Below are 72,089 nucleotides of genomic sequence, written 5' to 3' on the forward strand. Positions count from 1 at the left end.
TTTGGAAAGCTCCGAGATTTCAATTTGCTGTTGAGCTCTAAGGAAAGTTACAAGAAAAACTATAACAGCTTCATTTGGAGTCTGCCAGGGATTCGACTGATGCCTTAAGAATACAGCATAAACATTTATAAAATGTCTCCCTGCCTTCACACACTCCATAGCCAGCCACCCAAAGGCATAGGGTGTCAGTTAGCAGTATCCACCAACCCAGTAAAACACAATGGCAGCTTGATGTACTGTAAATAGAATATTTGGTTATCAACAGTGAAAATACTTGTAATCTGGGGTTGGGGGAGAAGAAACCTCCACTCATATATGGAAATTGAGTTTTGTTAGACTCCAAAGTAATTTGGCTATCAAAATTAATTTGTAATAAATTGTTAGTGTTATTTAAAACTCATCACTAGAGAAGCCTGCCAGGGGCAATAATCACAGTTGAGCAGATAATTCCTAATTTGTATTTTATGTGGCGTATTTTCTTCCTCCCTGTTTGCAAATGTCTGTGGGCAGATGGCAATTTTATTTAGTCACTAAACTTTATTTTTCTTAGAGTAAATGAAATTCAAGTCTGGCTATTTGATACTTAACATTAAAGCTGTGTATCTTGTCATAGAACCATAGGGTTAGAAGGGATAGCAAGGATCAACTAGTCTAACCCCCTGCCAAGATACAGGATTTACTGGGTGTAACCAGTGGTCCTCAAACTGTGGGTCGGGACCCCATTTTAACCCCCTACCAAGATACAGGATTTGTTGTGTCAAACCATCCAAGACAGGTGGCTAGCCAGCCTCCTTTTAAAAACCTCCAGTGAAGGAGCTTCCACAACCTCCCTAGGCCGTCTGTTCCATTGTCCTACTGTTCTTACAGTTAGGAAGTTTTTCCGAGATTCAATCTAAATCTGTTATGCATTGCCTCTTGTCCTGCCTTCTGTGGCAAGAGAACAACTTTTCTCCATCTTTTTTACGGCCGCCTTTCGAGTATTTAAAGACCACTATCATGTCCTTCCTTCATCTCCTCTTTTCCAAACTAAACATACCCAGTTCTTTCAGCCTTTGCTCATATGGCTTGTATTCCATCTCTTTGATCATCTTTGTTGCTTGCCTCTGGATCCTTTCCAGTTTCTCCACATCCTTTCTATACATTGGTGAACAAAATTGGACACAGTACTTCAGCTGAGGCCTAACCAGTGCCAGGTAGAGTGGTACTATCACTTCCCATGACTTGCATGCTATGTCTCTGTTAACGCAGCTTAAAATTGCATTTGTTTGTTTTTGGGTTTTTTTTCAATAGCATCACATTGCTGACTTATGTTGAGGCTGTGATCCACCACAACTCCTATATCCTTCTCAGCAGTGCTGCCGCCAAGTCACTTATCTCGCATTCTGCATTTGTGCATTTGGTTTTTCTTCCCTAAGTGTAGCACCTTATATTTGTCTTTGTTGAATTTCATTCTGTTGTCTCTAGCCCAGTTCTCCAATCTATCAAGATCCCTCTGAATTTTAGCTCTATCTTCACTTAGCTTTGTTTCTGTTCCCTTTATTTGGTTAATGTAACTCTTTAATTATGTTTCTGACATGAATGGCTATAGAAAGGAAAACTTAAAATTCCCTTTGTGTATTTGAGACCGAAAGCTTAAACTTTTTTTTTTAGTACTGATTGCAAAAAAAAAAGAAAAAAAAAAAGCCAACACCTAGGGGTGTGAACATGGCAAATGAAAACTTGCATTTAAACTTACACTAATCAGTGGATTATGTGTTGCACTATTTCTCACCTCTGCCAATTGAGACACCAGAGCTGTTTTTAAGAATCAGAAATTAAGTCGGTGATGTATGGTGACAAGGGTAAAATATCACAGTCTCTTAACACTGAGCAAGGAACCCTGTTTCATTGTAGATTCTGCCTAGAACCTTCCCCAGCTGCCTGGCTTCAGATTGCAGATTTTAAGAAACACACACATTCCTCTCATTTCACTAGCCCCCAGTTCATACACCTGTCTTCCGTAGAAAAAGCCTTTAACAAGACTTAATATTTAACCACAAACTGTAGATTCAGATGAGTTACTGGCTTTAGTACATTTTAAAGAAAGAGATGGGAAATTTGATCCTTATTTCTGTCTATTTTAATCTCTATTTAGATGCTCCTACTGTGATCACCTCTGAGCACTGGTCTGATATATATTTGGTAAGGTTAATAATGGGAATATGTTACTTATGGGGTTTTTAAAAGATTTTGAGAGGTATATTTCCATTTTCATTCAATCCTTTTTTTCTTTAAAATGTGAATGGAAACAACCCCCCCTCTAAAAAGCTGCTTTTTAAAAAAGCAAAACCCTTTCCTTCAAAAAATGATTAAACCCCTACCCCTAAACAAACAACCTTTACCCAAAAAGAAAAGGAGTACTTGTGGCACCTTAGAGACTAACAAATTTATTTGAGCATAAGCTTTTGTGAGCTACAGCTCACTTCATTGGATGCATTCAGTGGTGCATCCGATGAAGTGAGCTGTAGCTCACGAAAGCTTATGCTCAAATAAATTTATTAGTCTCTAAGGTGCCACAAGTACTCCTTTTCTTTTTGCGAATACAGACTAACACGGCTGCTACTCTGAAACCAACCTTTACACAGTTTGTGAAAGAATGAGGCAGAGGGGATCCTGTCACCTAGTGCTGAAACACTAAGCCATTAGTGCCATGTTGCTGTTGTCAATCCTATCCATCTAATACAGGCAGAAACACACCCCATGATAGCTTGCTCAGCGCTAAAATTAGAAGGGAAGAGAAGTATGTCATAATAGAACTGGAAGAATGAATGCTGCCAAAACCACCATAGTGCTATATATGAGGCTAACAGAGTTTCAGCTAGCTGATGGGTTTAATATGAGGCAGCTGCTATGGCTGAACTGTTTTAGTGAGTTGCCGGTGCCCTACAAAACGAAATGAATCTTTTCCCCCCTTAGTGATATAGTGGTAGGTATTTTGTCAAAGGGCATGCTAGGTAGTGTTGTTTTTTAATGAGGGGCCACAGGCAGACACGCTATGTAGTTTGTCCCATATGATCTTTCCTAATTATCATAGTCTGAAAAGTTGTCTCAAAATACTCACAGATTTCCAGGTATGGTGCTACCTCAAATTAACTAAACATGGTGAGAGACATTGAATAAGACTGGATCACTAAGGGACTCTTCAATGTAATTGATAGACCTAAATCATAACAGACATGACCCTATTTCAGATGGAAGGGAATTTGGGTTAATAGAGGGTTGGATAATTGGGGTTATAGTTATATTACAGCAGTGCAGCAGACTGTGATTAAGTTGAAGATTTGGGCATATTACAAAACAGTGTTATAATGTTTAATCCTAGAATAGCTTGTTCTCAGTCTATCACCTGTGACGCCCGTATTTGATCTGAAAAACAGCACAAGATAAGCTACAACAGTCCTGATTCTCTTATACTTATCCATCTTGAGTAGTACTACAGTAGTCCCATAGCTGCCAGATGAGACTACTTGCAGAGTAAGGCAATACTCCACATGTGTAAACACAGCAGACTTGGAGCCAGAAGGTATATCTCAAAGCTTTAGTTTATAATGAGTGGAACATGAATTTCTGAAATAATACTGAGTGTTGCAAGATGTATGAGCCAAAGCCTGAACTCCCCCATTGAAGACTGATTAAGGACTCCAGGATTTAACCCTATATATGGCTAATGCTTTCTGTCATTTTACTTAAAATTATTTCTACAAAGCACAGTAACTCTGTTTTTGTGTGAGAATTGGCAGGAAAATTTAAACTTTTTAAATTTAGGGCTGCATTCTAAGCTTTATGTTGACTAGTTCCTTACTCCACAAGTGGACCCATTGACATCAGAGTAAGGGTATATGAATAAAGATGTTGGAATCTGCTTTTTAAACTATTCAGCATGCAAGTAATCACATCTCTTAGTGTAAATTAGCTTTTAGAGAATGGGATTCTTCAGACTACTGATATCTTTTATGAGAGTGGATTTCAGTCTTTTTTTTTCCGTGTTATAAATAAATCTTCATAATAAGCTTAAACTTTCAAAAATGATTTAGGGATAGATTTAAGGGACTCCAGACAAGTAGATTAACATCTTTGCATTAAAGAGGCGAGGGAGTGAAATGAGGTAACTGATTATCTGAGCATTTGTCTTGTGTTTTTTGTTTTGTTTTCCCCCCAGGAAAACTTAAAAAAAGCTGAGTGACCCAAAGCCAGAGTCGATGGTACAAAACCAAAATTTATTCTTGTTTGTGCTAAGGTACGCAGATCCATTCCAGAGGTGCCTCAGCCTGCTTACAGCTTGGAGTCCAGAATTAGACCTGTCAGTAACCAGCAACTGAAGTTCCCTCCAGTTTTTTTCTGCCTCCCCAGCAGCTGGTGGCTCAACCAGCCCTCCCTCCTGCAAAGCTTCTTTGATGAAAATTCCAAACTTTAGTTCCTATTTTTATGTAATCCTTCTGCCCCATGTTGTGGACACCAGCAACGGCTGGGTTCATATGTCTAGGGCTTCCTCTTAAAATTAACCAACACCACCAGCTCAAGTCCCCACCCAGAAACCTGGGGAAATGAAATACCTTCCCCGGGTGTCTTTATGTTCCCTGTTCTCAAGCACTGTGTCTGCATATAAAACAAAGGAAAGACCTTATTAGGGGACACAGTGCCACCTTGGGAAAACACAACAACTATATATATAAAATACAATGAATAATAAGTAAAACGTGGTAGGTTTGGCAACAGTCCTTTAACTGGGATTATCCCACCCTTACAATTGACCCTCTGAAGGAGGTGTCATTATACTTCCTATTCATTAGAGTAGGCTTTCCAATGGCTACTATCTGCAATAGAATGAATGTTATTTGAAGTTAGGAGTTTTCTCTAATGAGACCCAGTATTACACATTTAAGAAAGACAGGTTGTCCTCACAACTGCCACAGCATTCATTCCCTAAGTAAATTCAAGAAATGTTCCTCATTTGGTTAATGATCAAAGTTCAATCCTTAGGCGCACTGACAACTTCAGGGCAAAGTAGTCATATGTCCTGTATTGAGATCTGCTAGAAAGTCATTAGTTCTCCAAATTCTGCATATTGGTTATCCAGGCTTAGATCTTTTGGCAGAAGACTTTACCACCCCTTAGAGTATGTCTACATAGCGAAGCAAAATCCAGGGCTGGCCCGTGCTAGCTGACTCGGGCTCGTGGGGCTCAGGTTGTGGGGCTGTTTAATTGCTGAGTAGACTTCTGTGCTTGGGCTGGAGTCTGGGCTCTAGGACCCTCCCACCTTGCAAGCCACTTGTGAGTGTCTAGTTGCTATGTAGACATACCCTTCGTGCCCAAGTGAAGATGGAAGAGATATGTATACATAATCTACTTCATTTTGGATGTCTGTCCTTAAAAGATGATCCTGCTTCCTACACTGGAGGCACATTATTGTGAAAATCTCATTGTAACAGATCTGTGGCCCTTAGCCTAAAGAAAAGGAAAATTTGCCTGTATTTTATCTGAAAAATTCCTTTCTTTCAGAGTGAAGTCCACAGATCAGGCCCACTCTGGAGACAAATGGATCATCCAGAATAGAGATGGAAACTGACTTCAAAGGATTTGGGTTCGTTGTAATTAGGTATAATCTATCATGTTCTGCAGTAGGAAAAATGTGCTTTTTCTCTAAGTATATTTAACATGATCTGTAATTTAAGAAAGCAGATTTGAATTGTGCTGGTGATAGATGTTATCTCAACTGGAAGGAATTTTGGGAGGCAGTGCATTCTCATGCTGCCAGTGACATGACAGGTCTGGTTCTGTCTCCAAACTCAAGCAGGCTGATGCATCATTGTGATGGATCTGGGGACCTTATTTCTTAAAGAAAGGAAATGTTCAGATAAGCGTGGATACCTTTTCCTATTCTTTATGAGGGCTTTTGTAAGCAGGGTATTTATGGAAATTTATAGGATTGCAGAAGGAAGAAATCTCCAAGTGAAATAGAGTGCTCAGAGAAGGTCACTGATGGCCTGTGAAGGTCCCATGCTTGTCATCGATGCTTTCCTAGTTAGATAACACAGAAAGTTACATTTTTATATTACACACTTTACCTTGGTGTCTTTATTTTCTTGTATGTACATATGGTACTGCTTTGAAACATATCAAATTATTGGGAATTATTGTGTCAGAGTAACTTAATGTGATGTTTCATTGAGTAGCAATCAAAACTGGGGCATCTGGCATTGGCCATTGTCAGAAGACAAGATACTGGGCTAGATGGACCTTTGGTCAGATCCAGTATGGCTGTTCTTATGTTCAATATGGCATTGGAATGCTGAAACATTATGAAGTAAAGTTGTCTTTCACAGAAGTATATAGCTGTAATAAAATCTGAGCATTAAAAGAGTGAACGCATTTGGATGGTGGTAAAATCAAGGTATATATATTCAGTAGGCCACTTTTTGAGGATCCAAATGCTTTGAGATCCATGGAAAAACTTACATTGACCTCACTGGTTTTTGGATCAGACCTAACATTTCTATATACACTTCTAGAGCTTTAAAATTGCACCTGGCTTGTGGAAAGGGATTTTTTTTTAAAGGAACTCAGTGGAATTCATGCTGCAGAGCAGAAAATAAGGAATGATAGGAATTTAAGACTCCAGGACAGTACACACATTTCTGCTTTGAGTGCATTACTTTTCCAGTAAAAAGGAGTGTATAATCTGCCACTTGTTTTTACTGTCATCTGCTAATTTACTCCTACATATGCAGGCATCCCTTTAAAAATGTGGCAGACTCTGGGCTCTGTGATGCAAGTTCCTGCAGCCATTCCTTGCAGTTGCCATTTAGTGCATATACCCCAAAGTGTAAGTTCTAAGGCTCATTTCAGTGGTTTATTATAAAACAGAGGTCGGCAACCTGTGGCACGCGTACCAAAGGCGGCACACGAGTCGATTTTTATTGGCACGCTGCTGCCAACCGGGATCCTGGCCGCTGGCCTCACTCAGCCTGCTGCCTGCCTGGATGAACGGAACTGAGGGGGCTGAGCGGGGCTGGCGGCCGGGACCCTGGCTGGCAGGAGCCAGTGGACGGAACCCCAGACTGGTGGCGGGCTGAGCCGCTCAGCCCGCTGCCGGCCCCGCTCAGCCCGCTGCCGGCCCCACTCAGCCCGCCACTGGTCTGGGGTTCTGTCCGCCGGCCCTGCTCAGCCCGCTGCCAGTCTGGAGTTTTGGCCACTGGCCCCTTGCCAGCTGGGGTCCCAGCCATTGGCCCCGCTCATCCCACTGCCGGCCTGGGTGAACGGAACCCCCAGCCGGCAGTGGGCTGAGTGGGGCCAGCGGCCAGGACCCCGACTGGCAGGAGCCGGCGGAACCCCAGACCGGCGGCGGGTGAGCCGCTGCCAGTCTGGGGTTCTGTCCGCCAGCCCGCTCAGCCCGCTGATGGTCTGGGGTTCCGGCCGCCGGCCCCTGGCCAGCCGGGGTCCCGGCCATCAGCCCCGCTCAGTCTGCTGCCGGCCTGGGATACCAGCTGCTGGCCCAGCTCACCTCGCTGCTGGTCTGAGGTTCCAGCCACCCGGCCCCCTGCCAGCTGGGGCCCTGGCCACCAGCCCCGCTTAGCCCACTGCTATTCTGGGGTTCTGTCAGGGGCTCCTGTAAATTTAAAATTTATTACTGACATGCAAAACCTTAAGTTAATGAACACTTAGCATGCCGCTTCTCAAAGGTTGCCAACCCCTGTTATAAAAAGATTTTTAGAGTAGTGTCTATGTGCAGAAAGCATCTGAAAACAACACAGAGCTTTAAAGACTACAATTGCAGATTCCCTCGCAGAAGATGGTCCAAGCTAGCATAATCCCATGGGACACTGTAAAATCCAGCAGTTTGCTTTGCAGATTTTTAAAATGAGCTCACACTGTTTAACACAGACTAAGAAGAAATAAGCTCAGGATGAGGTTGTGCAATGTATGATTATGTGGTACTTTTCATGATATTATATATGGAGAAGGCACACATACCTTTACACATTCCAAACAACTCCTTATTCTAATTCATAGATACATGCTTCAGATGCTGAAGAAAGATTGGAACATGGAAGTATATTAATTCCAAGAGAATGCTATTCTTGGCATCAGGCTTATGTCAATACCCTAATCTTTATATGATGACTATTTTACCTCTCCATTATCTCATTTCTGTATACTTATGCACAAACACATGGCACCACCACCCTATCAGCTTCAGTGTTCTCCCTTCCTTTGCAACCCTCGTCTATTGATTGGGATTCTTTGTGCCTTGACTACCATGCCATACAACTGTCTGTCCTCCCGATTCTTACCTCATCCTGGACCAGTCCATCCAGAATACAGCCGCTAAAACAATTTCTCTCTCCAATTACCCAGGCTAAATTGCTCTCCTTTTCAAAATCCTTCATTAGCTGTGCAGTGCCTTCTGCCTCAAATTCAGGTTTGTGGTCTGTGATGGGTGTATAAACTCTATCCTGCCTCAGTCACTGAGGGGTTAAGATACAGATTAGATACCTCCTTAGCTATGGTTAACTGGGCAGACCATGTACAGCCGGGTTAAGAGCCTGCAGAGCAAGCAGATGGGCTGTTCTGACAGGCGACTCTGTATCAGCTACAAACTGGTAGAAAGTGGGTCAAAGGAGCTGGAACCTCCAGGGACAAAGCACTGGAATAGGTTGCTCTGTTAAAGGAGCTTGGAAGCAGATGGAGGTAGGACGTGGCACAGAGAAGCAGCAGCAGCAGCATGTCTGACAAAGCAGGCTGTAGCTGCTGAGTTCCTACTGTGGTAGCTGGGGAAATGGTGGGCCTAGGCTGGAACCGAGCATAGGGGGTGGGCCTGGATTTTCCTACTGGCCTACCAAGAAAAGAGGTGGAAAAGCCCCTATGAAAGCAGGCAAGGACTCTTGAGCCCAGGGAAGGGATGGAGACTTTAAGTGCTTTTTGACTCTTTATTACCCTGGGAGGGATGGGAACTATAAATGAACCATGAGAAGGGGCAGACCCCGTCAGGGTCTGAGTGGCTGTTGAAAGGGGGTGCTAGAGCTGATGAAGCTGCCACGCGTGGCCACAAGGACAGTGCCTGTGGCCAATGAATGACCCCCACCCCTTTCTTTCCATCCTTACCTCCAAGGCACTGTGCAAACCTGCTTATGCCTAAATCTTTAATCGCTAGTATTCCTTTTTTACATGTAAGGCTGAGTGTCTAACTCGGGGTGGCCAACCTGAGCCTGAGAAGGAGCCAGAATTTACCGATGTACATTGCCAAAGAGCCACAGTAATACATCAGCAGCCCCGCATCAGCTCCCAGCACCTCCCGCCCACCGGCAGCTCTGCCAATCAGCGCCTCTCCCTCCCTCCCTGCACCTCCCAATCAGCTGTTTCGTGGAGTGCAGGAGGCTCTTGGAGGAAGGGGGGAGGAGTGAGGGCATGGCAGGTTCAGGTGAGGGAGTGGGAAGGGGTGGAGTGGGGGCAGGGCCTGTGGCAGAGACGGGGTTGAGCAGTGAGCATCCCCCAGTACACTGTAAAGTTGGCGCCTGTAGCTCCAGCCCCAGGGTCAGTGCCTGTACAAGGAGCCGCATATTAACTTCTGAAGAGCCACATGTGACTCCGGAGCCACAGGTTGGCCACCCCTGGTCTAACTTGTCCTATCCTCCCTTAGTCCCCCTGCTTGTTACCTGTATTGCATATAGCAGCATGAGGGAAGAGTGGGAGGGCACTTGCGCCAAGTGATACTCGGACTATACTCAGGCTATGTCCGAGCCTTAAATAACAATACAAACAAATATGCGAACAAAGGAGAATTCCAGAAGTAAGTATTTGCAGTCTGTTACCTTATATTAGTGCCTCACTGTTGTATAAAATCGAGAGATTATAACCAAGCTACACATTCCAAAAAAAAGAACAGAGCTGCAGCATAATCAATGTTACTTTTTGTAACATGCTTTGCTTCACATTCTTCTCTCTGTGCAGCTGCATCTCTTTATCTCACTCAAATCCTGTAATCGCAAGGCTCACAAGCGTCAGACCAAGCCATCATTCAGCAAGAGTTAATGTCAAGAGTGAGGTGGGTGTGTTTCACATAAATAATTTCTATCTATCATCAAATGATCCCAATACATTACCCACTAACACTTTATTATGGACACATATTGTCACATTGCCCAGCTGTTACATGGGTATAATCAAACTTAGTTGCCTTACAGGAGTGTTCTGAAGATGTTTTTCTTGCTTGTTTGTAAATGTTTTGAGAGCTTCACATAAAATGCTATATGTAAGTGAGGAGTATTGTAAATAAAATCATCATTCTAAAGACTGTCTTATACTGTAGAGGTAGCTTGTTACATGGAACATTATTAACTAGTGCCTTTTTAAGGATAGTATTTAACGGGATGAAATGAATCCTTCTTCTGTTGAAGTCAGTGTCCAAAATCTTTAATTGGGAGCTGGACTGAGCCCTTCCATAAGAAAAATTCTCAAGGAATAGAAATACATTCTGCTCACGGGCATATCTAATAATTGTGTATGCTCTAATCAGATCATGTCTCTGAGGTATTTATCCCCAAGTGAGGGCTAATATTTATATAATTGTAATTTATTGCTTAAAGATTCTCTAAAGGCACAGAAAAATATCAAAGAACTTCATATCCTCAGGTCCCTGAATTATCTCTGGCTTCACATACCAATGCATGGTGGAAGCATTTTTTGTCACCAATTAGAAAGGAGAAAACTGAGCAAACAATATTTAAAATTTTATAGGCAGTGTTAGTGACTTTTAATGAATGCAATTAACATTTTATGATGAGGACTTATTAATGCTATTGCTGGGCACAATATGCAAGTTTTCTGGAGTTTCTGGTTCAATGAACTTGATCTGATTAAAGTAATTGGTTACATGTTTGAGCAAGTTGTTTCTTCTAGTCTTTTATTCAAAAAGTTACTCTTATGCAGTGGTGTTTTCCTCAATGTTTTACTTCAGTGAATAAGCTACTGTGCCGTAATATCAATAGCCAAACCACAGGAGCAGCTAGATTGTTTGTATCCTTAAGCTATTTAACTTGTAGCAAGACATTTTTCTTCATATTTTAGAATTATTTCTCTTGTGAGTACACATACTGCATCCACTGTAAATTAATCTACTTTTTTCAGTTTGACTCATGCGATGGTTTAATTTGAATACATATGCTTTGTAAGTACAATTATACTTCGCATTTATATAGTGTCTGTTATCTAAGGGTCTCAGAGTAATTTAAGGCTTAAATGAATTAACTTCTCTATAGCACTGTGGTGAGGTAGAGAACTATTATCTTCACTTGAGGTATGGAAAGACTAAGGGAATTGCCTAAGCTCATAAAATGAATCAATGGAAGAGCCCGAAAGAGAACCCAGGAGTTCTGATTCTCAGTCCTCTGATAGCCATTAGACAAGGAGTTCTCAAATGTATTTTCCATAGCATGTGAGCCTCATCTTAATAAAGAGATTGTCTCATGGACCCACCTCCCCTCCTGTTTGCAATTACATGACATCCTGTGGTAACTACAGGAACTGCTTATCTGAAAAAGTTTTATATAGGAAAGTATGTCAGGAATAGTATTTTCAGTTGTCTTATAATGGCATAGCAGGTGGACGTTAGGAAGAAACCCAGCATTATGGGATGACCCAATTCCTGAAAATCACTAGCAAGTGTTCTGCACCTTGCTGCTGACCTACATATCAGGCTGAGACCCTCTGCACTAGGTCATTTTTAATAGAGTTCATATTAAACACGTCTCCGAAAAGGCTGACAGTTGACATTTTATTTTTAACTCAAATAGACATTAAAATATCATTAGACCAATCCTCCTGTGCTTACCCGGTCCTTACTCAAGCAAGTCTCACAGTGACTTCAGTGGCTTTGACAGAGGACAGTATAAACTAAGGGTTGTGGGATTTTGGCCGTTGTATGTAACACATGAATATTAATAAATCTAGAATTAGGCCCCAGGTTAGGAAAGCACTTAAGCATACATCAAATCTGTCCCTGTTCACAAAAATCACTTAAGCATGTGTTTAAATCCGATTGACTTCAGATTAACGTTAGAACATGCTTAAGTGCTTTCCTGAGTGCAGGAGTAGTGTCTTGAATCTGCATCTCAGACATTACTGAAATTGACCAATTGAGCCCCCCCAAAGAATTAGCTACCATCTGTATGATTTTTCACCTTCATACACTCAACTATACTTTGAGAACGTAACTTAAACTAGTTTTTACAGATGACATTGCTAATGGAAAAATATTACTGCAGAACAAATACTCCAAAGTGTTTCTGCAGATATTTGTTTAAAATTTTAAATAAATATCTTCAGCCAAATTTATGCACCAGAGACCCTGATTATTAAAATTCTGCTCTTCCAGTCAAGGAGCAGAAACACTACTATTGACTGACTGACTTGGGTTTGGTTGGCAATATATCACCAGTTAAAATTTCAAATTCTGAAGAGAAAGCTTTAGAGAAAATGTAAAATAATAAATACATCTGAGGACAAATGTGATCTCTTTTCTGACAATCTATGAAGAGAAAAACTGAATTAAGAATTAATTTCTCAATCAAACTAAATAAAAATACTGTACATACAAGATGGCTTTTTCTGAAGTTTGAGTCCAGTGTCTTAAAGTCAACGTCAAAAGTCTTAATGGTTTTAATGGGAATAGACTTAGCTCTGTATTATTATTGTCAGTAACAAAGTTCTATGCAAGGAACATCAGTCAGATGCTTTCAAAGAACATCTGTCAGGTGGATTCCTTTAACCAGTACAGTCACTGATGCTGCAAAGAACTTAGAAATATGAGAAGAGGAAATGCAAAAGTTACTAACAAAACAGCTGAAAGTGATAAAAGGCTCACTTGAACTAGCTCAGAGCAAGGTGCAGTACATTGTTACTCTGCCCTATGAGCAGCTTGGAAGGGAGATTGTGATTCAGAGAATTAATCTCTCTATCAGTTACCTTCCTCTGCTGGGAAGGAAGTAAACTTGGTTTACACCCAGCACAGCTACATTGGGCAGTTCTCACCCCTGTTCACGCTTTCTTACCCATCTGCAAAAAGGACGGGATGTTGCAGCTTTGCAGAGCTTACTTTCCTCCTGTGATGCTGGCAAAGGGATCATAGGAGCGCCTCGTTACCACTTATGCCATGGTGCTAGTTGGGCCAGAATTTGGTCCTAAACTTTCACAGTGAAATTCTTGTTTTATTGATGTTAACGGGAGTCTTGCCACTGACTTTATTAGGGCCAGAACTGCACCCTCTATTATGTTGTTTGTTCATTGCCTTTGAAGAGAAGTCAATAAGCAGCATAGATATGGTGAGGATTTCTTGTGTAAAATTAAATATTGTGCATAGTAAGATCAAGATCTTTGCTTATAGACTGAGTATATTTCCTCTTTGTTTCTGTTTATTAATAGGAATAATGTAGGCATCTTGTGGAGAATGACTAAAGCCCCAAAATGGTCTGGTTGTGTTTTGTTTTGAAGATTTATATTTGTACTCTCAATGAATTTCATATTGCAGTAATCACTTCCCAGGGCTGAAATTTTTACACAGATTTAGTATCTAAAAAATTAACTTATAGTGACCCATCCTTAGACTAGGTCCCAAATATCTACTGAAGCATCTAGCTTTCAGAATTTAATTACTTCTGTAGTTACAGTATTTTTTACAGTATTACAGAAGTAATTAAATACTGTAACTTCCATTTTTTTAAAAAAAGTGAAAATACTATATGCCAATTTCCTATTAGCATGCATGTCACTGTGATTGTAAATAATGAAATTCATTATGTGCCTGATAACGCCTATTGAAGTCAATGGAAAGAGACCCTTTGATTTCAATGCATGGTGGATTTGGGGCTAAAATGTGTGTCTCATTACTAACTTTGTCATATAAATTTTACTCCTAGGGGGATTCTGCGCCAAAAATTAAAAATTTTGCATATTTTATTTGTACCAATTTCAATTGTTTTGGTAATTTATTTAAACTATAATACAGAAAAAAATCACAACTATTCAGCATTTCCTAAACACATGAAAGTTAAGTTACAAACACTTGGTAACTAATACCCTGCATTCCAGTTATAATCCTGGATTTTCATTTAAATTACATTACAGAACACTAAACAGCAAAATTAAAAAAAAAATAGAATGTCATTTTAAATTGCTCAGACTTTCACAAATGAAAGTTTTACAGTTTTGCTAATCTTTGTTCTGGACCTGGCTGGGTACTTTGGGAAGTGCTTGCTTCTGATTGTCCTGACATTTTATTGACTGCTTGGCAAATATTTTATTTGCCTTCAAAGTCTTTTTTTTTTTTAAGGGGTAAGTAAAATAAATCCTGAGCTGCAATCTAACCCATTGTGCCACTTTGGCACAGGAAAAAAGTGAGAAATCACATAGATCTTCCTAGCTCAGGGGTTCTCAAACTTCATTGCACCACACCCCCTTCTGACAAAAAAGTTATCATATGACCCCGGGGATGAGGGGGCCACAGCCCAAGCCCTGCCGCCCCAGGTGAGGGTGGAGCAAGTTTAATGCTTGCCCTGGCAACCCCGTTAAAATTGGGTCGCAACCCACTTTGGGATCCCAACCCACAGTTTGAAAATCACTGTCCTAGGTGATTTCCTTACTGTCATTTATAAGGCTTTACATCACTCTGGCAATGGAGAGGCCTTAAAACTGTTACAGGTGTTATGCTCCTGGGGGAATTGACTGAGAATGGGAACAGTTAACTAACAATAGGAACATTAACAATGTTACTACTCAGGCAGGCTGCTACATTTCTGCCTCAGAGAATGAAATCAATTAACTAGCAGGCAGGTAGCTACATTTCTGCCTGAGGGACAGAGCTTTTCTCATTCTTAATAAAAAGACTTCCCCCTCTATGAGTCTCTCTCGTTTGTTGACAGGCACACCCAGCCCCTCTCCCACTGCAGTGATTTGCATCTCAGAGACTTCTCCGGGAACGCTGGAACAGACATGCTACCTGGACTGCCAGGGAAGAGGCATGTCGTCCCGCCCCGCCCCGCAGATTTCTTTTGCATTTTTCTGTACGGAGGACACACAGATATGCAGGCCACATGGATTCTGCACCCCCGCAGGGGCACACAATTCTGTCAGGAGTAAAGTTTGTTTATAGATCTACTAGAATCTATAGTATGCATCTGTATGCAGAATCTATATGCAACTGTTAAATTCTGCATTAGAAAACAGGAGTTATGTATAACAACTTACAAAGTATCCCAGAACTTACCCAAGTATCCTTTGCAGAAAGGAGCCAACAATTGTTAGGCATCAAAAACCTGAGAACAATATCTAGCTTTTATGGCCAAATCTTGGGGAAAGAGGGCCCAACCAAGGTAAATAGCCTGATCACTCAGAAGTAATGGGACTGAGGGGCAGAGTATGACGTGAGGTTTGGGTGCAGGGTAGCTAGTGTGTTCCATAGGCAAAGCTGTTGCTATATGGTGCAGAGAGAATAGCAGATGCAGCATGGTATGTTTCCTACTTCCCTCCCCCAGTGCAGAGGTGTGAATCAATGGAGCTGTGCTGTTCATTCACTCACAACTCACACAGGCTAACACTCTCCTGGCCTTCTCACAATCCCCTACCCGGGCTCAGAGTTTGGCTGTGCATTGCATAGGTGGGCTGAAACTCACTCCTTTACAGAGGGCCAGCACAGGGCCTATGTACCACTTAGTTACTGCTAGTTGAAACTTTATCATTTTTCCCCCCGTCAATTTCAAAAGCTTTACCAGGAAACAGAGTTTTAAAAAAATGGAAAAGAAAATTTTAGCCAAGCTTTTGTTCCTACTTTCTGACTAACTCTACGCTTCAGTGCTAGTATGATGATATGAGTGGTGCCTTGATCTTGTACAGGGGGTGAATTTCACCCAGGCAGAGTCCCCATCCATAGCTGTCCTCTAACTGACCACCCCCACACAACATGCAAACATGTCCACTGCATTTTAGCCCTTATGTTTCCCTACATATTGGAGGGCAGATGGGATGTGGGTACCTGTGGGGGCATTTCCCCTTCTATTCACAAATATATGGTTATTTCAGTCTCTCTTTTTTGCTTTAACATCTATTTTTGCTGATCCACTATCTATCTGTCACTTATATCTTTGTCTCCTGACCCTTTCCATTTACCGTAAGCTCTACTGAATATGCTTTTTTTTTTCAAATTAGAACTAAGGCAGTGCAATCCTGTTGGTTTTAGAAACCATGTTACTGTTGTGTTTTTCCCACCTGCTGTACTTCCTTGCTTTGTGTCAACACTTCAAGGGTGTTTTTCAGTAAGCCCACTATGTGAGATGTGGCTGCCATGGATACAAGGAACAGAAGCTGGGAAGAAAATTGAATGATTCTGGATTTAAGCAACAGAAATAATAGGTGAATGTCCTATTTAGCTGGAGCATGAACTGTAACGGTGAAGCTTATGTAGACCAGGCAGACATCAGCAATTAATTGTCATGGTCCTCCAGCTGTAGTTTTATGTACATGCCATTGAATAACCTGGTTTGTTATTCATGGGAAGTAGAAATGTTTCAAGTAATGATTCTCTTTGACACTAATTTGCTTAACTACAGAACTGGTAAGTCATTGAGAATAAAGACTTTGAATCAACAGTGGCGCCGGTTAGTTTATATATAATGTAATTAATTGATGAACTGTGGAACATATAATATTCAGTTTCTAGGAAAGGAACAAGTAAACAGGCAAACACATTTTTAAGGGGAATAAAAAAACTCAGTATTTTGGGCAACATTGTTAAAAGTACAAGTTGCACAATATACCAGTGCTGCGCTAGGTGATGAAGGAGTCAACACAATTAATTGCTGAGTCCATGGCTGAGAACAGCAACAAGATTACTGAGGCAATATGCCACATGCCCACAGCAGCACGCCTGATTTCTTTGGCAAACATACATCAATAAGAGAGTAACTAGACTATATCCTAAGGTGATGGGAGGGAAAAGGAAAATATCTGTGAACAATATGTCAGGATAGTCCATTCTGTAAGATAAATCAGAGTGCGATAAAAATAATTTGATTTACCTCAATCCATTCTCACAGTAGAAGTAATACTGCAAGATCCAAATTCTGCCAACTTTTCTCACTCAGAGTAGTCCCTTGCTCCAAATTGTCTATTGGTTTCAGTGCGGTTCTAAGGTATTACTCAGAATGCATAAAGGTTCTGGTTCTAAATGCTTCCCATGTTCTTCTATTTTTTTAAATAATGGTAGTTTATGTAGTAAAATAGACTTGACCTTCTCAGGCAATAGGTCCGTTAGCACTTAGGGATTTTGTTTTGTATTTGTTCCCTTTAGACATGCTCTCATTACTATTTATTTTTAATGGTTTATGGCTTGCCTGACAAATTTGTACTGAATGGATCTGCAGCACTCTGCCAAGCATATCAGTATGGCAGTGTGAAACTACTCATTTTGGCTTTGCAATTATTTGTAATCCAAAAACCCCTGAAGTTTCAGTGGCGAATTCACATGAATTTGAACATTTGATCCAAGGAGAAATTTAATTATTTCTGCCAGCACACAGAGCTCTTGAAAATTGCTAATTTTCCCAAGAGAGAAATTACACTATTTTTTACAAAGAAATTCTGACATTTCACAGCAAAACAGGGTCTTTGCTTGGCAGGCTGAAGCTTTTCTTTTGTCAAAACTGTCTCTTACTTTTTCAGAAACCAAGACAAATTCCAGGCAAGACCATAAGTGTTCTGTGATTTTTGTCAGTGATGAAAGATTATTTTTGGACATAGCTCTTATGTTTGGGACCAACTAAAGTTCCTGCTCCATCTTCAATGAATCTCACAGAAACTGTCATATGAGTGATTTTCAGTAGCAGTGATTTTTTGCTCCATGAACATTTGGTTGTACTAAATCAGAGGGTCTTTAGTTGCACCAATTGTTGCGATACCTCTGAAATGTGAGATTAGATATTGGCATATTGTAAATGGATCCCTCGATTACACAACAACGCAAATATGGCCATTTATGGAAATTTTAAACTAATTAGCTTACTCCTCATCCCATAGGAAGACTGTGGCCTTGATTAAAACCTAGTCTTTCCTGGAGATAATTCCAGTGTGTTAGATTCAAGTCCAAGCCTTATTCACTATACACTTTCCAACTTCTGCACTAAGGCCCTGATTCAGGAAACCATTTCTATTCAAGACACTTAAAGGGAAGTATATGTTTAAGTGTTTTCCTGAATTGAGGTCTCTTTGAGGCAGGGGTCCTATGGGGGAAAAATATGTGATGGTAGAACCAGAAAAAAATACCGAGTTCTATTAGACTGTGGAGTGCCCTGCCCAGGGGAGTGATGGAAGCCTCCTCATTTCTCACTTTATAAACAAATTAGCCAAAGACCTACAGCAATATTTAGTAAACATTGCAGAAGTGACAGTGAGCTGGATAAGATGGATCTAATACTGCCTCTTCCATTCTGGCTTCTGCCAGGGGCTTTGCTAATGTTTGAATAATGTTATCCTGATCTATGAAGAAAATATTTAATGTAAATATCTGAAGGAATTCAAACATTTCAGTATTCAGATAAAATCTGTTACTTGATGTAGTTTCTGTGAATGGTAATGCCTTTTTTTGGCACTCTTTGGCAATCTAGGTCCACAGAGATTAATGGGCATGTTTTTAATCTTCCTTGCCTTTGCTTATATTTGATTTTGAAATCACTTCTGAAGCACGATTCCCAGCAGCATGAGCAGGGAGAGTTTGGAGGTTCAGATTCTGCGGTCTGGCCAATAGATTTCGGGGGGGAGAGGTCTGCATTCCCTTGATCCTGGGTTCAGTCCCTCAGGCGACCTGATACAATTTAGCTGCATATGGCGCCATGGGGCCATTTTGTCAGCTGGAGATTGCATGGCATAGAGATGCCCTAATCACCCTCCCTTTCACCCAAGAATGCCCCTTACACTGCAAAGAATGCCCCTATGTGGGGGTGGGAATTCTGAGGATGCTATTTAAGCTACCTTCACAGTCCCTCTGCATTGTTAGTTTTACAGTGCTACGTGGCCGTAGCAGAGCCAAGAATCTGACTCCGTAATGACTTTGGGTTGTTATCCTGTAAGAATAATTTCCTTTTTACTTGTGCCAACACTTTGAAAACCTGGGTGCCTTAAATTTGGCATCTAAATCTAAATTCAGATACCTAAATAAGTAGATTTCCCATTAATCACTTATTTAAGTGCCCCAATGTGGATTTAGCTGCCTAACATAAGATGCTCAAGTAGATGATCTTAAAGATCAGGATTTATTTAAATTGTTCCTGGATGCATAAGCTTTGTCCTTATAAAGCCAAAAATGGGTGTAACCTCCCATTGCCTCAAATGTGAAGCCATGGCTTTTGCATAATGTTCCTTATGCAAGACCATTTTTACAGTTCATATAACTACCCCTGAATTGTGAGGTGGATATTGACCACTCCAGCACTGAACCGGGACTCAGGAAACCTGAGTTCTACTCCTGTCTTTTCCACTGACCTGCTATTATGACCTGGGCAAGTCCATTTCAGTTCTCTGTGCCTCAGTTTCCCCTCTGACCTTTCATCTGTGTTGTCAATTTATACTATAAACTCTCTGGGACAGAGGCTGCCTCTTATGTGTTCATACAGTATTTAGCACAACTTGAGCCCAGTCTCAGTGGGGACCTGTAGGCTCAACTGTAATACCAATAATAATATGTTGGAGAAGCACTAGACGTTTCACAGGGTTAGGTCCTAAGTGTGTATTGAAGAGACATGCAGCAACATCTGTTGAATTGTAAGTAATGGGTCAGTGGGAAATTTTTAAACCTTATTGAATTGCTGCAAGAATGCTTTCAGAAACCCTAAGTCTCAGTGCATCCTGAAATATCCGAAAAACACACTCATATGCTTTAATTTGAAATGAGACCCAACAGGAATCCAATGACATTTTTTTCCTATACCTTCATGTAAAAGACCTATGACTGGCTGAGCAGACAGAGTCTTTCCCAGATATATTGCTGGTTCCATTCCAGTCTAGGATGTTAGTGACAAAGGCCCACATTTTCACAATTACACATCCACAATAACAACGAGGAGTCCAATGTGTCTGCATAACTTGTACATTAGGTTGCTGTGATTGCACGTGCAATTACATTAATTACACATGCAAGTGACCAGTTTGTCTAATTTGTCATTTGCATGCACAACTGCAATAAGTGGGTGCAGTAAGCGTGATCTCAAAGACCAGGATTAAAATGGCCTGGAAGATGAAGCAGCTTCTCACTTTGTTCTGTCCTTTCAAGTCCGGACTGAGGTGAACTGTGGGAAAGCTTGCTCTGCTGCCTATGCTATTCAGGATATTATGACCACAATTGCTACGTTTTCAGAGTGACCGATGGCGTTTCAGAACGTGCCTCCCCTTAAAGGACTCCACTGTAATGGTACAGTCTGCCCCAAGTAAAGAGCAGCGTGTAGCTGTACTGCCCCAGGAGGACACTAGAGACTGTGTTGTGACTCAGAGCCACAGTTCAGTCCCTTGTTTCCCTTTGCTCCAGAGGGCAAGTAATCTGTGCCAGCACTTCTCCAAGGTGCAGATTATTTTCAACTGCTGTAACCGCTAAACTGTGCTAGCTAGTGCACTCCTGGGTGAGGGGAATTGGCACAGTAGAATCAAAACTACCCAATCCCCACCACTCACTTCCCACCCATTAGCAAAGAAAGTCACTACCCTGCTACTATGACAAGTGAGCCTGTACAGGAGAGCAAGGGGGCATTTGACAAATGATAATCTTGCCACGTGTGAATCGAAACAGCTAACATCCAAACTGCTGCTTTGAGAAATAGTGGAAATGTTTTCCTGGTAGATCAAAGTAAAATATATCAAAGCCATAGTCTGTTTTCTTAAGCATTGTACTCAACAGCTTTAATGTTACTGGGTAAAACCCACAGTAGCCTGTATCTTGTGTAACTCTGTCCTTTACATGGCAGCCTCAGCATTTAGAGCAACAGAAATAGCAATAAACAAGTTATTTTATTATGTGTGTCCTTAGTCTGTGTAAAATGTATTGACTGTATTATTTTAATACTATTTCCATACTTCTAAGTTTTATGTAGAATAAAAGATTATCCAAGAATACACATGAAGTTTTAATGGGAAAGAAGCATACAGGGAAGCTGCTGCAGAAATGGATCAGTAATATAGATATGATTTTGACCATAGTAGTTTTCATTTTCTGGCTCACTTTCCTATTTGGAAGATCTGTGCTGTCTAAACATCAGTGCTTTAAAATACAAAGCCAGTACTTTGCTAACATGACACTGATAACAAGTGGTCTTTGCCATTGAAATGAAAGCCTCCTGTCAACTAGGATCTTTGGAACTTTAGTATGCAGAGAATTCGTTTCATAAACTTGAAACATACCAGCTCACTGTGCTGTAGCCATGATATTAAACAGTATGTTGTGGACCTTGCTTCATTTCCATACAGTTGAACATACTCCCCAGTTGTTAGTGTTCTCTCTCTCTTCCATTGCTCACAGTTCCTCCAGTAGATCTGAAAGATGAATACAGGGAAGTGGCTCACAATTTACTGATGAAACAAGATGCACAATAATCTGCTAGAGAACTGAATAGGGCCAAAGCCACTAACTGTGAGAAACTCTTGCTGTTCAGAATGGTGGCTGCAAGAAAGCGGCCAAAAAATACTTAGTATCACGAATCAGTCAAGCTCATTATGCATTTCCATGTGTATTGTTAAATGGCCAGGTAGAGATGCTGCAGCTGGGTTTTGTGCAAGAACCTTGGACGTGTGTGTGTGGCAAGTATGACACCATGAAATTGCTGAGAAGATGGAGCAGCGAATAGTTTATTTTAAACAAACAGGGCCTGATCCTCAGCTGGTGTGATGTTCAATGGAGCTATGCCAGTTTACACCAGTTGAGGGCGGAGACTGTTACATAAAACTCTTTGATATGCAGACTAAATCAGCTGATGCACTGGTGGGCAAATTTACCCAGAAGTGTGCTTGCCACAATTAGCGCATTTTCTTGGTTTGCATATAAATACTTTGTGTTCTATCAAGTGTGACATTAAAAGAACTCTGAATTTTCTTATGCAAAAATCATGTTGCATAAAGCTAAAATTGGAGAAGGAATGTGTGATGGGTTGGACCCGTTGGGAAGCAACCTGGTGTGCTGAGATACCACTGAGTCTACCTGTTCTGCTAGCATGGGCCCCCTTTAACCTGTCTTGCAGAGCCAGGCTCTGAAATCCTCCTCTAAGACACATACAGGCAGGGCCACACCCAGCTGCAGATCAGCTCTAGGAAGACTCAGTTTAAGGGATTTGTTCCAGCACTCAGATGTCTACCTCCCTTGGAGTGCAGACCCAAAGATATATTATGAAATTTGCCCTCTCCCTCAATGTGGAGAGAGGTGTGTGTACACTTCTTGCCCCTCCCCCTCATTAGAAATTACAGAAACTGGGTTTAATAATAAATAAAACAAATTTTATTAACTATAAAAGGCAGATTTTAAGTGGTAAAAGGGGTAACAAACAGAACAAAGCAGATTACTAAGCAAATGAAATCAAACATGCAAACTAAGCTAGTTTCACTAAAGAAATTGGTTACAAATAGTATTGCTCACCCTAGATATTGTTGCAGGCAGTTTGCAAAGCTTTTGTGATTCAGAGTTCCAGTTATATTCTCTTTCAGACTGGGCCCCTGTCTTAATCTGGACTCCCCCTTTGCCTTCCCTTTTTCAGTCTTTCCTCTTGGGAAGACAGGCCAAGGAGAGGAGGACTCCTGTGTGCCTTCCTCCCCACCCTTAAATAGGATTTACATAAGGCGGAATCCTTTGTTTCCCAAACTTGACCCCCCTTCCCTTACCGTGGAAAGTTACAAGAAGTCCCAGGTAATGTTTTACTATCAGGTGACAAGACCACCTGACTCTGTAGTCCATGAGTCAGTGGCAGTATGGAGCGTCCACAGGAAGGCCAAGCTCTTCACAGTCTCTTGTCCTTGCTGATGGGCCATCTGTCCTGTCTGGCTTTTCCATTGTTGTACCTGAAGTATTAGCAGTGGGTGTCACCCAAAGTAGCATAGTTGAAATACAGATACATAGTCAATATTCCTAACTTCAGATACAGAAATGATACAGGCACACAAATTGGATAATTGCGTTCAGTAAATCATAGCCTTTCCAATGATATCTCACATAAGCCACTTGCATAAAGTATATCTCAGTTATGTCATATTCATATCATAAGCATATTTTCATAAAGAATATGGAATGTCACAGAATGAAGCATAGGAGGGAAGTCGTGTGTGTCAGTGGGCATTATTGCGCTCAGACCCCATGGCGATGAGCTCAGCACAAGAACCGATATAGCATAAACCAAGTAACTATATAGCAGGCAATTAAAAAAGTGTGGAACAGATCCTTAACTGCTGTAAATCAGCATAACTCCAATGAAGTCAAGCAAGTGATGGTGATTTGTGCTAGTGGAGGATCCAGCCCTGTGAAAATATCTTGTTTTCTTGCTTGTTTTGGCAGGCAAAGGTCAGCAAAGACACAGTGGGGGTCAGCGAGCTTAGAGCTGCAATTTGTTGTAGTGTTTCTCATTACCACCTGTGCGTAGGTCGCAGTGACAGATGGCTTATATTTACTTTGCTGAACATGCACTCTGCTTCTTAATGTACAAGAAGGGATCAGATAAATGCATCTGCTCATCTCTGCCCCCTCCCAGCTCAGATTCCCCTGATTCTGATGATTCTTTGTTTTTTGTGCAGCGTCCTAATAATCTCTTGAGCAATCAGTTGTGGTGTTTTGGAGGCAGAGGATTGTAATCTAAAGTGAGCAAAAAACAGTTGGAGGTGAGGGATTCACAGGAATGATATTTAGCACTTGAAGAGCCCCTTTCATAACAGGTTGGTAAGCAGTTGTACCAGTGGGGAAACTGAGGCATAGAGAAATTAGATTTGCACAGTGGTGTAGCAGCAAATAGAATCTGTCTCCTGAAACCCAGTTTGCTGCACTAAATGCTAGACCATACGGTCTCCTAAATGCAACAAGGGGCCTGTCTTCCATTTCATACAAATGCCTTTAATAGTTGGTTAAAATAAGAAATAAAGTATACATGATACATTAGCAGAATTATGCCAGGTAGAATTATGAGTTAGGCTAGTTTTTTAAGGCTTTCCTGGGTCTTTTCTGGGATGTCTATACTGCAATTAAACATCTGTGGCTGGCTTGTGTCAACTGACATGGGTTCCAGGGCTGTTTAATTGCCGTGTAGACATTCGCACCTGGGCTCTGGAACCCCAGCAGTGGGGAGGTTCCCAGATCCCGAACATCTGCACTGCACTTACACAGCCTCCTAGCCTGAGCCATGCGAGCCTGTGCCAGCTGACATGGGCTAGCTGCAGGTTTTTTAATTGCAGTATAGACCTACCCTGTGTTAAATGAATATATTCCAAATAAATATTCCACTGTAATTGCAGTGAGAGAAGACCCTGTCCCACTAAACACCAAAACAGAGAAAATACTTCAGAAGTCTCTTTGCAAAGAAAAGAGAACCCTGGATATACTTGAGTGGCCAAAAGGATAGAGCAGCTTCAGTGACACCTTTTAATACAATACAGTTAATTGCCGGTGTTTATTCTGGTGGGGAAGCATTTTCTGTACTGATGACGGGCTAGGTTAGTAACTTTGGGTTCATTACAAGTGCCCTAAACTTCTTTGTCATCATGCAGCAATATCTTTCTGTTCTACAGAAAGATTTTGCTTCTAGAAAACCTGAAGCACCTTATGAGTGTGAGGTGCATAAGGGTCGGACAACGAGACAGAAGCAGTTGGGCAGATGGTTCCTAATCCATTTTTACTTTGGAGGCCATGATGCCTCAAGGGCTCATGATGCCCATTACTCGGCCTCGTACTGCTGGTCCAAAAAGAATGTTGTGTGTTTCCCAATATGGCTGCTGCTAAAGCACAAGGGGCTGGGAGCATGGCCGTTCTCAACCCCACTGACCAATCTAATCAGCAACCACAGGCCAGTCCACAGGGGCATGTTAATTAGTCATGTAACTATCCCTGCCTTCCACTGGAAGGAGTACTAGGTTCATGTCCTGTCCTGCGCTTGGTATGGGGAAGGGGCAGGAAGAGGCTACCTTCATTCTCTCTTCTCCCCCTGTCAACCTGTGTAAGGTAGGCCAAGATTTTACCACCAACATATATATCAAGATTTGAAATGTGAAAATACCTAAAAGAGAAACAGAAAGCTGCTATAGCTGCTTTTAAAACTGTCAGTTGTATTCACTATGAAATCCTAGAGCGAAGTATTGTTCCATCGCATTGGGTGATGCCGATAGGAAATTACATTTCAGTGTAACTTCTGCTGCTGTTCTCTGTCCTGAGACCGTGGCTTCAGGAAGTGCTGCATAAACTGAATGCCGCCTCTTGGGGCTGCTCCTTGGTGCTGTGTGAGCCCTGGTGCAAAGCTTGTGCTCTTCTGTTCACTCCTACACACTTTTTTATTGGGTTGTCATAAGCAGGTGAGCGCTGTTTCAACCAGGGGGAAGCTTCATTTCCATTCTTTATTTGCTCCCTATTTCCAAAAATAGGAAGCACCTCAAAGGCAAGTAAATATCTGTCTAAATTATGTTTGATTAAGCCTAAAACTGTTCACAATTTAAATGAAACCCTTAAGTTTATTTCCTTCATAACAAAAACAGACAGGTAACATTCAAGGAAGACTGTTATGCATCCTCCTGAAATATATATTTGTGATTTTTTTTTATTAGAACTGACTAATAGGAAAGCGAGTGGTAGTGATTTTTCTTTTTTATGCTTTACAATACTTGTCTAGTTTCGGGGGGAAATATAGTACTGCTCTTACAGTTGCCATTCAGAAATAAATCCAACTAAGGCACTGAAACATTTTTTTCCAGTGGGGAAAAGGATGGCTTTTTTGACTAAACAGAAACTTCCATTTTTGTTGACAGTGGTGGGGTTTTCAGTTTTTCAACAACTTCCCCCCCCCCAATTTATTTTTATTATTATTATTTTGAATTTTCAATTAATAAAAAACTCAGGAAAAAAATTCTGATGAGCTCTACTGTCTTAGAGTTGGCTAGGAAGTATTATATAGTTCTGCAGATAACAAACTGCGGACCCAGACGAAAGGTTTCAATTTTCCATATGAGATTGCTTTGTGAATGCATCAGTCCTCTCACAGCCTAGCTAGGAGCTGAGCCCAAGGCAGGACACATCTTTGTTTGAAGGGATGCCAAAAACGGATTGACAAAAGGCAGGACTAACCAACTCAGGAGTTTAAAACATAAAGATAAACAAAAATAAAAACTCAATTAGATTATTTTCCAACCTAAAATATGTATGACTTATTTCCATTCCAAATGTATGTTTCTGCCTCTACCATAGCTCCAGGATAAGTAGCACTGTGGTCTAAAAAGAGTGAAAACTTGGTGGAAATGCAAAACCCTGTCAAAACTAAACCCATTTGATTCATTGGTGAATAAATTATTGTGTGAAATGATGGATTCCAAGGCCAGAAGGGACTATTATGATCACCTGTGTAACATAGTCCATAAACCTTCCCTAAAATAATTCCTAGAGCAGATCTTTTAGACAAACATCCAGTCTTGATTTTAAAACTGTTAGTGATGGAGAATCCACCACAACACTTGGTAAATTGTTCCAATGGCTAATTACTCTCACTGTTTAAAATGTATGCCTTATTTCCAATCTGTATTTGTCTAGCTTCAACTTCCAGCCACTGATTTGTGTTATACCTTTCTCTGCTGGATTAAGAGCCCATTAAGTATCTGTTCCCCGGTAGATAATTATAGAATGTAATCAAGTCACCCCTTAACCTTCTCTTTGTTAAGCTTAATCAAAATGTCACGTGGTATCAAGTCAAAGTATATTATGTCAATACTATTACCTTTATCAACCAAACTTGTAATCTTAAAAAAAAAAAAAAAAAGATAACAAGTTAGTCTGACAGATCTATTTTCCATAAACCCCTTGTTTATTTGCAGTAGTTACATTGCACTCATTTAATTCTTTATTAATTGAGTCCTGTAACAGCTGCTCCATTATATTGCTTGGGATTGATGTCAGTCTGACAGGCCTATAATGATCCAGGTCATCCCGTTTACCCTTTTAAAAACTGGCACAACATTAGTGCTTTCTTCCAGTCTTCTGAAACTTTCCCAGTGCGCCAAGATATATTGAAAAACAGCATTAATAGTTCAGTGACTCCTTGGCCAGCTCTTTTAAAGCTCTTGGATGCAAGTTGTCTGAACCTGCTTATTTAAAAATGTCTACCTTTTTAGTAGCTTCTGTTTAACATCTTCCAAAGACTGTAACAAGTTGCTAATCATATCTTCACTATGGAGCCCATGTGCTCCTCTGCTGTGTGGCACAGAGGTGAACAAAAGCATGTTCTTCCCTTGAAAATAGGCCAGGATACAGAGTGGAAATGAAAGGTTGGTAAACACCATGCTTGCCTCTCCATGTGTACAATCCACATCTGGGTCAATGTGGGGAAATGCACTGGTCTTGGCTGGTGGGTTGGGCAGTAGCCATGATCCCTAGAGCACTGCTACTCAAAGTGGTGGTCCGCGGACCGGTGCCAGTCTGCAAGCCATCGGCTGCCGGTCTGTGCGCACATTGGAAAAAATATTGCCGGTCCCCCACATCAGATAGCTTGAGAAGCATGCCCTAAAGTACCATTTAGGGAACATGCTTTACCCTTGAATTGGGCCAAACTCTCACAGGCATGAAAAGGGGCACAAAGGAAAGGAAGGGTGAAGGAGTGACACTTTACACTCGGTCCCAGGGCATGTAAACTCTGGCTGAGGCTTTGATGCTTCTCTAGCAAATCCCCATAGGTTTCAGTATATTTCACCTATGATTGACCGTTGTTCTTTACAGCACTAATTTCCAGTCTGCTGCCTCTTGAGAGAAGGCAAAGGGTGAGTGTGTAGCTGTGGACCAGTGATTAATTGTGCAGTATTGGTAGTCAGAAATTTGTAGCTGAATAGCCATAGCCCAACTTTCTTCTGTACTGCCTCTAATCCTTCTCTCAGGAGGGAATAATCTGTCAGTTTCTCCATTAGCTGAAATTTATGCTGCATTGCTATTAGTTTTTCTCCTTCCTTGCATTTGCTGCTGAAAGGGATGATAGGGCCCTATATTACGGAATCTCTCTATTATTTATGAAATCAACCACATCCTGGCCTTAAGTGATTCTCACTGAGCTAAAGCCTAGCAGAACTATCCTGTGGTCAGGGTGAGGGCTACAAAGACTTTACATCATTGTATTGCAGGAGTTAGAGTGTATGCTAAAATTTACACACACATTGATTCAAACCCATAAGCAGGCTGAACGCTGTGCATTCAATGGCTAGGAATGTTCCTTATTTGAAAATTGTCAGGAACTGTGAGATGTACAACATATGGCCACTGGTCAAAGCACATGCCATTTAGATGGCCCTACACTGAACATCCATAGGTCAATGAAGAGGTTTCATAATGTTAAGAGCCTGATGAACCCCTACAAAAGCTATTGTTAAGTCTGGAATTCCAGACAGGCCATTTACATTTTAAATCTCAGTACTTTGGCTTCTTGGTACTCTGGATGGTTGCTAAATAAATATCAAACACTATTAATACACATTATTGACTAATTACCTGGAGTATCTTTCTTTTAAAATTTGCTAGAGGAAAATTTGCTGAACCACAGAACTATAAAAACCATGTTCAAATCTGAGCAGGTTGAACATGGTTTTTATAGTTCTGTGGTTCAGAAATTGCCAAAACATTGACATATTATAACCAAGTTGTGGCCCCACCAGCTAAATTTTAAACCTCTGTATGTGAGCAGTTTGTGGTAGAAATGTTGTGCAGAACTTTAACTATAGCAGTGCCAATGGGTATTGCATATGATTAATTTCTGCTGTCTGATTATACAAAAATTACCTAGACTTTATTGATTGTATTTCTTTTGTGTCATTTTCATTAAGAGCTCAGAGTCATGGCCTTTTCCCATACAGGAACTATGAAAGAGTGACATGAACATCTCCAGTTAGTTTTAAAAAGCTTTATAAAGATTCTCTTTGTGAGAAACATGAAGGCGATCAGAAATGGTAAAGTACTTTAACTACTAGAGAGCTATTCTATATAAAGCTCAATATCCATATGCCAAGTCAAGTAAGAAGTACAAATACATCCTTTAGTTCAGTCAGAATTATGTCATTCATCCTTGCCAGGAAATGGAAGAAATATCCTGTTTAATATCCTGTTTAATACCCTTAGGCACTTTGACTTTCAGTGAGACTTAGGAACCTGTGTATCTCAGTCAATGAAAATGTTACCTGGAATGTTTGGATGGTTGGTTTGGTTTATGTGAAACTTTTTGGTGGTCTTAGTCCAAATCCCAGCAGATGTATGTTCTTGTCACAACAACCATCTGAATTGCCCCTGATTGGCAAGACTGTTGGTAATTGCCAGCTTCCACAGGGTGGCCAAAGACTGAACAGGCTTTAGAGACTTACCTCTCAGTTATAGAGGTGGACCCCCAGGACAGGATTGAGACAGATTGGTAGAACAGTAAAGGGCAGCTTGAGCTGTCATTGCTTATGTTGTCCGTGTCTTGTAGATAAATGCAGGATTTCAGTCTCCAGGGCTGTTGCTTTGGAATCATTCCGCAAGCACTGGTTTCACACACAATGTTTCAGAAGTTTTCTTAATTTTGTTTTTTAGACACAAACTTTTCCAAGTTCATTTGGGAAATCTATAAAACTCCAAACAATATAATAATACCTCTTATAAAGAGATTTTCATCTGCACGTCTCAAAGCACTTTACAAAGGAGGGTAAGTTTCATTATTGCCTGATCACCCTAGGTATAAACCACACAGCTCTGTGTACAAAGATGTAAATAGAGACCAGTTTGAGACAGATTAGAAACAGACTGGATTTTCAATTTGTTCTTTGGATTGTACCCATATAGAAGAATCAAACTCACTAATCAGAAAAAGCATTCAAGTCTGTGTTCTTTAATTCACTTAGTTAGAGTTGTGTCCATGAAAGGAGTCAGTTCGGGTTTGTGGGTTAATGAAACTCAGTGCAGGTTCCTGAAAGTCTATTGAACCTGCATGGAGTATCAGGGTCAATATAGCTCTAGGCCCACCTTCCCTCCTTCTGTTCCCAAAGCTGCCCACCCCTACCTCTGAAATGTTCTTGGTGGTATCCCCAAAGGGTACAGCATGACCACTCCCCTATCTGGAATATTCCACCACCATGTATAGCTGCCACCCTCAAAAGATTCATCAGGCAGTATATGAGAGAAAATTAAATTAAACTACGTGAGTAAAGATGCCATTACTCCTTGCTCATTATCTGTGTAGTCTGCAGCTAGACAAACTTTGCAGTGAGTCCTGTGATTTTCTGCAGTACACTGTGATAAATTCTACATCACATGCACATTCCTGTGGAAGCTTCCAGTAAAATCCACACCAGAAGTTTTAATTGAATTCAAAATGAATATAATCTAGCCAGCACATTATCCCTCATAGTGTTCTCATCCCCATGTACTTAATACAAATCTCAAACTCTGAATGCCCCTCAGTTTACAAAGTGCTGAAGAATTTTGTATTGACCAAATATCATTGCATTATAGAAGCTTGTTGAGGGAAGGCAAGAGCCCTTGGTATTTGTATAGAGGGGTAGTTGGTAGGGGACATGGATTCTTGTTACTTGAAGAGAGGAGGGTTTCTTGCCACCTGAGGAAATGGTTGACTGGGGAGGGGAAAGGCGGAAAACTCCCCTCTTTCCCTTCCCCTCACAATCATGCAGCTAAATATTGTGACATGAGGTCGGTTCTGGAAAAGGAATTTCCTGATTTGAGGCCGGCTTCTGCTCCCATTGCACTCAGTGGGAGCTTTCAACAGAACCAGTGGGCCCATAGTCTAAATAAGTTTGGACTTCTCTGTTATGAGGGAGTAGTTACACTTCCATGAGATAAGATGCTCCTAGTTCATCCCTTTCTGATCCTATGGTCTAAGCATTCAGAAAAATAATTAGTATATTGCCTTGAGAGAGGAAACTACTGTACACTGCTCTTGTGCTGATGGCTCATATTTGCTAGTCCATTCCATCAGGGGTAGGAATCAGAAGCCATCTACCCTATGATTACAACTAAGTATAGGGACCCAGTTTACCCTGTTTACAACACAGTTACATTTTGTAGTGTAGATGGGACCTTAGCTAGGACCTTTCAAGGCTTTAGCATGGTGTCAGAATACATTAGGGTTCTGTTTTCCCTACAAAATTCAGCTGTGTTGTAGCCAAGACCTGTGATCACATGGGTGTGCCATTTAGTATTCTTGATTTTGTTGCACTAAGTCAACACAGCAGGTGATAATGACAGAATTCACCCAGAACATTCCCAGAAATGTAAGCAATATCCCATAGACCAGGGGTCAGCAACCTTTCAGAAGTGGTGTGCCGAGTCTTCATTTATTCACTTTAAGGTTTCGCGTGCCAGTAATACATTTTAACGTTTTTTAGAAGGTCTCGCTCTATAAGTCTATATATTATATAACTAAACTATTGTCATATGTAAAGTAAACAAGGTTTTCAAAATGTTTAAGAAGCTTCATTTAAAATTAAATTAAAATGCTGATCTTACACTGCCGGCCCGCTCAGCCTGCTGCCAGCCTGGGTTTCCGTTCACCTAGGCCGGCAGCAGGCTGAGCGGGGCCTGCGGCTGGGACCCTGGCTGGCAAGGGACCGGCAGCCAGAACCCCAGATCGGCAGTGGGCTGAGTGGGACCGGCAGCCAAACCCCAGACCGGCAGTGGGCTGAGCGGCTCAGCCTGCTGCCCCTCAACCCGCTGCTGGTCTGGGGTTCAGTCTGCCGGCTCCTGCCAGTCAGAGTCCTGGCTGCCAGCCCCACTCAGCCCACTGCCAGTCTGGGGTCCCGGCCCTGCCCACATAGAGTGGGTACCTACCTTCTCCCTGGTTCTAGCCCATTCTCTTTCTCTCTCTCTGCACTGAGATGAGGGTGGGAGTGCACTGAGCATAGGGCTGGGGGTGAAGGAGCAGGCTGGGGGTTGGGGTGCAGGGTCTGGCCAGAAGCTAGAATTAGGAAGGGGGCTCAGGGTTGGGGCAAGAGGTTTAGGTGTGGAGTGCTTACCTGGGCAGCTCCCATTTGGTGCGAGGGGTACAGGTGGGAATGTGGAGGGGTGTGGGGAGGTGCAGGAGCTCCTGTTTGGTGCTCAGGGTGGGGGTGCGAATGTGGGGGGTGCAGGAGTCAGGGCATGGGGTGTGGGGGGGCTGGGTATGTGTGGGGGAGTACTGGAGTCAGGGCTGAGGTCGTGGGGGAGTGCAGGGGTCAGGGCAGAGGGCTGGGGTGTGTGGGGGGTGCAGGGATCAGGGCAGAGTGCTGGGTGTGTGTGAGGGGGTGCAGGGCTCAGGGCAGGGGGCTGGGGTGTGTGTGTGTGGGGGGTGTAAGCGTCAGGGCAGAGGGCTGGGAGTGTGTGTGGGGGGGTGTAGGGGTCAGGGCAGAGGGCTGGGGGTGTGGGCTGGGGTCGTGGGGGTGCTCCCAGCCCCCTGCCCCGAGCGGCTCACGGCAGGGGGCTGGAGGGGGTATGCCCTGATTCCACCCCCTTCCCCAAGGCACCATCCCCACCTCTTCTCCGCCTCCTCCCTGGAGCAGCGAGCGCGCTGCAGCTCCGCTTCTCCCCCTCTCTCTCAAGGGCCATCAGCTGATTGGCGGCAGGGAGAGGAGGAGGGGCAGGAACGCAGCACGCTGGGGGAAGAGGCGGGGGTGGGGCGAGCTTGCCTGCTCTGCAGCAGTAGCCGGCAGGACCAAGCTTCTTCATCCTGCCGGGGGGTGGGGGGGGGGCGGAGAAGAGCGGGCCGGGGCAGACAGGACTTTTAATGGCACGCTACGGCCTGCTGGGGTCCCGGCCTGGGTTCGGTAGCGGGCTGAGCGGGGCCAGCGGCTGGGACCCGGCAGGCAGCAGCGTGCCATTAAAAATCGGCTTGCATGTCGTCTTTGGCACGCGTGCCATAGGTTGCCGACCCCTGCCATAGACTGTTTGACAGTGGAACTTGCTATATAAGGTGGATATTTATTAAACAAATGATTTTGTCAAAAGATATTGTTGTATGGTTTGGAGCACAAGAAAATCTCGGGACGAAGTGTCTGTATCTCTAACTGGAATTGAGGTCTCATTATCTGTACTTCTGTGTAGGATTATTTTCCTATAAGGAGGACAGTATGTGTTGTTTTTGTTATGGCTCTAAACTGGTAGACAGTAAATTAGGTAAGTTGGCTGAGACCAGCCTGCTTCTGATCTCTGCCCTGCCTTCTGATGCTGTATCTTACTCATTAAAATAAAAATCTGTAAATGAATTTATATTTATAGCCTTTAGATTAAATGGTGCTGAAGGAGGACAATTTCCTGAAAAAACAAGATTTACAATGTAATGTAACGAAAAACTGACTGCTTAAATTTCTAAGCAAAACTCAGACAGGGTCTCATACTCTACTGTCCCTCTCTTTTCTGGAGGAATATTTGTAGCTCTCTTCTGATCTTGGCAAGCCCAGCTTGCAGCCAAGTCAAGATTTAGAACAACCCTGACCACTGAGATGCTCATAAATTAGCCTGATTAGGTAGTTTCTACCAGCTCAGACCAGAAATGGACCAAAAAATATTGCTGGACTCTTTACTAAGGGCTTGGCTGTGACCATGAAAGCCACAACTATATGGGAGGGAGGTTTGAAGTTGAACTCGACCAGTGGTTGCAGCTACTAGCCAGGATCATTTAGACAGACATACGTAAAAGCAGCTATTACACTTAAAAAGTCATAGTGAATCATAGTCTTCAGCCTCCCTTTGCCAGCTAGTGAACAGGGGATTGGGGGGTTGGGCCCTCTGATCCAGCCATGCCTTGTTGGGGTATGGCCATGCTTGCTGTCTGCCCTTTGCTAGGGATTTTTCCAGTAGCCCTCTTTGGTGGTGGTGAATTTTCTTTCCTTCAATTTGCTTGATTTGTTACATGTGGTAACGTACCCCAGTTTTGGAAGTGGTTAGCAAATAAACCAAAATAGCCTCTGCGCATCAGCTGTTTCCTTCCACTCTTCTTACCAGACTGCCTGACAAGGAATTTAAATAAAGCATTCTGGCAGCTTGCATGATTTGTGAAACTTCAAACTCTATGTAACTTTTACTAATTATTTGAAATAAAAGATAAAAATGAATTTAGTGGAAGAAAGGGTCTGATCTCTGCGCACACTTGTACTGGTTTAACTAACTGTATGATGTTGTACTGTTTTAGTTAAACCAGTGCAGCTTTGTGTGTGGACACTGTTCTGTTGGTTTAACCCTGGTTTACCTTACTCTTGTTCATTTACTAAACTGTGTGTGTAGGTAAGTGCTGAGGCTGTTACACACCTGGCTCTTTAAGCTAATCAGCTTGACGTTTTAGCACAAGTGCTGTGGTGTTGTCTACAGTTGTTTTAAGAATCCGACTATGAATCTTTGAGTCTTTTGACTATGAGCAGGGACAGTGGAATTAGGCCAATAGGGCCGAGGTTCTGGAAAAAGGGAATAAGCTTCCTCTATTCTCTCTGTCTCCTTGCCTTTGGTGTGAGCAGCATTTCAGGTAAAGGGAGATTGATTGTGACTCTCCCCTATTTCTGAGAATGCCAGGATCTGTTAGAGGAGAGGGAGGCCAGTGGTGAGCCATGCATTCTCACTGCCTGGGAATCCACAAACCTATGCCATAGATGCAACCTGAAGCTGAAATATATATGGGCCTGGAGGTTGTGTAGCTCCATTGACCATTATGAATGTGGTTAGAATGAGCTTCATTTTTACCCATTCATTCAGAGCTTTTGCATACAGAGATGTCTACCCAGACAAACACCTGATTCCCTACTGGCTGAGTGCTAATGTTCCTGACCCTTGGGCTTGTGAGTGTGCCCAAGTTTCCTACAGTGATGTATAATCTCTCCACTTCTTCCTACTCCTATATAATGATCCAGACAAAAAAGCATTATTTTTGATCTAACCATCCGCTTGCAGTTCACTTACTCCAATACAGCCAAGCAAATAGATTGTCAGCAGACAGGGCCCTAATCATACGTATCAGATCTGGCTCAGGAATTAATTATTGTCTGTGTTTTAACTTGTAGATCAGATTTAGTGCCATCTTAATTGGCAGAATGGTATCTTGAATATTAATCGGGGAAAACAAGTTAGGTCCTGATATTTTATTCCTTACATAGGCAAAACTTGTATTTTTCCTGAAGAGTTGTTACAGGATTAAATATATCTCAAAATATAATTGCAGACTTGCATATGGCCTTCTGCTCCTTAAAGTCTAGTGTAATTTTAAGATCCAACATATTCTGGCTTTGTAGTCAGTTTTGTCTGATAAGTAGATGTCTGCTGGACTAACAAAAGTATTATGAATCTCCACACAAAGTTACAAACATCAAAGTGAACTATAATCTCCGTTTTCAACTACACTACTATGAATTTCACCATCTTCACTATAGTTCATGGTGTGATGTGATATGTACAGCAGAACACATATGAGCCAGTATCTCTGTATTCTTATTTCCTTCATATTTCCCCTTTTAAATAAGTAACACTTCTTTTAGGATGTAAAATAGATTTTAATTTTTAAATAGCATCTTTTTTCAGATCAGTTTTAGCCACATGGCTGAGAGCCAACCCCAGTTGTGCTAGTTGCATTATAATTATTTTGTAAAGGAGGTCTTTTTTTGCTGAATGTCTGGAAGCAGGTTTCATCACCATCTTCTCACAATTTGTTTTGCATCAACTCTGGGATGTCTTGTTGGATTGGTAATGGTTTTGTGTCTGAGTACCTTCCATATAAATTAGACTGGCAGTAGCCAAGTCTTTTGTGGACTTCATGGAATCTCTATCTCTCCTCCCGTTTGGGGTTCTAGAAACTCTGCTTGGGAGAGGGTTGTGCTTTTGTTTGTTTTCAGGGTTATTTATTTTACTTATTTTGAGAAAATAGGGCTCTTGTGTAGGAGCCTTTGGTTCTGTGAATATCATTTGTGTTGCGATGGGAAGACTGCTGAGGGCCTTGAACTTTTATATCCATAAATGTTTTCTGTACCATGTGCCCAGAGACCTTTAGAGATAAATATACACTGGACAAGGGCAATACTAAAGGTGTCCTTTCTCCTTGAGGCAATTGCATTGAAAGTACTGTGGTCTAATGAAGGTCCTCATATCTTCGTATACATTACAATATTTTGGCTGTTCTCTTCCCTCTGTGCATTTGTGGTATGCTCATAATGCAGCACTAATTAAACTGCCCCTTGGAGACCTTAAACAATCACCTCCACAATCCTCCTTGTTTTTTGTTTCTGTCTGGAGTTAAATCTTTGCATTGAGTAAATCTCTAAAGCAGAATAACTGCAGGATCCCTTCCAGGCAATCAGCTTTTAAAATAATTGAGTCTTAATGTATATTTTTTAATATAAACATTTAAATTGACTTTTAGCAGTCAGTCTGTCTGCAGTACGATTTTCTCCTTATATTAAGGCTCCTGTTGCTAAACAGGTTTCAGAGTAACAGCCGTGTTAGTCTGTATTCGCAAAAAGAAAAGGAGTACTAGTGGCACCTTAGAGACTAACCAATTTATTTGAGCATGAGCTTTCGTGAGCTACAGCTCACTTCATCGGATGCATACTGTGGAAACTGCAGAAGACATTATGTACACAGAGACCATGAAACAATACCTCCTCCCACCCCACTCTCCTGCTGGTAAACAGTCACCTGGAAAGGACAAACCTGTGTAGAGCACTAGGACAACATTCTTCTGCCTGCAGAAATAATCTGTCTTTATATCTACCGAAATGGTGCTTGAAGAAGACTGAGGAATCTTACTCAAATCTGGGTCAGACTTGCGTCTCACGAAATTTAACTTCAACCGCAAAGCATTGCATAAAGCATGCATGGGCAAGAGTTTTAAGCGTGCAAAAGGGAATGGAACTCTGATTTAAAACTGAAAATCTGAGCTAAGGCCGTGTTCTTAAATCCCCTGGTTCCTTCAGAGTTTGCAATCGACAGGGTAAGATAAGGGGACAATCTCAGCCCAGATTGTCAGTCTGAACTGTGAACTTCCTTGCCGTGGTGAGTTTATCAGATCCTTAATCATATTAAAATATAGCTGCTTATTTTTATTGAATTTATTGTGGTGTTTACAGTAGAATGTAAATTTAAACAATATGCATCACTAGTGCAATTTTTAAATGCCTTTAGTTAAGTTCAGTAAGCTACTTACTTGGCTGGGACCTGCATGTTTACCATGCTTTTTAAATGGCAGTACCGCAGTTGGCTGAGAAGGGTCAAACTTTGTCGATCTTTGTAAGTTAACTTTTCATTTGAAGCAACTGTTGACATTGGCAGGCAAGTTACAAGAGCTGTGCTATTTAATCTTCTCCTCACTCTACTATGAGAAGACCATACTTTTTCTATTTCCATTGGGGGCTAGTTTTCTCTTCACTCTGGCTTCCAGGGAAACTTCCATAACTATCATTTTTCTTTTCTGAAAAATGCTGGATGTTCCAAGCTAAAGATTTAAAATTTGTAGAGTAATTAATTAAAAATGATGAATTAATAAATATTTTCAGACAAATTGAAACTTTTCTCAAGCTGTGACTGAGAAACACTTCAACAACTCATGTTCACACCTCCCCCTCCTTAAAAAAGCAGCTATTACTTTGAGGAAGACTGTGGTTTGCTTGTATTTGCTACTGAGAAACTGGAGGAGACTAAAAATATCTTGGCTGAATTTAGGGTTCCTGCACTATGTTTGCTAAGTAGCAATTAATTTTCCTTTTGCCTTTGCTGGAAAACTTTCCTTTATCTTTTCTTGTGCTACACAGTAGAGATCAGGCTTTGTTTGCATGTGTTGCTTTAACAGTCTATCCCTTGGCTTAGTTCTCTCTCCTCACCTCTAGTCTTCATGAATATATTCCTATTGGGCCAGATCCTCTGCTGGTGTGAACTGGCATAGTTCTGCTGAGGCCCATATAAACCTGCCAGCTTGCGTAGCTGAGGATCTGGCCCATTGTTTGAACAGAAGGTGGCCTTGCAGAGTCTTTGTGCTATAGGTCATACTCTTCTGTATAAATGTTTTGAATGAAATTAACACCTTCTGTGGTGTGGTTGGCTGAGAGACATTCATGGCAGCATTGTCCCTGAGAGCTCATTGCAGCTGGGGAGTCGAACCTTCAAAACAGTGTAGAAGGACTGCACCTCGAAGCTAATGCTGTATGTATATTTCTCTGAAGGGTTTGTCACAGGAGGATGAAGGACCTCCTTTAGTTCAACTGATTATCATCTGTGTTTTGGGAACCACTGGGCCAGTGTTCTAGACTTGGCTCCACAGCGATCTGTGTGATTCATCGAGCATGGCTGTCTCTGCTGCACATTGATTTGTGACACAAGGATCCAAAGGGCTGGGAACAGTGTTTTCCCTGAGTGCCCTGTTCCTTTTGTGTCCTCCCCTGACAAATGCTGCTTCATGGGAGACCATTATGAAGTGAATCTAGCAGAAATTACTGGGCCTGGTTTCTCCTTCCCATGCAAGGGAATGATGTAGCTCTGTACTGATGTGAAAGTAAAATATTTAAGGGTGGCAATTTTGCAACAGAAAAGCTTCAAAAACAGACTCCAAGGAGAAACTGCTGAGCTTGAATTCAGAGTAACAGCCGTGTTAGTCTGTATTCGCAAAAAGAAAAGGAGTACTTGTGGCACCTTAGAGACTAACCAATTTATTTGAGCATGAGCTTTCGTGAGCTACAGCTCACTTCATCGGATGCATACTGTGGAAACTCCAGAAGACATTATATACACACAGAGACCATGAATCAATACCTCCTCCCACCCCACTCTCCTGCTGGTAATAGCTTATCTAAAGTGATCATCAAGTTGGGCCATTTCCAGCACAAATCCAGGTTTTCTCACCCTCCGCCCCCCCCCACACAAACTCACTCTCCTGCTGGTAATAGCCTATCCAAAGTGACCACTCTCCTTACAACGTGCATGAAAATCAAGGTGGGCCATTTCCAGTACAAATACAGGTTTTCTCACCCCCCCCCCCTTCCCAAAAAACACACACACACACAAACTCACTCTCCTGCTGGTAATAGCTTATCCAAAGTGACCACTCTCCCTACAATGTGCATGATAATCAAGGTGGGCCATTTCCTGCACAAATCCAGGTTCTCTCACCCCCTCACTCCCCTCCAAAAACCACACACACAAACTCACTCTCCTGCTGGTAATAGCCTATCCAAAGTGACCACTCTCCTTACAACGTGCATGAAAATCAAGGTGGGCCATTTCCAGTACAAATACAGGTTTTGTCACCCTCCCCCCCCGCCCTTTTTTTTTTTTTTCCTAAAAAACACACACACACAAACTCACTCTCCTGCTGGTAATAGCTTATCCAAAGTGACCACTCTCCCTACAATGTGCATGATAATCAAGGTGGGCCATTTCCAGCACAAATCCAGATTTTCTCACCCCCCCCCCCACCCCCAAAAATACACACAAACTCACTCTCCTGCTGGCAACAGCTCATCCAAATTGACCACTCTCCCCACAATGTGCATGACAATCAAGGTGGGCCATTTCCAGCATAAATCCAAGTTTAACCAGAACGTCTGGGGTGGGGGGGGGGGTAGGAAAAAACAAGGAGAAATAGGCTACCTTGCATAATGACTCAGCCACTCCCAGTCTCTATTTAAGCCTAAATTAATAGTATCTAATTTGCAAATGAATTCCAATTCAGCAGTTTCTCGCTGGAGTCTGGATTTGAAGTTTTTTTGTTGTAAGATAGCGACCTTCATGTCTGTGATTGCGTGACCAGAGAGATTGAAGTGTTCTCCGACTGGTTTATGAATGTTATAATTCTTGACATCTGATTTGTGTCCATTTATTCTTTTACGTAGAGACTGTCCAGTTTGACCAATGTACATGGCAGAGGGGCATTGCTGGCACATGATGGCATATATCACATTGGTGGATGTGCAGGTGAATGAGCCTCTGATAGTGTGGCTGATGTTATTAGGCCCTGTGATGGTGTCCCCTGAATAGATATGTGGGCACAGTTGGCAACGGGCTGTGTTGCAAGAATAGGTTCCTGGGTTAGTTGTTCTGTTGTGTGGTATGTGGTTGCTGGTGAGTATTTGCTTCAGGTTGGGGGGCTGTCTGTAGGCAAGGACTGGCCTGTCTCCCAAGATTTGTGAGAGTGTTGTGTCATCCTTCAGGATAGGCTGTAGATCCTTAATAATGCGTTGGAGGGGTTTTAGTTGGGGTCTGAAGGTGACGGCTAGTGGCGTTCTGTTATTTTCTTTGTTAGGCCTGTCCTGTAGTAGGTGACTTCTAGGAACTCTTCTGGCTCTATCAATCTGTTTCTTCACTTCCGCAGGTGGGTATTGTAGTTGTAAGAATGCTTGATAGAGATCTTGTAGGTGTTTGTCTCTGTCTGAGGGGTTGGGGCAAATGCGGTTGTATCGCAGAGCTTGGCTGTAGACGATGGATCGTGTGGTGTGGTCAGGGTGAAAGCTGGAGGCATGTAGGTAGGAATAGCGGTCAGTAGGTTTCCGGTATAGGGTAGTGTTTATGTGACCATTTTTTATTAGCACTGTAGTGTCCAGGAAGTGGATCTCTTGTGTGGACTGGACCAGGCTGAGGTTGATGGTGGGATGGAAATTGTTGAAATCATGGTGGAATTCCTCAAGGGCTTCTTTTCCATGGGTCCAGATGATGAAGATGTCATCAATATAGCGCAAGTAGAGTAGGGGCGTTAGGGGACGAGAGCTGAGGAAGCGTTGTTCTAAATCAGCCATAAAAATGTTGGCATACTGTGGGGCCATGCGGGTACCCATAGCAGTGCCGCTGATCTGAAGGTATACATTGTCCCCAAATGTAAAATAGTTATGGGTAAGGACAAAGTCACAAAGTTCAACCACCAGGTTAGCCGTGACATTATCTTGACGGCTTGTAGTCCATCTTTGTGTGGAATGTTGGTGTAGAGGGCTTCTGCATCCATAGTGGCCAGGATGGTGTTATCAGGAAGATCACCGATGGATTGTAGTTTCCTCAGGAAGTCAGTGGTGTCTCGAAGGTAGCTGGGAGTGCTGGTAGCGTAGGGCCTGAGGAGGGAGTCTACATAGCCAGACAATCCTGCTGTCAGGGTGCCAATGCCTGAGATGATGGGGCGCCCAGGATTTCCAGGTTTATGGATCTTGGGTAGTAGATAGAATATCCCAGGTCGGGGTTCCAGGGGTGTGTCTGTGCGGATTTGATCTTGTGCTTTTTCAGGAAGTTTCTTGAGCAAATGCTGTAGTTGCTTTTGATAACTCTCAGTGGGATCATAGGGTAATGGCTTGTAGAAAGTGGTGTTGGAGAGCTGCCGAGCAGCCTCTTGTTCATATTCCGACCTATTCATGATGACAACATGATTTGTGCTGGAAATGGCCCACCTTGATTATCATGCACGTTGTAAGGAGAGTGGTCACTTTGGATAGGCTATTACCAGCAAGAGAGTGAGTTTGTGTGTGTGGTTTTTGGAGGGGGGTGAGGGGGTGAGAGAACCTTGATTTGTGCAGGAAATGGCCCACCTTGATTATCATACACATTGTGAAGAGAGTGGTCACTTTGGATGGGCTATTACCAGCAGGAGAGTGAGTTTGTGTGGGGGGGGGGCGGAGGGTGAGAAAACCTGGATTTGTGCTGGAAATGGCCCAACTTGATGATCACTTTAGATAAGCTATTACCAGCAGGAGAGTGGGGTGGGAGGAGGTATTATTTCATGGTCTCTGTGTGTATATAATGTCTTCTGCAGTTTCCACAGTATGCATCCGATGAAGTGAGCTGTAGCTCATGAAAGCTCATGCTCAAATAAATTGGTTAGTCTCTAAGGTGCCACAAGTACTCCTTTTCTTTTTGAGCTTGAATTAATATGCAGACTAGATACCATTAACCTGGGTTTGAATAGAGACTGGGAGTGGCTGGGTCATTACACATATTGAATACATTTCCGTAAGTTAAGTATCCTCACACCTTGTCAACTGTCTAAATGGGCCATCTCGATTATCACTACAAAAGTTTTTTTCTCCTGCTGATAATAGCTCATCTTAACTAATTAGCCTCACAGTTTGTATGGTAACTTCCAACTTATCTGTATGTGTATATGTATATATTTTACTATATGTTCCAGTCTATGCATCCGATGAAGTAAGCTGTAGCTCACGAAAGCTTATGCTCTAATAAATTTGTTAGTCTCAAAGGTGCCACAAGTACTCCTGTTCTTTTTGCAGGTACAGACTAACACAGCTGCTACTCTGTACTGATGTGAGTTATTGCTAGTAATCACAGCAATTCCAGAAAGTGAGTTAAATAAGTGCCTCCATTCTTAAAATCAAGTTGACTGCTCCTAATCAAGCTACATGTCGAATCCATTAATTTTCCAATTAATTTATCAGAGAAATTGTCTAATAGACCTTTGTTAAAATAATGAAATTCCACCATACATCAAAGATGCAGCCTTAACATCAATGATTCTCTTTAAATATATTCTAAAAGGACCATAATCCCCCTTTTAGTGATGGAATAGATCTCCCAACTTTGCAAAATTCAACTCGCTAACTAATTCCATGAAATTACATTTTTTGTTCATGAGTGAGTAAAATAGCATTCATTTTTTCATTATCTTCAAGAGGGAGAAGGGAGAGTAGATTTTGTTCTCGGGCTGGTAACTCTCATGACAGTATTCCAAGGCTAAGTCACTCTGAACCTCACTAGGGCAGGGGTGGGCAAACTATGGCCTATGGGCCAGATCCAGCCCCTCAGGGCTTTGGATCCAGCTCGCGGGATTGCCCACCATGGTGTCGCAGGCCCCGCGCTGCTCTCAGAAGTGGCTGGCCCCATGTCTCTGGGGCCCCGGCGGGGGTGGGGCAGGTGGGGGCAGAGGGCTCCATGCATTGACCTTGCCTCCGTGCATTGCCCCCTGCAGCTCCCACTGGCCGGGAATGGTGAACCGCGGCCAATGGGAGCTTTGTGGGAGGTACCTGGAGGTGTGGCAAGGGCAGTGCGCGGAGCCCTGTGCCTCCCCTCCCCCAGGGGCTGTGCAGGGATGTGGTTCCGGCCGCTTCCCTGAGTGGCGCGGCGTGGGGCCAGGGCAGGTATGCAGGGAGCATGCCCTGGTCCTGGTGCGCACTGCTGCCACCCCAGAGCCACTTTAGGTAAGCGGCGCTGGGCCGGAGCCCGAACCCCTCCTGTACCCCGCCCCCCAACTCCCTGCCTGCACCTTGCATCCCTCCTGCACCCAACCCCTTTCCCTGAGCCCCCTCATACACCCCACACCCCTCCTCTGCCCCAATCCCTTCCCCTGAGCCCGTTCCTGCGCACCGCACCTCCTCCCACACCCCGCACTCCCTCCCGCACCCCAACCCTCTGCCCCAGCCCTGCATACAATTTCCACACCCAGATGTGGCCCTCGGCCCCAGAAGTTTGCCCACCCCTGCACTAGGGAGACTCCTACTTCACTTGGGAATCATTGCAAGATATCTTGAACCAATGTCAGTGGACACTCCTTGATTCCTCCTACACAATGAACAGTCTCTCTCTTTGAAACTGACATCCAAGTGAGTCTCGCACACTCAGACGTCCCTCTTCAGTTCCACACCACTCTCTGTCCTCACCAAAATTCTGCCCCTTGGTTCTCTTTATGCATCTATTCTCCTCTCTCTTTTTCTCTGTTTCCCATCATTCCTCTTCAAAAAGTCCTGAGTCATATCCACATTTCAGACCATGAAAGAAAGAAAGCAGTACAATGAAGGTTAAGTGTGCATAACTGGTTTTTATTGTAAATGCCATTACTAGTACAATGCAGTAAGTCCACATGTATATAATCCGTTGTCAATATTGCTGACTGTATCTGAAAGCAACAAGTGAGTCCCTCCTCCTTATTCTTGAAAGTCATTGCAATATTTTCCTTTTGGTGGTGATAAAAATGCAACTATTGCGCCATTCTGCGGCTACTTTCATCCAACGATCCTGAAGCACGTTACACATGTTAATGGCTGAAGTCTGCCCTCACCTATGCAGGCAAATCACACTGAAGTCTATGGGAGTTGCATGCATCCATCAGAGGACAGAATTTGGTCCTCACTGAAACACTTCAGTGAGGTAGTGAAGTATTGTTATCTCCATTTTTGCAGATGGGCTAGCTGAGGAACAGACCTGCACAAGGCTGAGCAGCAAAACCGAGAAGAGAATCCAGATCTCCTTCCTTTCCCTGGCATCCACTTTAACCACTAGCCTCTTATCTTTCTCCTTGTTGAAAAAAAGAGAAGTTTTTTTAAAAGGGGAAAAAAATATCAAGCTATTTTCTCCATATGCCAATATTTTCCCACTGATGTCTTAGTAGAATTTCTAAATCTCACTCTGGAACTGAAGTCAAATTGACTGGCCTAAAATGTCAATGCTCATTATGTCTGTAGATTTAAATAGTGAAATTATGCAAACTTTTCTCAGTACTTAGGGCACTTACTTAAATTAGTAAACATTGTGAAAATGCCAGCTAATAAGTCCAGTTCTTGAAGTGTTTACTTTATTGGTATTTAAGAGCTGATATAACCTTTGCCAAAACCTTATGGAGAATTGCAGACGTCTTTTTGCTTCAGTTTCCTCAGTGGTAGTCTAGAGTACCTCTGTTTATTCCAATATGAGGAAACTGGACTGTTTACCAGTCTGAAATCTCTGGAGGTCCAAATATTTAGAGCTCCTTCCTTTTCTGAGTGCAAATGTCAGAGTGCTAATCCATCCAATTGACATGCACTTATGGCTGGTTTTGTGCATGTACAAAAATTAATTCCTTTGAAAAAGTGGCCCTTATTTTACATCAAAGTTGGTAGAAAACTTGCTCAGGAAGACCTCTGCTTTTATACCATATGTGCATAGTTTGATTACAAACAAAGAACTCCTGAGTTCTAATCCTGGTTTCTTTGTGGCTTTGAGCAAGTCACTAGCCATCTCTGCCTCAAATTCTCCATCTGTAAAATGGAGTTAATATTTACATACCTCACAAGAATATCTGAAACATTTTTAAGTCATATTCCAAATTACTTTTGTATGTGAAAAGTGCTATGTGAGGTTTGACATGCGGTATTCTTCAAAATGGAAAATCAAGTGATTTTTTTTTTAAATAGCAGATCCTATTTAAGTTTACAGCTTTAGTCTAATAATATTCAACCAGAGTGTCTTTTGCTTCTTCACAACCCTAGACTTAGACTCAGACACATGGCATAATCCGTATTGTCCTAGGAGGTATCCCCGGAAAGTGAGCCCTAATTATTAACATAGATGTAACTGGGTTTGTAGCCTTTATCTAACTATAATAATAAACATACTTAATTTTGTTGCACACATTTGTATTCTAAATCTAAGGCTTTAATCATCATCATAATGTAATTCACAGCTAGGTTATTTTTAACAAGGACAATTGTTGTCTGATCTGATGATGTCTCAGCTGGAAAATATTTTTGTATCACTTTAAATTTCCACTAGGAAGCTCCTATTTCTCATTAAGCCCTGTCCTGTTGTTGCCTGGTAATGATGAAGCAGAACATGTTGCATTTAACTAATGATTTGCTGGCCTCACTGCCAAAAATGTAATGCTGCGTCCAACTGAGAAAGTTTCTTACAGTTCATGTGGCTACTTCTCTGCCTGAAATGATAATGAGGAGACAGTCCAAATGGAATGTCGCTGGTAGGGTGAGTGCTCTCTCTCTCTCTCTCTCTCTCTCTTTATGAATCATACATGACCAGGAACAGTATTGTATCTTGCCTGCAGTCTCTGCACATTAAGTTCCCTGATTAATCCCCCTCCAACATCCTTTATCTTGTAAAGGAAAATTTCTTGCCATATGTCTGTTGTTCTGGAGGCAACCATGTCAAAAACCATGTCAAAAAAAAAAAAAAAAGCCCTGGGTCAATAAACAAGGGGTTGAAATTAGTAGCACTAGAAGTATATTTTCTACAACTTCAGCACCCCCTCAAAGCTGCAGTTTATGGCAGGAAAAAAGGGGATCTGTAACGAGGGGGAAAAATCACAATTCTCTTTTCAGAGTAGCAGCCGTGTTAGTCTGTAGCCTCAAAAAGAAAAGGAGTACTTGTGGCACCTTAGAGACGAACAAATTTATTTGAGCATAAGCTTTCGTGAGCTACAGCTCACTTCACTTTGAAACCAACAGTTTACAAGATGTTTTGGGTACTTCCAATGAGTTAGCTATCCTTTCAGATCTTATCCATCTAGGCTTTGCTGTCACATTCATCTCTCTGGTATCTGAGCATCCGCATATCTCTACTGCCTTTAACTTGCACTTCAGACTATTCTGATACCCAGGGATTTAAAACATGCAACTTTTAACTTTCCATAATCAAGATAAGAATACTTCATTAACTAAATTAATTCTCCTATGATGAAAGGGGATGGTTGGAGTGATCCAGTAGAGTTCCCTTCTAGTCCAAATGACTCTGTGATGCTAATTCTGTAAATACTTTGTGCTCCCAATATAGCTTTTTAAAAAAATTATAATTAATTTTGCATAGCTGTGGAAAAGATAACAAAACATTCATCCATATTAAATGCAGGATGTGTACAGACTTTCTAGGCACAGAAGCTCTAGAAGCTACCTCAGCCTATAAAAAGCACTAAAGCTGAGCTGGAACTCCAGGCTTTGTGTTAGGAAGAAGAAACCCACCTCCCAACGGTCATGAAGTAGTCTGTGGAAAGCACCTTTGCTTGGGCTTTATAAAGGGGAGAGGGTTTGTGCCAAAATGTGAATGAGTGCATGCCACTGTGATGGTAGCATTGAGTGTTGTATCGTGGTGGTTTTTGGATTGTGGATCTCCCTTTTTCATTTGCATCAGTGTTGTGGTTTAATATTTATATTCCAGTAGTGTCTAGAGGTTCCCATCAGGGATGTGGCCCCATTACATTAGGCACTGTATGCACACATAATCAAAAGACCGTTTCTACCTGCAAAATGTTTCATTTGAGACTGATCCTCGTAAAACACCTGCACAATCTTCACTGTAACCACTTGGAATAATCTCTCTGAAGCCAATGAGATGACTCCTAGTGCTTAAAGTTAAATGCATGTACATATTTTTTCGGTAGGACTGGAGTCCATGTAGATGAGCATGTATGAGTCCTTTGTATGTGTCTTCTCTTCTGGACAGATAAGCTTACCAGAGGTAACTTTAATGACAAAGATAGTGCAGTTCTAGTTTAACTTGGAAGCATGGTTTCCATGATGATATTTTTTTTCTTTTTAAAGTAATATATATTATTGCTGAGTCATACTCTAATATCCCCCCTTTCTTTTTCTTATAGATGGTAGTAATGACAATGTTAAAACAATAATACAGTGAATATAGATATAAAGGGGGAAAAGGTCATAAGGATTTGGCTCTAGTGACATATTAAGCCTGTAGAAAAGTTTAACATTTACAAAATAATTAAACCAAGAGTACAAAAGTCATACTCTGTCTCTCTAGTGTTGGGTTATCTGCCACCCCTACTCTACTGTAGTTGCATGGTGATGGTGCTTATTACACCACAGTCATATAATCGCTGAATTTTAGTGACATGGCTCTGATTCACCATTAAGCAGTCAGATTGCTAAATTTATAATCTCATTTTATAAAATTATGATAATGAATGTTTGCTGTTTACTTGAAATCCAAGAGAACATAATCTGGCCTCAACTTTTGTCTTCTCTCAGTCGTGATTAAAAATGTACTCTGACATATTTTTTTCCCATATGTGGCGGGAGGGAGAATGATCTTGTGGTGAAGGCACAGGACCGGGAGTCAAGAAACCTGGGATAAAATCCTGGCCCCATTGAAGATAGTGGGAGTTTTGGTGTTGACTTAATGGAACCAGGATTTCACCCCTGGTTTTCTTTCCCAGACTTCCTGTGTGACCTTAGGCAAGTCCCTTAGGCCTTGCTCCTCCAAGAACAGACCTACATACTTACCTTTATGTACTGACTTGTCCCATTTGAAGTCTGTAGGACTACTCACAGTACACATCTAAGGCCATTATTTTTCTGCTCTTCAAATTCCACATCTGTAAAATGTGGCGAATAGAACTACTTATCTACCTCATGTGAGATGTGACGTTTGTTCAGCTAATGTTCATAAAGCACGCTGAGATCCTCAGATGGACATTGCTTTGTGCAAAGTATTTTTGTTCATTATATATCATTTCACTTTGTTATCTTAAGCCTTGATTCAACAATGAGCTTTAATTTTGGCTAACTATGTAAGTAATCTTTGTGAAGCTGAAGGGACTACTCGGGTGCTTGAAGTTAATCAGGTGCCTTTGTGCTTTGCTGAATCAGGGCCATAAAGAAAAAAAATCTGATTAGAATATTATTACATTCTATTTTAAAAATTCATTGAATAACTTCAATTAAATCAAAAATTCTCCCCTACTTGGATGTTCTTCCATGAAATATTTTATGCCAGTCTGTTAACGTTCACATTTTTCCTACGGAAAATTTTATATTTTCAAAATTGTACTAAAACTGTGGCAGTGTATTAATCACAAACCTTTGTATTAAAAGCTTAAAAATCTGAATAAACTACTTTATGCCTTACATTTGCATTAACCAGTACATTTTGCTTTTTTTCTTCTGACAAATACAGGCAAAATATCTTGATACAAATATTTGTTGTTAATATACTTCTGCAGCTTTAAAAAAATCTTCAAAATATTTTGACTTTTCAGTGGAAGAATTTTAAATTTGAATGGACTGACCCAAATAGTTCATGGGGGAACATCTAGACTGGAAAGAACCAACCTTTTAAAAAATGGAATTCAATAAAATTCCAGTAGCATTCTTTTTCCTTTTGTCAGTAAAACTAAATATATAATCTAAACAAAAATAATACAGGACTTGTCACAGTGCATCTGAGGATCTCAAAGCACTTTATGAACATTCAGCTAAGTAAGCTCCAGTGCTAAGGGGATGGAACAGGGGATGAGACTTGGCTCTCTGTTCATAAATCAATGGCTAAACCATGGGGAAACATCTGCATGCTGTCCTGGCAATGTACATCATAAGCATGAGCTGGAGCAAATGTGAGCTTCTTACATACAAATACTATGGGTCCTTAGCGGGAAGGAAGCCTGTGGTTTTAGCACCAAAAGAATTCGTTTCTGTCATTTAGATATAAAGGAGTGACTTGCTGTCCATAACAGACTCTTCTACTTGCTGGGGACAGAAGCTAGAGGGAGACATGATTGCGGGTACTAAGGGTTGGATTCAGCAAAGCATTTAAGATCAGGCGTATAACCCGCTGTTTAATTGGACCAATGCACATGTTTAAAGTTAAGCATGTTGTTACGTGCTTTGCCTAAGCCGGTGTTTGACACATGAAGAAAGAAAACGTGCATAAGAAAATAGGTTATGTATCCAAGTGGCCATTGGCGTGTGCAAATGCCTGATTCAAGCAGGTGCATAAATTAGGTGTGCACAAATATTTGCAAGTGCCTTATTTAGGGAATCAAGCACTGACTATACAAATATAAACTACATTTTGAAAGTTCTCTTAAATATGTTGCAAAATAATGATAATTTCAGAAACAATTTTACTCAGTTTTACTTATAGATGGTTTGAAGCTGTGGAATTTAGATCCAGTTCTGAATTTCACTTAAGTTAAAGGAGATTCATGTCTGGGATTCTTGATGGGGCCCTTCTAATGTATTCCACTGTTGTTAATATTTATAAAGGTACCAATTTGAATTGCAGAATCATGCCTACATGACTCTCATGCAATTTTTCTTTACATAAATTAATTTAAAAAACAATTCCAAGTTTTCATGAGTACTTATAACCAAGGCATTAGAACTTCATAATTTAAATATTAGAAACTCAAAAGCAATTTACAGTAGGAAAAATACCCCAGGCCTGCAGTCCTTGAATATCCTGTATTGCACTCAGTGGGAATTTTGGGTGCTCAAGAAATGTAAGAGCTAATCTATAATTAGCAATTCATAGACCAGTAGAACCATACTATGTTTTTAACAAAATGTTGGTGACCTTATTCTACCTACCTTTCAGTGAGATAATCTGGGAAGTTGCTAAAAAGAAACAGACAGCAATGCTGGCATTTATTCTCATGGTTCTAAAAATAGAGGGAATATAATTTTAAGAACTTAATTGAATTAACTTTGTTTTGGGGCACAGTACAGACATTATGGCTGGTTTTTTTTTTTTATTGCTTTCGTGGTACATCTCAATATTTTAGATTAATGAAATCCTTTCATTTTTAATATAAAAATCCTAAACAGTCTTTTAAATTCTTCTCGGATGCTGCTCGATTCACCAAAAATTGACTAAATGTTTCCAATCAGCTATGTATATAGGCCTCAGTTCAGCAAGGTACGAAAGCGTGTGCCTATCTTTGAGCATGTGAATAGTCCAATTAAATTCAGATTTAGGCGCATACTCAAGCACTTGCTGAATCAGGGCCACAGCGTGGGAAAAACAGGCAATCTGAGCTTTTGCAGCCTGGGTATGGCAAAGATCTAGAGACCAGACATTTTTTTAGAAACATCAGACAAGTCAGAAAAACTATGAAATTTGTCAAATAATTCAAAAATATTGTTTGACCAGTTCTAATCATGAAGCTGGGTTCTGGAACTTCCCCGCTACTATTGTATATTAGAAATACACAAAAGGGGCGGGTGGGGGTGGGAGAGAAAGAATGGATGGTCATATAATTAAGGCACTCGAGAGGTGCTAGGAAGATCTGAGTTCACTTACTGACTGTGTCATAGACTTCCATTGCAACCTTGAGCATGTAATCTAATCTCTCTGTGCCTCAGTTTCCTCTCCTCACCATCCATTCTTTATCTATCTTCTGATTTAGATGTCAAGCTGTTTTGGGTCAGAGCTGTCTCCTACTGTTTGTGTTTGTAAAGTCCTGCCCCAACAGGCCCTACTCTTGCCTAGGGCCTTTAGGCACCAGTGTGATGATAATAATAATACCAGTAAAATGAATGGGAACTGGGAAGCATCCTGAGGATTTAACACAGGGGTGGGCAAACTACGGCCCGCAGGCCACATCCGGCCTGCCAGACCACTTAATCTGGCCCTCAGCTCCCACCAAGGAGCGGGGTCTGGGGCATGCCCTGTTTCAGCCGGGAGTGGGGTTGGGGGTTTGCCCCACTCCGCGCTCCTCCCAGGAAGCAGCTGGCATGACCCCCCTCCGGCTCCTATGTAGTATGCGGAGGCATGGCCAGGCGGCTCTGCACGCTGCCCCGTCTGCAGGCGCTGGCCCTGCAGCTCCCATTGGCAGCAGTTCCCGGCCAATGGGAGCTGCAGTGGTGGCACCTGCGGATGGGGCAGCGTGCAGCGCCGCCTGGCTGCACCTCGCAGCGGGAGGGGGGATATGCTTCCGGGAAGCACCACCCAGAGCCTGCACCCCTGAGCCCCTCCCTGTGCCCCAGTTCCCTGCCACAACCCTGATCCCCCTCCTGCCCTCCAAACCCCTCGGTCTCAGCCTGAAGCCCCCCTCCTGCACTCCAAACCCCTCATCCCCAGCCCCACCCCAGAGCCTGCACCCCAACCCAGAGCCCCCTCCCACACCCTGAACTCCTAATTTCTGGCCCCACCCCAGAACCTGCACCCCAGCCGGACCCCTCCCCCCCTCCCGCACTCCTACCCCCAATTTCGTGAGCATTCATGGCCTGCCGTACAATTTCTATACCCAGATGTGGCCCTCAGGTCAAAAAGTTTGCCCACACCTGTTTTAACAGATAGGCACAACTTTGAGTTAGGGATCAGCAGCCTGGAGTGCGCCTCACAGAAGTCTGCAGTTCTCATTTTAAGCAGTTGGAATCTACTGCATTCATTTTTTTTACCCTGAAGGGGTTAATTTGTGAATGGACATCTTCTAAAATCAGCAGGGTATTTACTTTGGGATCCTCCTCCTTAGCACTGCACACAAATGGAGCTGCTGATTTTTAAGATGGAATTCACCCGTATAATCTCCAGTAAATTCTTGGAGAAAATTTGCAGTCGGGTGCATAATTATTAGATGCATTTCCCCAAAGCAATCTGCACATTGACTCCAAAAAGCTTTCTACCAGCTTGGAAACCTGCAATTTAGTTATAGACTCAAAGGTAAATATTGATATTGGTATTTGAAGAGTGCTCAGAAGGCATAATTAAGTGCAGTGTTTTAATGCCTCTGTGTTTCATTTATGCGGGTTCAACAATTGCTGTTGAATCCTTATTATGAATGTGAAAGCAGCCTTTTTTCATTGAGAACTAGTTTATAATTTGAAAGTCTGAAATGTCATGATCATATTACGTTATTCTTGATAAAGATTGATATCACAGGTTTCCATTTATATTGACATTCTACAAAAAAAATTGAATCACAATGAAGCTTTAATTGGGCTAATTTCATCTCTCTCAAATATCTGTCAAGACATGGCAGGTAATATTAGATATGCACTTCGTAATATATCTCCCAAAGCAAATTATCCACAGATAATATAATTTCCCTTCTTCCAGCAAGTAATAGTGTATTAATGTGTTGCATAAAAGGTCTTAGGCCTGTGAAACATGTAATGCAGGAGCAAAGGAGAGGAAAAGAGCGTTGGGGGTAGGGTTGCCAACGGGAATTAAAGATTAATCTTTAATCAACGATTATGTCATGTGATGAAACTTCCAGGAATACATCCAACCAAAGCAGGCAAGCCGAGATGGAGGGAACATTAGTATGGGGGGAGAGACTTTGTTGTTTTTGTTGTTGTTAATTATTGCATACTACTTATGTTCTTATGAGGCATCTTACAAAACAAAAGGAAAGTCACAGGTGACTGCCCCAAAGAGTTTACAGTCTAAGGCTCAATCCATTCAGGCAGGCACTTATGCCTGTGGAAAATCCGGTTAAAGTCAGGACTGCCCAATGGATAATGGAACAAGATGAAGAAGAGACCAATGGGAAGAGCAAATGGACTATAAGGCAAGAGAAGGGGAAGGGACAACAGGGAGCTGGGTGGAGAAGGGCAGGGAGGGAATTGAAAAGAGGAACTCTGAAACGGAGGGAACATTTACACTGCAATAAAAAACCTGCATGACTAAGTCTTGAAGCCTGGGTCAATTGACTTGGGCTTGCGGGACTTCAGTTTTAGAGATAAAAAATTGCAGTGTAGATGTTTGGGCTTTGGGCTGGATCCTGGACTCTGACACTTACCCCACAAGAGCTTAATGAGGGGGGGTAGGTCTCAGATCCTGGGCTCTAGCCCAAGCCTGGACATCTACACTGCAATCTCAAACCCCACAGAGTCTGCTGACCCAAGCCAGACACAGCAGTGCCATGGATCTCTTGTTGCAGTGTAGACATTCTCTTAGTCACTCTGTCACCGTGAGCAGGTCACTTCTCCCATTTTGTGCTTTCTCCATCTGTAGAATGGGGATAAGAATACATTACTTAACTGAAGTGATGTTAGTCTAAGAGCTAGTCTACACTGGCAACGCTAAAGCGCTGCCACGGCAGTGTTTTCACATGGCTTGCGTGGTCGCAGCAGGGCGCTGGGAGAGAGCTCTTCCAGCGCTCTAAAAAACCCACCTCCCCGAGGGGAGTAGCTACCAGCGCTGGGAGTGCGGCTCCCAGCGTAGACAAATGCCAGCATAGACAAGTGCCAGCATAGACAAGCCCTTAAGTGTTTTGTAAAGTGCTTTGAGGGCTAAAGGTGCTTTGGAAGTATTAAGTGTTAGTAGTAGTAGAGGCATGTGTTGCTTCTTACGGCACCTCTGACACAGGGCCGTTTCCGAGTACAAGAGAACTGAAGATAGTAGCCAGGAGAGCAGAGACTTCCAGGCCTGCTGAGACCATGTTATATGCTTGGCAATATATCAGCAAAGGAGGGGGTGTCTAAAGATGAAAAAGCCCATTTAGCTTTGTGATAAGATACTGTCCCAGATGGAGGATCTGGTCCTTCCATCATGTACCTCCATGTCTTAGCTCAACCCCTGTGCTCTCAGATACTGTCTTTTTTTCCCCCCGTGAGCTCTGTACTAATTTTGTTAATTTTTTTTTTGCTTCTCTTTCCTTTATAAACCCCCCGTTCTACCTGCCTCCGAGAAAATTTCTGCTCACATAGAGTATGTACATGCAAATCCCACAAAAAGAATGGGATTTATATACAAATAGTTGAGGGCAGAACTTTATTCTTATACCCATTGTGGTAGGACCTGTACACACACATAGTGAGAAACAGTCTCTAAAGCTATAATAAATCCAAGACATGTAGCAAATTACACTTAAAAATAGTGTTTAGAAAAATTACACTTAAAAATAGGATTAGAAAAATGGCTGATACATTACATTACTACTAAATGCTATGTACAAAAAGCAACCATTGTTTCCCTTTAAAACGCAGGAGGTGTAGCTGTTGGGGCTGCGGCCTTGAAAGCCAAGGCATGTCAGGTAGTCCTCACCCTAGCTAGTTGGCTTAGTGATCAGCTAGGAGGTATGGTATATGTTGCCCTTTTTGACCCAAGCAGCTAGTCAAAGTTTGGGGCCCTGTGGGTGTTCCAGTTGGGAGTAGACATTGGCAGTAGGGGTTTCTTAACACTTTTTTTTTTATTCACAAAGAACGTACAAAATCCTGTGTCACTCAACACAGAGGGAATCGGAAAGCAGGAAACAACCTCTTTTGGGCACAGCACCATGAGCAGTCTTTTCAGTCTGTAGCGCTGACTCCCAAACCCCCTCTCCGCAGGATTCTTCCAGGATCAGCCACATGCTTTCAGCAGCTCCTTCAACCTCTCTTTCACTATTCTCACTCAGTCTGTTCTCAGTTTGTGTGTGTTCTCTCCCACACACTTGGTCACAATATCCAGTCAAACCCTCCATCCACATGGTGCTAGTTTCTGGGCAGGCTCTCTAAGGCTTTGTTTTAGGTGTGGCCCTTAACTGTCTCTTACAATTGACTTAAATGGGGACTCATTCACACATCAGTTTAAAGAGATGCTAACTCAACCCATAACAACATTTCACCCAGCTCACAAGGTGAAGCACAATTTCCAAGCATAATTCTTCTGACTCCAATTAAAGGTTCCATTAAAAACAGGATAGTGTGCAAGTGAATAGCATCTTCTCCTCTGTTCTTGGTGAATTTCTTTCCTCAAATCCAGTGGTTTTAAATCTTCTTCCACCTCTTTCTCTGCAGATGAGTAGCTCTTCTGGAACCTTCTCTTCTCCTATTGTTGCAGGATAAAACAGACTTTTCTGGAGGAGATATAACTCAGTAGTTTGAGCATTGGCCTCCTAAACCCAGGGTTGTGAGTTCAATCCTTGAGGGGGCCATTTAGGGATGTGGGGCAAAAATTGTGGATTGGTCCTGCTTGGAGCAGGGGGTTGGACTAGATGACCTCCTGAGGTCCCTTCCAACCTTGATATTCTATGATTCTATGGCAGCTCCTCTCGCCCACCTTGAGATGTCACAAGCCACCATTGATAAACTTTGTCAAACACATATCTTCATGTAGTCCTGTCAGAGGCACCTCAGTTGTCATTATTACTCTTCTGTACTTCCAGTGAGTTGACAGTCAATGTGAATTTTTGTCCTAATGATGTCTAGAAATGGTTTAGCTTGATTGGAGAGCAGATAAGGTCATGCATGCCTTACGTGAGACCAGCTGATCAATAGTAGAGTATGGCAAATACTGCAAAAAAAGGTATGCATGAGCATTCATTGATATAAAACCACACACTTGCTCTGCTGCTGGTACTCGCAACTCTTCATAAAAATTCAATAAAAATTTGCAAGTTCCCAGAAAAGACATTGTGAATCCTCCTGTGAATATATTTTTATGCTAATACTCACATTAATATAGCTTTGCATACGTGTTCTCAATGGAAGTGTTCACATCTGAGAGCAAAGAAAATACTATGTGATTTGATTTAGGTGACAAATCACTCTGAAGCAATGATCTCAGGGCTGGATTATCACAGCCCTTCTTCAACTATGTATAAGGGGGAGTACTGTCTTCTTTACTCCTCTGATTGGTCCCACTCAGATTGTAACTCCATCCACACAATAGGGAGAGCAGGAGGCTGCTTGCACGATAATCCTCATTACAAACAAGAGGCAGGAGGTGAAAAGAGCCCTGCCTCTTCACTCCCTGCTTTGCCAGCCAGCCTAATTTACTGGTGTGCATTGGGGGAATAAGCTGCTCCACCAACAGATGAAGTTATTTACTCCACTCCCAGAGCAAGGGGGCAGCAGAGGAGGAGCTCTAAGGGTCCCTTAGCTATGTTGCTCTGAGCTGTGGGAAAATTTCATGCCTGTGCAATGTAGTTAGGTTGACTTAAGTCCCTCCATAGACACAGCTAAGTTAGCCTGAAGCACTGCAGCTCTGCAATGCAATTATCTAGTCCTTGGTGAACAACCTGTAGGCTGGAATATATTTAAATAACCCATTCATCAAAACAGGGTAGGGAGGACTTTTGGCAAATATTTTGTCCAGCCCCAATCAGCACACACTATTTTCTGCTGTTTCATGTGTTAAAAGATGCAATACGTCAACCATGATATGTGTTATTTCTAACAAACAAACCAACCCAGCATAGCATTATTTTAAATGCTGGGAAGCAGAATAATTTATTTTGTTCAGTGCTCCCCAAGTACTGCAGAAACAGCAATATCTAGCACTTTTTCTCTTCAAAACTATCAACTCACTAATTTATTTATTTATTTTTATTTGCATTATCATGGCACCTAGGAGTCCCCATTATGCACCTAGAACTCATTTTGACAGGTGATGCACAGACACATAGTAGTGGACAGTCTCTGCCCCAAAGAGCTTACAATCTAATTTAGCCTTCTATTAATACAAAGGATGACTTGCCCTTTCTTTGCAGAAAATATCATCATGCTACCTACAAAATTTACCCCAATAAGTCTGCAAAGTCAAGCCCTCAAAAGTTAGGAACTTCCAGAATTAAGATTGTGCCAAAAGCATAGGGAATGTCTGCGCTCCGCATCTTCTTTCTGCCCGAGGGAGCTGCTTGCTTCTCCTTGGCTGAAAGCTCCTTCTGTTTTCAATCTACTTGAGCCACTATGCAGAGCTTTTTCTCAGAGCAAAGCATGTGCTCCAGTATCTGGAACTCAGCTGTGTAAACCATATGGACCTGATTCTTAAACGTCACTTTGCAAATGTAACTTTTCTTTTAACCTGGTGGCTCCTTTGTCTTTGGCTGAGGACCAAAATGGCAACCAGCAACCCCAGAGACTGGGAAATGCAATGGTGTCATAAAGTCAGCCATGGTTGTCCCCTGCCTGTGTTGTGCCCTGCTGCCCCATGCACAGCTAGTCTAGACCGTTGGGAGATTTTTCACATGTGGATTATCATGTGTGTTAAACACTGATTTACAGCATCTCAGAATTACTAAAAACAGCCAGGCCCTGGGACTGCCAGCATTAAAGAATCTTGTTTGAAAATGAACCTTATTTTCTTCAGGGACTTAGGTCCTAGAGTTTAATGTAACTGGTTAGCACTAGGGATATACCTTTAAATAAAATGAATAACTCTAACTAATGCTGTACTTCCGAAATAGAAGGTAACAAATATATTCAAAGGCAACATATTTAATCTCATCGTTTCTACGTATTAAAGGCTTTCATGATTTAGTAAGGAAATCTGTTTGAACCGGAAATGTATGCAATAACAGATGGGTTTTTTAGCCGAGTGTGCTAGTTAGTTCTTAGAGGGCACCATTACATATGATCCTGACCAGCATGATTGATGCATGCAAAAGAATTAAGCTGCAACTATTAGAACATGAACCGTGTTCACTTACAAAACAAACAATCAAACAAAATACCTCAGCGGAGACCTCTGAAATAAATATTATTGTATGCATTCAAATATGAAAACTAATCTTCTTATCAGCTTGCTATTCTAGGACATTAAAAAGGCCACAATTTTCTGTTAGGGGAGAAAATGCAATTTTCCTTTTAAGATTGAATGCAGCAATTTTTAAAAATAATTATGATAAATACTTCAAACAGGTGGAAAAACTCATCAGGCCACTCCAGCACTTGTCCAAAGCCAATTAAAGAGGGAAAAATCCATACGGACTAGAAAATACAAAAATCAAAATACTACAATTATTTCTGCATCAGCTCTGACCTGTCACAGTGTCTGCCGTGCATTATTCTAGTCAGTACTGTCAGGAGCTGCATTTCCTGTGGCTCAGGAGCAGGAAATGATCCATTCAGAAGAGCCAAGGGGCAGTTGAGATGTCTGTAATGTGATGGATGTGGCACTAGAGTGAGTTACACATAGTGGAAGCCCAAAGTTTGGGTCATTTAATACTGGACTGAACAAAACACAAGGCATTATATGTAAAAATACCTGCTTTGGCAGGGGCTTGGTCTATATAGATGCAATAAGTCTTGTCCATCTCCGATTTGTGAGTACATCAAAGTTGGCTGTGGAGTATGGTGTTGAGGAAACCCGGAGGACAGTCTCAAGTAGGAGAGCTGAAGGGTAGGACCTGCAAAGGAGGTAAGGAATCTGGTCTTTGCTGTGCATTTTAAATTGATTAGCAATAACATTGAAAATTATGAGTTAGTTACTCCTTGCAACAATAGTTTTCTCCTCTGCAGCATCTGCCCTCTTTGCAATGGCACATGCTCTTGAATCAATGGTAGCTAGACAGCAGTATGGATGGATGGGTGAAGGCATCTCTCTGCATGAATAGGCTAGGATTCATGCTTCTGAAACCATGTTTCCCCTGGAATGTCAGGGCATCTGTGCAATAATAGGTTGGTACTTCTTACCCTCCTATCCCCCCTATAGCCATTTCCTCCTGCTGGAGGGGAAGGTCTGTCTGGTTTTCCTATGTATTCAAAATCACCGCATTTTTAGACTACATTGTACCCCCTCCCAGAAACTCTTCTGTAGGAAAGTAAATACAGCATCCCTTCTCCATTATGGAAGTATCAGCTGCATTTCCAAAGTTAAGGCTAAGTTGAGTTTTGCACTTCTAAAACAGGGTTACCACCACTTTGTTACATATGAGGAATACAGCGCATCCACTGCAAAATTACAGCACTTCGTCCTGCAGTCACATCACAGAGCAGGGAGGCAGTGGAGGAAAAAGTCTTTTTAGAAGTAAGTTTAATTTCATTGGTGACTACAAACATTTATGTACTAATCATAATTGTATGGTGGTGCCAGGCTATAACCATAGGGCAGGGTGCCTCAACTGTGCATTTCCACACCTTAACATGTTTGCATTTCTCTTGAATTTAACCTCAAGTTTGAATGTCTTGGATATGTAATGCTTGTTTTGGGGACAAGTACAGCATACCTGGGATGTTTTATCCTTAATCGCATGTACTCAAAGATTATATATAATGGGCAGAAAATAGATTTGACAGAGCCCTGGAAGCTGACAATAGACAGAGCCTGAAATAAGAGAAAAACAGGAGTGGAAGCCAAGAATGATCAAGCCTGAGAATCAGAGAGTGGGTAAGGTCCTGGAAGCACATAAAAAAAATTTCTCAAAGCAGATAGAGAGACCCTGGAAAATGAAGCGAAAGTCTAAATGAAATTCTAGGAATCCAATCCAGGGAGATCTTTTAGTGCCAGCTAATGTAAATGACAGCACCATCTCCTATTATGTAATAGTTCTTTCTGGGGACAAAAAATGGAATATGGCTATGGAAATTTCCTGTGCATTCTTAATGGAGAACATGCAGGTTCCCACTTGCACTTAGCAAGGTAGCTGCTATAGTTCTACTCTGGGTGAAAAAAATGTTTTTATAACCTCAAAGTAATCCCACCGAAAATATGTTCTCTGAAAGCATAGGCAGTAAAGCCTTATAGCTCACATTTAGAATCCATACCCAGGTTCATTAGGATTAAAATGATTCCTTCTTGTACATTTGTTTCCATGTTTCCTTTCACGAGCAACAACACAGGCTCCCAGGCAGGTGCAAAAAATTACACTTATAATTTCTTTGGAAAACACAAAGGGGACGATTCATCTCTGGTATGTTTTCTACTCAACCTGGTTATATCAGGCATGAATTCTGTCCAATAAGAGCTTGTTGGGGTATTGAGAGTCTCGGGGCAGTGAAACACAAAGAAAGAAAGATAAAATATAAATTAGGACAGATTATAGCAATGGAAAGAGAAGAGATTTTTAAAAACCAAACAAAAGCAATCTGCAAAGTTTGCAACTCTCATATCCTGAATGATGCCCCATTTTCTCATATTACTATCTTTCCCTTGTGTTATCTGTTAATACAATAGACGGCCCTTTTCCTCTAATTGGATACATGTTGGTGGACCTTCACACCTGCACAGCATCCCATTGAAGTCAATGGAACTCCACATGGATACAGGGGCTCCTTCACACAGAGCTTATTGCAGGTACAGGGCCATATATTGTAAACTCCTTGGAATAAGGATCTTGTTCTAGTTTGTGCCTGTAAATCATCATGCATGTTTATGGTGCCATGTAGTAAATAATAATATTACACTCAGTGCAGATTCCTTATTTAAAGTACTGTTAAAATTTGTATTTAATTTTATAACAGAGAATCCCATCAGTCACTTCTGGAAAGGACGTGGGGGACTTGAAAAGGGGATAGTAGAATATGGAGGAGAAATGTTCACAGAATAGTAATGAGAGAGAAGAGAATCACAAAATCCTAAACAAGAGAGAGAAAAAAAAGAGGTAAAAGAAATAAAAAAAGCAGAGATAGCACCTAGTTTTTTGATAAAAGATCACATAAGATTTTCTGACAGATACTGAATTAATTAAATTAATTGAATTATTATCCAAAAGTCACTTGAAAATGAAAACATTTTAATATAAACCTCACTCTTCTTTCCTATTTCCTTTTTGCCTCCTCTTCCTCTCTAGATTCAGAGGAGTTTAATTCCGGAAGATTTTATCTTCCGTACAAAGGAAAGTGAGGGGCTTAATATTAATGACTGAACAACGCTTTCTAGTCTGACAAGATACCACCAATATCATGACTTCAGAGTATATTCTGAGTATGAACTGAGATGGTCATCTTGAGGTTAAGAAAAGGAATTTTCAGAAATGCCTGCCACAGGAGGATTCCAACTTCCTTGCAGAGTAAATGGTCTATATTGGTGATTGTCATCCTGGATGTATTCATCTGCCAAGATGGACAGCATTGACCTCTGTTCAGCAGTGCTGGCCTTTTCAGACTCTGATAGAAGCCCTGGCTGTCTCTGTGCTCCATCAGATTCTTGGTTCCTGGTTGTAAGGCTGTACTGGAAATTGTGCTGCTTTGTGTTCCATATCCTCCAAAGTTTGTAGTCTTCCTATAGAAACCTCTATGAAGGAGAATACAGGGGATGGAAAAGAACAACATATTGTAACAGAGTTGTAAATTTTCCTCTATTTTAGGAAATAGTGAGCTCTCTTCTCTTGAAATATGCATCAGGCAGCGTTGGAAACCTGTTTTTTCACAGCTGAATGTTCTTTGGTACAGAAATACGGAAAAAGCTTACAAGAGAGACAGACAACTCACCTCTTCCTCCGCATGCATGTACAGTGAAAGCACTAAGCAATGGCAACGTTTAACCCATAGTGGTAACTAGAAGTACGGAAGAGTTTGGGACTAGGAAATCCCACACAGTAAAGGCAATGACATATCAAGGCAAATGCTAATGTGTTGATATTTATAGTGGAAACCACCATGCATATGTGTGGTGTATTGTATATGTATCTAGAAAGAGGGAAAATATACAACAGTATGTTTAGCATAAAGGTTTTATCAGTGTGTGTTTAGGATGGCTGCATTAGTCATGAGTGAGTTATGCACATGATCTAGAACAAGTATATGTCATCCAAAACAAGGGCAAATAGGATGCAGTTGTGACGGGATGGATCACAGACACCCCCTGGGAGCTGCCACCTGATGTGCCAAGACTACTTCTGCTCCTGCTTTCCTGCCCAGCCAGCTTAGGACTTCAGTGCCCTGCCTGGTTTGAGCCAGACCCGCTAGCCTGCTGCAAACCCAGACCCAGGTCTGAACCATGTCCCCTAACAGCTGTAGGCTTAACTGAAAGCAGCTTACAGAAGTGTTCCTGTCTTTATCACTCAGATGCCCAACTCCCAATGGGGTCCAAACCCTAAATAAATCCGTTTTACCCTGTATAAAGCTTATACAGGGTAAATTCATAAATTATTCGCCCTCTATAACACTGATAGAGAGATATGTACAGCTGTTTGCCCCCTCGCCCCCCGAGATGTTTCAATAAGTTTCTTTCACAGACCAGACACCTTTCTAGTCTGGGAACAATCCTTTCCCCTGGTACAGCCCTTGTTCCAACTCAGGTGGTAACTAGGGGATTTCTCATGATGGCTGCCTCCCTTGTTCTGTTCCACTCCCTTATATGAATTTGGCGCAAGGCAGGATCTTTTGTCTCTCTGGGTGTCCCCCCTGCCCCAAATGGCAAAGCACCAGGTTTAAGATGGGTTTCAGTACCAGGTGACATGGTCACATTTCCTGTGAGACCCCAAGCCTTCATTCCTCCCAGCCTGACTCACAGGAAGGCCTGCCTGCAAACAGAGCCATCCACAGTCAATTGTCCTGGTTGATGGAAGCCTCAAGATTCCAAACCACCATTAATGGCCCACACTTTGCATAACTACAATAGGCCCTCAGGGTTATATTTCATCTTTCTAGTTTCAGATACAAGAGTGATACATTTATACAAATATGATGACCACACTCAGTAGATTATAAGCTTTGTAACAATACCTTACAAGAGACCTTTTGCATGAAGCATATTTTGGTTACATTATACATTTAGTTACATCATCAGCATACTTTCATAAAATCATATAGAGTGCAACATCACAGCAGTGCATTAGAAAAGTTCTGTGTTCTACGTGTGTGTATGTTATATAAGCAGATGCATACTTGGCTGACCTACATGGAATACAAGAGCCTCCTTCTCCCTTCAACTAAAAAAGCTCAAATGTTGGATGTCTGTGCTTTTAGTGGTGACAGTTCTGTGTTCTCTCCCAGGGAAGAGGGAAGTTCACTCGAGCGAAGTCAGGGATTACACAGACACATTTTTTTTTTCAAATGTGTTTGTATAATGCTTAGCAACAGGGTTCCAGTTATATTTAGGGCATTTGGACTCTACTACAATATAAGTATGAAATAATAATAGTGATTAAACTTCTTCACTGTGTGAAGTGCAGCATGTGAATATTTATTAGACACTGTCCTCCCATGCTGGATGGCACCTGTATCAAAAATGGAAGGAGAAAAAGCCCTCGGCGGTTAGAGCTCTTGGTAAGATGTCTCCTTGGCATGTCAGTTCAAGATGCTGCATGCCATGTTTCCTTGTTTTGAACTGAAAGCTGCATGTGAATAAACTGCCTGTGGTTTAGTCAACATACAGTTGCAAAAATACTATGTTCAGAAATAATGATAAATATGTTACCTTTGTATACCACCTTTCATTCCAAAGGATCCCAAAGCACACTATCAACTACATACATACTAAAGGAATCACTCTATTAACCCTCCGTTAAAATATAGCCTCTTCTGAGGTGGGAGGGCAGATAATCCTGGAACTGCATGGTGTAGATTTTTGGCAAAGGACACGGGTAAATCCTTATTCTTATGTAAAATGCCACTGAGTCTTTAATGTTCACCCAGAGTAGATCGCATATAGGGCTTAATTCTGCAAACACTTACTACAGGGTATAGTGCTTACTACTATGAGTAGGTCCATTAACTTAAATTAAATTACTTGCAGTAACGGGGCAGTGCACCTGGTAGTTAGTGTTTGCAGGATAACATGGTTAGTTTTTGAGACCTCGGCACAGAGTAAACCACATAATATGGGAGGGTTTCAACATTTGAACCAGATAGATAATATCTCCCACAGAAGGAAGATGGTCTGAGTTGACCCTGCTCTAGCATTTGAAGCTGAGATTCTAGGGAATCTAGGCATTTCAGAGCTGAAGCTTACCCCACTTGGCAATTCCTTCAGGAAGTGATGTCTAAGCCCTGGACTACACTAGGAGTTGAGGTCGAATTTAGCAGCGTTAAATTGATTTAACTCTGCACCCATCCACACAACGAAGCCCTTTTTTCCGACTTAAAGGGCTCTTAAAATTGATTTCCTTACTCGACTCCTGACAAGGGGATTAGCGCTGAAATGGGTCTTGCCAGGTCGAATTTGGGATACTGTGGAAGCAATTAGACGGTATTGGCCTCAGTGAGCTATCCCAGAGTGCTCCATTGTGACCGCTCTGGACAGCACTCTCAACTCAGATGCACTGGCCAGGTAGACAGGAAAAGGCCTGCGAACTTTTAAATTTCAATTTCCTGTTTGGCCAGCGTGGCAAACTGCAGGTGAGTACAGAGCTCATCAGCAGAGGTGACCATTCAGAGTTCATCAGCAGAGGTGACCATGATGGAGTCCCAGAATCGCAAAAGAGCTCCAGCATGGACCGAACGGGAGGTACGGGATCTGATCTCGATATGAGGAGAGGAATCCGTGCTATCAGAACTACGTTCCAGTTTTCAAAATGTCAAAACATTTGTCAAAATTTCCCAGGGCATGAAGGACAGAGGGCATAACAGGGACCCGAAGCAGTGCCGCATGAAACTTAAGGAGCTGAGGCAAGCCTACCAGAAAACCAGAGAGGCAAATGGCCACTCCAGGTCAGAGCCTAAAACATGCCACTTCTATAATGAGCTGCATGCCATTTTAGGGGGTTCAGCCACCACTACCCCAGCCGAGTTGTATTATTCCTTCAATGGAGATGGAGGCAACACGGAAGCAGGTTTTGGGGACGAGGAAGATGATGATGATTAGGTTGTAGATAGCTCACAGCAAGCAAGTGGAGAAACTGGTTTTCCCAACAGCCAGGAACTCTTTCTCACCCTGGACCTGGAGCCAGTACCCCTCAAACCCACCCAAGGCTGCCTCCCAGACCCGCCAGGCGGAGAAGGGACCTCTGGTGAGTGTACCTTTTAAAATAGTGTACATGGTTTAAAAGCAAGCATGTTTAACAATTAATTTGCCCTGGCATTCACAGCTCTCCTGGATGTACTCCCAAATTTATTAAATTAATTTGCCTTATTCCATCCACCATGGTAGGACACTGTACCACTCCAGGCCAGTGGCACGTAGTCGGGAATCATTGTAGAACAAAGCATTGCAGTATATGTTTGCTGGCATTCAAACAACATCTGTTCTTTATCTCTCTGTGTTATCCTCAGGAGAGTGATATCATTCATGGTCACCTGGTTGAAATAGGGAGCTTTTCTTAAGGGGACATTCAGAGGTGCCCGTTTCTGCTGGGCTGTTTGCCTGTGGCTGAACAGAAATGTCCCCTGCTGTTAGCTACGGGGAGGGGGGAGGGGGAAGGGCCAGCCACGCGGTGGGGGGAGGCAAAATGTGACCTTGGAACAAAAGCACATGTGCTATGTATGTATGTAATGTTAACAGCAAGGTTTACCGTGAAAGAGTGTACCCATTGTTCTGTAAAATGTGTCTTTTTAAATACCACTGTCTCTTCTTTTTTTCTCCACCAGCTGCATGTGTTTCAAGGATCACAGGATCTTCTCCTTCCCAGAGGCTAGTGAAGATCAGAAGGCGAAAAAAACGCTCTCGCGATGAAATGTTCCGTAAGCTCATGCTGTCCTCCCACACTGACAGAGCACAGACGAATGCGTGGAGGCAGACAATGTCAGAGTGCAGGAAAGCACAAAAAGGACAAAATGCTGCGCGTAACCAGCAGCCAGGCGATTTGCCTCAACTTCCCACCCCACCATAAATGTCTCCCCATTACTCTCACAGATATTGTGGAGCGCACAGCAAGCAGTAATAACAGTGGGAATATTGGTTTCGCCGAGGTCTAACCGAATCAGTAAACTGCGCCAGCGCGCTTTTAAACATCCAAATGCACATTCCACCACCATTCTGCACTTGCTCAGCCTGTAGTTGAACAGCTCCTGACTACTGTCCAGGCTGTCTGTGTATGGCTTCATGATCTATGGCATTAAGGGGTAGGCTGGGTCTCCAAGGATAATTATAGGCATTTCAACATCCCCAATGGTTATTTTCTGGTCTGGGAATAAAGCCCCTTCCTGCAGCTTTTGAAACAGACCAGAGTTCCTGAAGATGCGAGCGTCATGTACCTTTCCCAGCCATCCCACGCTGATGTTGGTGAAACGTCCCTTGTGGTCCACCAGTGCTTGCATCACTATTGAAAAGTACACTTTTCAAACGGTAAAGTGCGCTTTATGTACTCACCAGCTTGGTGCTCCAGTGCCAAGATAGGGATATGGGTTCTGACTATGGCCCCACCACAGTTAGGGAATCCCATTGCAGCAAAGCCATCCACTATGACCTGCACATTTCCCAGGGTCACTACCCTTGATATCAGCAGATCTTTGGTTGCATTGGCTACTTGCATCACAGCAGCCCCCACAGTAGATTTACCCACTCCAAATTGATTCCCAACTGACCGGTAGCTGTCTGGCATTGCAAGCTTCCAGAGGGCTATTGCCACTCGCTTCTCAACTGTGAGGGCTGCTCTCATCTTGCTATTCTTGCGCCTCAGGGCAGGGGAAAGCAAGTCACAAAGTCCATAAAAGTGCCTTTATGCATATGAAATTTCGCAGCCACCGGGAATTGTCCCAGACCCGCAACACTATGTGGTCCCACCAGTCTGTGCTTGTTTCCCGGGCCCAGAATCGGCATTCCGCATGAACCTGCCCCATTAGCACCATGATGCCCACATTGCCAGGGCCTGTGCTTTGAGAGAAGTCTGTGTCCATGTCCTCATCACTCTCGTCACCATGCTGACGTTGCCTACTCGCCTGGTTTTGCTTTGCCAGGTTCTGGTGCTGCACATACTGCTGGATAGTGTGCGTGGTGTTTAATGTGCTCCTAATTGCCAAAGTGATCTGAGCAGGCTCCATGCTTGCCGTGGTATGGCGTCTGCACAGAAAAAAGGCACAGAACGATTGTCTGCCGTTGCTCTGACAGAGGGAGGGGCAATGGGTTGCTGCTGCTGTGTAGCAATGGAGTACCACATCTGCCAGCACCCAGGAGACATACGGTGACAGTGAGCTGAGCGGGCTCCATCCTTGCCGTGGTATGGCGTCTGCACAGGTAACTCAGGAAAAAAGGCGCGAAACGATTGTGTGCCATTGCTTTCATGGAGGGAGGGCCTGACGACATGTACCCAGAACCACCCGCGACAATGTTTTTTGCCCCATCAGGCATTGGGATCTCAACCCAGAATTCCAAGGGGTGGCGGAGACTGTGGGAACTGTGGGATAGCTACCTACAGTGCAACACTCCAGAAGTCGATGCTAGCCTCGGTACTGTGGAAGCACTCCGCCGAGTTAATGCACTTAATGCCCTTAGAGCATTTTGTGTGGGGATACGCACAATCGACTGCATAAAAACGATTTCTAAAAAAACGACTTCTATAAATTCAACCTAATTTTGTAGTGTAGACATACTCTAACTGCCTTTCATGCTACTTTACAGCATCCAATACCAGGAAGAAGTAACTATTTAACAACTAGATTTTTTTTCTTTAGATCTGTGAATACTGCAGGTCATTTGGTTCAAGGTGGTTATATTTAAATCCCCACCAATCATGAAGACTTAAAGGTACTTTATCATAAAGCCAGAGCAGGGTGCTTAAAAGAAAAAAACGATTCAGCCACCTTGACTGGTAGCTTAGTTTATGAATACCTCTCCTTCTCAGTTTGCTACAAGCCAATCCACTACACTGAGCAGCTTGAGGGAAGTTCCTTTGTTTTCTTTGCTGTTTTTCACCCTCCATAGGGCAGCAGGTCGTGGTGACTTTGCTCTTCTCTTTGTGAGTTGTGAATGATCAGAGTAAACCATCATTTTGTGTGTCAGCGCACAGTCTTCTAAAAATATCAAGAAACAATGTATCTGTAGAAAAAAGAATCATCTATAATTTATGAATAGTAGCTTTGTCTTTTTTAAAAAAAAGTAAATCTTTTCTTTGTATGTCAAGCCACTGACACATGGGAATACTAGGAACCCCATTTATTACGCATTTGTTTTTATATTCTTCAACTGCTTACATTTTAAAAGATGCTTTTGTCACGTGTTTGTCTTCAGTTTTTTAGTCACAGACATGAATATCTGGCATGTTAAGGTGGAGTAGGCATTCACACACCATGTTGCTGAATGCATATGTGGTAAGGGCCAAGCATCTCATTCAAAGATGATGAGCTATACAGAGATTTCTGCACAAGACAGTTCTGCTTTAGTGTTTTACCTTGTGGCATTTGGACAGAGAAATCATGATCCTTTAATGGAAACTCTTAGAATTCAGACTGGATTTGCTACTTCGAGTTTTCTTTCTTTTGTGAATTATCCACCATAATAGCTGACCTTCCTTCCTGTTGGTATTGTGAAGAGGGATATGCGTTACCTAGAGACATGGTGGAATCTCCTTCCTTAGAAGTTTTTAAGGTCAGGCTTGACAAAGCCCTGGCTGGGATGCTTTAGTTGGGGATTGGTCCTGCTTTGAGCAGGGGGTTGGACTAGATGACCTCCTGAGGTCCCTTCCAACCCTGATATTCTGTGATTCTATGATATGTGGTGTTTTTTTTCCCCATTTCCACTCTTGCTTAATTTCTCACATTTGTAGATGCACTAACTCTATTTACTTCTAAAATATGTTGGCTGCAAAAGCATTTTTTTAAAGGCATTTGAAAAATTGTGAATTTCCTTAGAAACTAAATGTAATTTTTGGTGGATAATGGTAATGTTTGTTCTCTTAAAACTTCCTTTTCCTGATAGGCTACTGAAATGTCCTTTTGACTTCTTTGCAGCCAGGAGTCAGCCCACTCAATTCTATTTCCCTGACCTGGCCCACTCCGCCCTCCATGCCTGGCTGGGCCCCGGGTCAAACTCTCCTCTCCTGGTTTCAGAATAGCAGCCGTGTTAGTCTCCAAGGTGCCACAAGTACTCCTTTTCTTTCTCCTCTCCTGGTAACTGCTGCTGCATCTTCCCGAGGCAACACATGGGCGGGGGGGGAGGGTAGGGGGAGGAATGCAGGGTCACATGCCCACCACCCCCAGATTTCTGCCAGGGTTCATGCCAGAATGTGGCCAGCAACAGCCTTTCGGAACTGTGCAGGAGGGAAGGGATGGGAGCTGTTTCCAGCTGAGGGGGAAGGGATGGCCTGGTCTGTGTCTTTGCAGAGCTCATCTCTTCCCTCACCCTCCCCTGTGGCTGGAAGCTGCTTGTCCCTTCCTGCCCACACACTGTCGAAAGGCAGCTAACATCTCCAAACTGCTGCTGGCCATTGACATAACCCAGCTGCCTCCTGTCCCCCGGCTACAGTGTGGTCAGGAAGGGGTTAAGCCCTAAGGATGCATTGTGCACCAGGGCCCAGGGAACCTGACTGCAGGGGCTTCAGCGAACCCAGCTAGAGGTGGCTCAGCAGAGGAGGGTGCCTAGGAGATGGAGCAGCTCTGCATTCCCTGGGGGCAGGACTCAGGGTGGGTGAAGAGGGTGCTAAGCCTCTGCCCGGGGGGCTGCTGTGGAGCCTGCAGGGTCAGGGCGCGAACAAGCTGGAAATCGCTTCCCCTGCACCACCCCACTCCAGAGTTTAGCTGAGGGGCAGAGAGGCTTCCCCATGCCAGCGTTGTGTGGGGCTTTGGCACACGCAAGGCTTGGCTTCTCCTGGTCAGCGCCCAGGGCCGGAGGATCTTGGGCTTTCTGGGGTGCCAGCCCAGCCAGAGGCAGTGGGGGAAGGAAGGAAGGAAACAGCGCGGGGAGAGGGACGTGCCCCGCTGGGGGGGATATGGAGGAGCAGAGGGGCTGGGAGGAGTGAAGGGACAAAGCAGGGAGAGGACAGCGAGAGCGGGAACATGTAAAGGGCCAATAGGTGGGCAGCAGAGATGACACGTCACTGGCCGCCGTCTGGCGCCTGCTCACACTCACCAGCCACCACAGCACGCAACCAGTGCCGGCAGGACACAGGATGGGGGGCGGGCCTGCTGGCCGGGAGCCAGCACACACCAGGGGCTGCGCTGATTGACCAGCAGGGGGAACGGCCGGCCCCGCGCACTGCAGCTTTGCCCCGCCACCAGCCTTGCACACCCACCCACATCGTTGGCCACTGGACTCCCCACCCACAACTCACCACTGGTGGGTGGGCAGCTAGCGAGCAGGGTTCAAGCCAGCAGCAGGATCTGCCAGTACTGATGCAGGGGAAAACAAAAAACGTGTCCATTTTTAAGAAAAAGTTGGGACACCTGCAGAAAGGCTTAAATATGGGACTGTCCCTTTAAAAACGGGACGTCTGGTCACCCTAGAGTTGAGGAACCTCCAAAAGTGCAAAGATTTTTTTTTTCCCTTTGGGGCAAAATTTTAGCCCTATTGACATCAGTAGAAATGTCGTCCTTGATTTACAAATGAGCCAGCATTTCACCCACCATACCCATAATACAGGACTTGTGTACTACTGCTTTTGGGTAGGGCAGGGAATTATGAGTGTAAAACCAGGTTTTGTCTAAGAGAACTGCCTGTATCCATTATGAAAAATTGCATCAAAAGCACCAGCTATTTCTTTGTAATACTGGTGGAAACAAACATATTTCTGTCAGTTTCTTAGCAGTACAGTTTTTGGTTTTGGTTTCCCCCACCTAGCTAAGCTAATGGCAGGTTTTTAAAAGCTAATACATAGCACCATTCATTTGTCAGGAAGTGTCTGGAGACATAATCATGAGAGCAATTAACAACAGCTCGTGTTCTCAGGCAAGATGTAAGGCATAACACATCCTTCCTGTTGTGGCTGTGTATATCCATAGTGGCTCAGGATTTCAAAAAAGCAAATTGAATGCTTCTGGATAGCCACTGTTCAGGACGTTACAGGAAGTTGTTATATAGATTCTAGAGTTAATATGCGCCATGTGGATGCGCCATATCGGTTGTCTGAGATGTATATTCACATAATTTCTCTTCTGTATGTTAAGTGCTCTCCATCCTCCAACTAGAAGGAGATAACTGTATTTCTCTGTGATGAAATTCACCCTGCACAGGGTCACGCTCCATTTAAAATCCTATTTTGAGGGCTCTAATGGGATGGAGCGGTACACAGGGCTTGTGCCAGCCCTTTGCACAGGGGAAAGTTTCACGGATTGATTGGAGCAGGGATCTGAAAAAAGTTTCATGTGGAACAGTGACCAATTCAGTCAAGGGTCTACTGGAAAAAATACTCGGTGCCAAATCCTGGGCTCAGTTTAAACCTATGGGATTGGACCAGTGAGAGTAAATCTGATCCGTTGACCACAAGCTCGACAGAAAATTTATCAAGCAATAGTTCAAGAACTCCAACCTGGCTTAATTTGACTCAGGTCTAAGGACCCCTGTGATTCTGGTGGGACAGACTCTTATTCTAAATGGGGAAAATCTACTGGAATGTGAAGTAATACACTTGGAAATACTATCTATGGACAAATCCCATTAAACCTTGAGCACTTCCCCTCCCCCGAGCCCCCGGCCCCTTTGGTGACATTTAATGCTTGTGCATTTCCACTGCTGAAATCGACAGAAAGGGATAGTCAAGTGCAGCTTGGCGGGGGACAAATGGTCCATTAATCACAGAGCTGGAGCCCTGAGTTTGGAGTCTGAGCCCATCATCTGCCAGTCAGATTGGCACAAGATGGGCACAGATTGCTTGATAATGATATTAAGACTGATCATACAGTACTGATCTTCTAGCTGACATGACCTGATCTTTTAGAGAAGGTTAATTGGTAATTTAGCAGTGCCATATAGAGATGTTGATTTGCGTCATACAGTCTAATAGTGGGATTCA

At 42.6% G+C, this 72,089-nt stretch overlaps 1 long non-coding RNA gene across 1 annotated transcript; it reads left to right on the forward strand.

Moving 5' to 3' along the window:
* Positions 1-23,081: 23,081 nt before the first annotated feature.
* Positions 23,082-31,084, forward strand: LOC122466334. The gene is made up of 3 exons (XR_006291751.1): positions 23,082-23,337; positions 30,857-30,862; positions 31,075-31,084. It is a non-coding gene; the product is annotated as an uncharacterized LOC122466334 (long non-coding RNA).
* The last annotated feature ends 41,005 nt before the right edge of the window (positions 31,085-72,089 follow it).

Source organism: Chelonia mydas, chromosome 6 (genome assembly GCF_015237465.2).
Source record: "Chelonia mydas isolate rCheMyd1 chromosome 6, rCheMyd1.pri.v2, whole genome shotgun sequence".
NCBI classification, from domain to species: Eukaryota; Metazoa; Chordata; order Testudines; family Cheloniidae; genus Chelonia; species Chelonia mydas.